At 41.3% G+C, this 69,130-nt stretch overlaps 2 protein-coding genes across 8 annotated transcripts; both read left to right on the top strand.

The window, feature by feature from the left end:
* Nucleotides 1-8,936: 8,936 nt before the first annotated feature.
* Nucleotides 8,937-53,257, top strand: LOC120860879 (kinesin-like protein KIF23). Of its 6 annotated transcripts, XM_040236578.1 has the most exons (24): nt 8,937-9,137; nt 11,535-11,604; nt 12,627-12,755; nt 20,780-20,885; nt 33,358-33,494; nt 33,715-33,824; nt 34,185-34,355; nt 36,039-36,080; nt 36,755-36,867; nt 37,004-37,125; nt 38,701-38,803; nt 43,330-43,409; nt 43,503-43,622; nt 43,838-43,964; nt 44,299-44,457; nt 45,306-45,463; nt 46,091-46,264; nt 46,727-46,906; nt 47,221-47,529; nt 50,144-50,374; nt 51,159-51,241; nt 51,432-51,510; nt 51,860-51,930; nt 52,632-53,257. In XM_040236578.1, the coding sequence occupies exons 1-24, from the start codon at nt 9,127-9,129 to the stop codon at nt 52,645-52,647; spliced, it is 2,901 nt and encodes a 966-aa protein (XP_040092512.1). In that variant the 5' UTR covers nt 8,937-9,126; the 3' UTR covers nt 52,648-53,257. The 6 variants fall into 6 exon arrangements, with proteins under 6 accessions (XP_040092512.1, XP_040092514.1, XP_040092516.1 ...); XM_040236580.1 differs by lacking the exon at nt 50,144-50,374; XM_040236582.1 differs by lacking the exon at nt 47,221-47,529 and having other exon boundaries at nt 52,632-53,021.
* Nucleotides 53,258-64,749: 11,492 nt separating this feature from the next.
* Nucleotides 64,750-66,962, top strand: LOC120860882 (60S acidic ribosomal protein P1). Of its 2 annotated transcripts, XM_040236585.1 has the most exons (4): nt 64,753-64,964; nt 65,784-65,858; nt 66,509-66,626; nt 66,837-66,962. In XM_040236585.1, exons 1-4 carry the CDS (start codon nt 64,893-64,895, stop codon nt 66,914-66,916), a joined length of 345 nt encoding a protein of 114 aa, XP_040092519.1. In that variant the 5' UTR covers nt 64,753-64,892; the 3' UTR covers nt 66,917-66,962. The 2 variants fall into 2 exon arrangements, with proteins under 2 accessions (XP_040092520.1, XP_040092519.1); XM_040236586.1 differs by lacking the exon at nt 65,784-65,858 and having other exon boundaries at nt 64,750-64,964.
* Nucleotides 66,963-69,130: the final 2,168 nt, after the last annotated feature.

Raw genomic sequence — 69,130 nt, 5'->3', positions numbered from 1 at the left:
CACAGCTGCGTATTGTTTTTGCTTTGGCTCCATCCCTTCATTCTTTCTGGAGTTATTTCTCCACTGATCTCCAGTAGCATATTGGGCACCTCCCGCCTGTGGAGTTCCTCTTTCAGTGTCCTATCTTTTTGCCTTTTTATACTGATCATGGGGTTCTCAAGGCAAGAATACTGAAGTGGTTTGCCATTTCCTTCTCCAGGGGACCACATTCTGTCAGACCTCTCCACCATGACCCATCCGTCTTGGGTGGCCCCACACGGCCTGGCTTAGTTTCATTGAGTTAGACAAGGCTGTGGTCCATGTGGTCAGATTGGCCTGTTGTCTGTGACTGTGGTTTCCATCTTTCTGCCCCCTGATGCCCTCTCTCAGTGCCTACCTCTTACTTGAGTTTCTCTTACCTTCGATGTGGGGACTCTCTTCATGGCTGCTCCAGCAAAGTGCAGAAGCACAAGATATTAAGAAAAGGTGGCAAGAATACACAGAAGAACTATACAAAAAAGATCTTAATGACCCAGATAACCAGGATGGTGTGATTACTCACCTAGAACCACACAGCCTGGAGTGTGAAGTCAAGTGGGCCTTAGGAAACATCACTAGGAACAAAGCTAGTGGAGGTGATGGAATTCCAGCTGAGCTGTTTCAAATCCTAAAAGATCATGCTGTGAAAGTGCTGCACTCAATATGCCATCAAATTTGGAAAACTCAGCAGTGGCCACAGGACTGGAAATGGTCAGTTTTCATTCTAATCCCAAAGAAAGGCAATGCCAAAGAATGTCCAGACTACCACACAATTGCATTTATCTCACATGCTAGCAAAGGAATGCTCAAAAATTTCCAAGCTAGGCTTCAGCAGTCTGTGAACTGAGAACTTCCAGATGTTCAAGCTGGATTTAGAAAAGGCAGGGGAACTAGAGATCAAATTGGCAACATCTGTTGGATCATAGAAAAAGCAAGAGAATTCCAGAAAAATATCTGCTTCATTGACTATGTGGGTCACAAAACACTGAGGAAAATTCAAGAGATAGGAAGAGCAGACCACCTTACCTGCCTCCTGAGAAATCTGTATGCAGGTCAAGAAGCAACTGTTAGAACCAGACATGGAACACCGGTGTTAGTCACTCAGTTGTGTCTGACTCTTTGCAACTCCATGGACTGTAGACCACCAGGCTCCTCTGTCCATGGGATTCTCCAGACAAGAATACTGGAGTGGGTCACCATTTCTTTCTCCAGAGGATCTTTCCAACCCAGGGGTCGAACTTCTGTGTTGCTGCTGCTAAGTTGCTTCAGTCGTGTCTGACTCTGTGTGACCCCATAGATGGCAGCCCACCAGGCTCCCCCGTCCCTGGGATTCTCCAGGCAAGAACACTGGAGTGGGTTGCCTGTTCCTTCTCCAACTTCTGTGTTGCAGCCAGATTCTTTACTGTCTGAGCTACAGGGAAGTCCTGGAAGTCCTAACACCGGACTGGTTCCATACTGGGAAAGGAGTACATCAAGGCTGTATATTGTCACCTTGCTTATTTAACTTATATGCCGAGTACATCATGTGAATGCTGGATTAGATGAAGCACAAGCTGGAATCAAGATTGCTGGGAGAAATATCAATAACCTCAGATATGCAGATGACACCACCCTTATGGCAGAAAGCCAAGAGGAACTAAAGAGCTTCTTGATGAAAGTGAAAGAGGAGAGTGAAAAAGCTGGCTTAAAATGCAACAGTCAAAAAACTAAGATCATGGCATCTGGTCCCATCACCTCATGGCAAGTAGATGGTGAAACAATGGAAACAGTGACAGACTTTATTTTCTTGGGCTCTAAATTCACTGTGGATGGTGTTGCAGCCATGAAATTAAAAGGTGCTTGCCCCTTGGAAGAAAAGCTGTGACAAACCTAGACAGCATATTAAAAATAACTTGGCTGACATAGGTCCATATAGCCAAAGCTATGGTTTTTTTCAATAGTCATGTATGGATGTGAGAGCTGGATCTCAAAGAAAGCTGAGCACTGAAAAATTGATGCTTTTTAACTGTGGTGTTGGAGAAGACTCTTGAGAGTCCCTTGGACTGCAAGGAGATCCAACCAGTCAATCCTAAGGAAATCTGTCCTGAATACTCACTGGAAGGACTGATGCTGAAGCTGAGGCTTCAATACTTTGGCCACCTGATGGGAAGAACTGACTCATTGGAAAAAACCCTGATGCTGGGAAAGATTGAAAGCAGGAGGAGACGGGGATGACGGAGATGGTTGGATGGCATCACCAACTCAATGGACATGAGTTTGAGCAAGCTCCAGGATGATGACAGGGTGATGGTGATGACAGGGAGGGCTGGCATGTTGCAGTCCATGAGGTTGCAAAGAGCTGGACTGACGACTGAGCAACTGAACTGAGTTTAATGGACTAAGGGCTTACCGGGTAGCTCAGATGGTAGAGAATCTACTTGTAATGCAGGAGACCAGAGTTTGATCCCTGGTCGGGAATATCCCCTGGAGAAGGGAATGGCAAACCCCTCCAGTATTGCTGCCTGGGAAAGCCATGGTCAGAGCAGCCTGGCGGGCTGCAGTCCATGGGATGGCAAGAGTAGGACACGACTTAGCGACTAACACTTGACTTCTTTGATAGGCTATAAGACCCTGACTTTGCCAGCAGGTGGGGGAAAGGATTTCAAGTCCAGAGAGCTGTAAGTGCAAAGGCCCTAAGGCCAGAAGATGTTTGTCTTTTTGGCAGAATAGAAATCAGGCCACTCATTCCTGAGATAACCCCAGAAGACACTGGCAAGACTTGACTTGAATTCTGAAATTTCTCCTCAACATTCCTCCTGGGAGATTGCCGAAGGGACTTTACAATGGCCCCTTGGTATTTGTACGAATTCTTTAACTCTATAATAAATGTTCTTCAACAAATAGTTGTCACACTCATTCTCTCCATGTCAAGAAACAGGTTTCTAAATCTCGCTTTACGTTTTGCCTCCTCCAGAGTGTGGAACCACTAATCTCAAAGATAATTTAACCCAGCCTTAAAAAAATATGTTTGATGATGTGAAATGCACATTTCCAGAGCCCAAATGCACAGATGCAGAAGACCCAGAGTGCATGCTGGAGGTGAGCATGGTTCTGGAGTTTTGAAGTTTTTATCAAAAACCCCAGTGATTTTTAATACTATAAGAGAGTTTAAGAAGCATTGATATAGTCCAACTATCCCTCCCTTTTTGGACATAATTTCATACTTAAGAAACACGTTGCCAAATAGTAAAAAGAATTCTTAGGTACTTTTCACTTCCCCCCTTTTGGTGTTTATATTACTCTCTAACAGTGAGAAACTTGGCTCCCTTTATTTGCAATATATTTAATGTTGTTTCAGAACTGCTAATCCACATCTTCAAAAAGGCCAACTAATTAGAATTCAATGTTTCAAGTTCTTTTTGTCTTGAGCCTGAGGGCATACGTGAAGTCACTCAGTGTCTGACTCTTTGTGACCCGTGGACTGTAGCCCACCAAGCTCCTCTGTCCATGGGATTCTCCAGGCAAGAATACTGGAGTGGGTTGCCATTTCCTTCTCCAGGGGATCTTCCTGACCCAGGGATCGAACCCAGGTCTCCCACATTGCAGGCAGACGTTTTAACCTCTGCACCACCAGGGAAGCCCTTAAATAGAATACAGTCTCTCAGAAAACCTCCTATAGAGACACAGAACTTCAGATTGAAGTACTAACATCAAAGATTTCAAGGGAGGAAAGGAAGCCAGGTTGAAAGAAGAAGGGGGAGGAGGCGGGGGAGGGGGGCGAAAGGGGTGGCCTTACAGACGTCTCCTGCCACCTGCAGATACCCAGGCGTTACGGGACTTTTCCCCGGGCCTCCAGAGAAGGGAGGACTGGAACTCGGCCCTATCAGAAATCAGACCAGACCAGAGCCAGAATTCAGGTTCTCTGCCGAGAGGAGGTGATCAGTCTCCAATCCTCAGCTCAGGCTGAGGGCCCTTTGACCAGATTCCTGCATCCAGGACTGGGGGACTAGAAAAACAGGGAAGGACAGGAAGGGTTAAGGAGAGGAAAGAAGAGAGGGAAGGGCAGAGAGGTCAATAAAGTCTCTTGTTCCTTACCGGACGGGGCACTCTGGCCAGTTGTCCGTGTCAGGAGGAGACCAGGGACAAAAGGGTCCCAGTTGCGGCTGCTGGGTCTGGTCCATTGGCAGGCAAGCTGGCCCCTGAGTACCCCGAGTGGTCAGGATGTCAGTCTCAGCTAAGAAGAGTCCCACCAGAGTTGCCATTTGTTGCAGGAAGGAGGACCCCTTCCAGGGCCCGAAACTGGGCTCTTGTCTAACACTCGGAAATGAATTGTCTGAAGAGACACATGTGCTCACAAAGCAAGAGATTTTATTGGGAAAGGGCACCCAGGTGGAGAGCAGCAGGGTAAGGGAACCCAGGATGTTTCAAGTTCTTTTTGTCTTGAGCCTGAGGGCATATACTGTAGTCTAAATAGTCCAACTTGGGTAAGTGATAGCTCCCTTTCTGTGTGAGTATGTTATTCATTTGAAATATGGTTCTGCTCAGATCATCTGTATTTTTGTATCAATGTTACACCCTCCCCCAAGTTTGTTGATTTTATTGTTTTTTGAGTAGGTAAGACATTAACATCCCACTCATTCATTTTACAGATGGCCTGGGGATGTGAGATTATGTTGGCAAGGCCACTGAAGCCTTTGGTGAGCTGTATGTTGGGTGCTCAGGGCACCTGGTCTCCACCTTACCGCCTTTCATCAAACACTCCAGGCTTTGGTGTTTTCCGGTGCTTACTGGTTACTAGGTTCCCATAGCTGGACTTGTTTAGCTAGGAGCTTGGATTAATTATGGTTTCAAATGTCTGTAGTATCAACCCCTTTTCAGTGATTTACATAAAAGCCTCCCAGTCCGGTTTGGCAGTTTCTTATCAAGTTAAACTTACATTGAACACAGGACCAGCAATCCCACCCAAGAGAAATGAGAATATCTATTTCTACATAAATAACTTTACACAAATAATTATGCCAGTTTTAAAAAATGGAAACAGCTTAAATGTTCATCAGCCAGTGAATGGGTAGATTGTCATACAATGGAATACTAATCAGCAATAAAAAGGGAAAATATTCCTGATAGATGCAACACATGGATGAATCTCAAAAAGGTTATGCTGAGTTAAAGAAGAGACATTCAGGAAAAGACAGAAATCTAAGGAAAGAAATCAGAAAAGTGGTTGCCAAGGGCTGGGAATAGGGAAAGGTGATTGCAGAGGGGCAGCACAAGCAGTTTTTGGTGTGATGGGAATATTATACATTTGACTGTGCCAGTCATTACAAGATGGTGTATGTTTTGTCAAATATTTAGATGGTACAAATAAAAAGGTGAATTTTATTATAGGTAAAGGGTACTGCAGTAAACCTGACCTTCTAAATTTTTATTTATTTGTCTTCAGCTGCGGCTGTGCTGGCTCTTCGTTGCCATGCTTGGGCTTCCTCTAGTTGTGGTGAGGGGTGCCACTCTCTAGTTGTGGTGCAAGGCCTTCTCACTGCAGTGGCCTCTCTTGTCGGTGAGCACAGCCTCTAGGGCGTGTGGGCTTCCATAGTTGCAGCATGAGGGCTCAGTAGTTGCAGCTCCTGAGCTCTAAAGCACAGACCCAATAGTTGTGGCACAGGGCTTAGTTGCTCTGCAGCATGTGGGATCTTCCCAGATCAGGGATCGAACCCATGTCTCCTGCAATGCCAGGAGGATTTTTTTTTTTTTTTACCACTGAGCTACTAGGGAACCCCAAACCTTATCTTTTAAAAAGCCTCCCAGTTCTACCCGCTACCCTTCTTCTACCTGCTTCTCCTGAACTCCGCCCCTGCTTGGCGCTCTAATTCTAGGGGGGAAATGCAAATCTTTAACCAGCTATGGGGAGTGCCTGACCATTTTTGAACAGAGAAATAAGATAATGAATTGGCATTAAAAACATTGTCAGTGAACTTTGATAGGAATATAAATGAGTGAGAAAGAAGAAACTGGCCTGAAGAAAAGCTGCGGGTGATAAATTATAATTGGGTCTTCCATGGGATGTTCTGTGAAGGGATGGGCTCATCCATTCCTTCAAACCCATATGGAGTATCTTCATTGCTGGGCACGGGGGACACGATTGTGTCGTCTAGTCAGGATCTGGGGATAAGCTGGTGGTGGTGGTTTAGTCGCTTAGTTGTGTCTGACTCTTTGCGACCCTATGGACTGCAGTCCCCCAGGCTCCTCTGTCCATGGGATTCTCCAGGCAAGGATACTGGATGGAGTAGGTTGCTATTTCCTCCTCCAGGGGATCTTCCCTACCCAGGGATTGAACCTGCATCTCGTGCATTTGCAGGTGGATTCTTTACCACTGAGGGAGTAGCAATCACAAATTGGGATGTGAGCTCTGAAGCAAATCAGAGGGAATGACTTGGAGGTGGTATGCCGAGGACTGTGGATAGAGAGCAGGGATCCAGCATCCAGAGTAGGGTCGTGGGCAGATCTGCTGAGACCTGAGGGTAAGGAGGCATTGTCAGAGGAAGGAAGGGAGAAGAGCTTGACAGCAGAGGGAAAGCTGTGTGAGCCCAGTGTGTTCAGGCATCATGGCTGGAGGGAGGCAAGGGGAAATGATAGGTGATGAGCTTGGAAAGGAAGAACCCCAGAGCCTGTTGAGGGTGTCCAGCAGTGGGAACTACTGTAGTATTACATATAGGAAAATGACATGATCAGATCTGTGATTAGTGGTGAGCTGGCTGCAAAATGGAACCAGGCTTGAAAGATGGCAGCAGGGAAGCCTGTTAGGATACTATTTCAGTTATCCAGACAAGAGATGGTAGTGGTTGAGGGGATGGAGAGGAGGGTTTTAAAAGCTATTTTAGTTGATAGAAATGTCAAGATTTGGTGACTGATTGTTGGAACAGAAGGAGAGGCAAAAGTCAAAGGTGGTACCTTGCACTTGGGTGGGTGGATAGATGGTGATGCTTGAGGGAGAACAGATTCAGGAGAAGAGATTAGGATGGTGTTCAATGTGAGGTGCCTGTGAGGCACCCAAGTGAATTCAGCAGGCTGTTGGACATATGGCTCTGGAACTCAGAGGAGCAAATATGAGTGGTATGGAATGGTTGGGAGTGCCTGCAGAGAGGGCATAGCTAGTGAACACCAGGTGAAAACCTTAAGCCATAATACTTAAGGCAGAAAAAAGAACTCACAATTGAGGCTGAGAAAGAGGGGCTAGAAAACTAGGAATAAAAACAAAGACATGAGAAGAGAGGAAATATTTTTTAATCTGTTAAGAGGTCAAGTAAGGTAAGGGTCAAATAGTTTTGGCATCAATGAAACATTGATCTTGGTGAGAAGAATTCCAATGGAAAGACTGAGGCCAAAGCCAGGCTACAATGTAATTAAGAGGTAATTGGCCAGCAGCCCAGGCCAATTCCTAAATAACAAAAATCCCAACCTCACACCAGGCTTCCCTGGTGATTCAGACGGTAAAGAGTCTACCTGCAGTGCAGGAGACCCAGGTTCGATCCCTGGGTTGGGAAGATCCCCTGGAGAAGGAAATGGCAACCCACTCCAGTATTCTTGCCTGGAAAATGCCATGGATGGAGGAGCCTGATAGGTTACAGTCCAGGGGGTTGCAAACAGTTGGACACGACTGAGCGACTTTACTTCTTACTTCTCAATCTCACACTTGACAACAAAGTTCAATGGTTCAAAGACTTAAACATAAAAAAAGCAATAGGAAAAATATAAGATTAAAAACATTTTTTTAATGTTAGAGTACAAAAGACTTTTTTTCTGGTGTGACACAAAACAGAAGCCACAAAAGAGAAGGCTGATAAATATGCCTACCTTAGAATTTTCCCTAAGCAGTCACAAAGCAACATAAGCAAAATTATGAACTATAAAAAATTTGAACTCAAATTTTGGATGAGGACTAGTTTCCTTAATATGTGAAGGAAGAGCTTTTACAAAAAATCAACAAAATCAACAAAAAACTAAACCCAACAGAACAAGGAGGCAAAGGATATGAACACAATTCTTAGAGAAGGAAATACAAATGGCTGTTGAACACAGGCACACCCAATCTCATTTACCATAAGAGAAAATTTAAATTTGTGATTTTTATTTTTCACCTATTAGATCAACATCCACAGAAAAGTTTGGTAACACTTTGCTGTCTGAGAAATGTGGAAAAACAGGTCCTCTCTTACATGTCTCCTAGGATTCTGCATTTGGACATTTATGGAGGACAGTTTAGCAATATCTGTGAAACATTATGTAAGACAAGTATACTCTTTATCACAGTACTCTTCTGTAAAATGATGAATTTCCAAGTTTACTCACTGTAACTATGTAACAGCAAAGATAGGAACCATCTTTATGTGGAACATTATGGGTTGAGGATATTATGTCTATTCTTACTGATGTCTGGTCCTGTAGAAAGTTGAGGAGAATAGGATTACAGTTCCATGAGAGCAAAGATGTAGGTGCATATTTCATAGTCATTGGTTTAGGGGCAAAGGTGGAAGTGAGAATCAGTTCATCTTAGAAAACAGTGGTTCGGGAAGAGCTAGAGAAACCAGAGAGGGAGATTCCCGGAAGGACAAAGAAGAGAGAGAAAGGAAGCCAACGTGATGTGATGATCTGGAAGCCAGAAAGTGAGTCTGTCTCTGCATAGGGTACGGACCAAGGACTGGACACTCCTGGGTCGGACCGACACTGCTGATCTCTGAATCAGTCCTGGACTTGCCCTTCCATTGGACTTACTGGGATATGGGAACAGAAACTCTCAGTGTCCTCAGAGAATACGGATGGGGTTTATTTCCAGGCTGCCAATGCTCTGTTTGCGTCGGTCGCCTAGGAGACGAGCACCACATCCCACTGAGCAGGCGCTTTTTCTGAGGCCACGCCCCTCCCGTGGGCGGGTGCTGATTGGCCCGTTTGAAATGCGCCGGGCGCGAGCTCACCTGGCCCCTCAGCGGCGTTTCACAAATTCCTCAAGCGCCGCGCTTGAGTCGCCGAGTCGCCGTCCCTGTGGCCGGTCCCTGAGGCCCGCCGTTCTCGTCAACCCCCGACCGAGTCCGGCATCCCCCGCGCGCGCGTCTGGGCAGTTCGGAGCTTACTACCATGAAGGCAGCGTGAGTACTGGGCCGCGGAACTGGGGCCGGCGTCTCCCCCCGCCGCGGCAGGCCCCCGGCCGCGCCGTGGGCACCAAGCCCTTGCCGCCTGGGACCACCGAGCCCCCCACCAGGACCGCCCAGGGGCAGACGGGCGTGAAGACCCGTCCTCGTCCACCCCGTCTAGCTCCGCGCCTCGCGGAGTCGGGCGCCTGGCTCCCCGCCCTGGCTACACTCGGCCGCGAAGGGCGGCCCCACGTTGGGAGGGGCGGGAGGTTTGGGCCGGGACCGCCGCCTCCAATCCTTTCTCTAATTCCCCTTTGCTTCCCTGGCCGCCCGCACCCGCGGGTTGCATTTTGCCCAGTTAGTGAGGGTCGGGGGTCGTCCCGCGGGTGGGCCTGCTGTTGTGTCCTGGGTTTGGGGTTGGGTAGGTGGTCTCAGCTCCTGAAGAGCCCTTGGCATCCGGGCGCACTGCCTGCCTTTCCTAGTCTAATTCGGTAGCCTCGGGGCCGCGACCCTCGGGTGTAGGCCAGTTAGTTCCTTTTGCTCTGTTCTTTTGGTCTCAGACAACCCCGCCCCCGGCCACAAACGTCCACATTCCTCGCGTAGTTGGTTGACATTTGCGCCGCAGCCTAATTCCTTGACCGCTACTGGGTGACGAAATACTTGTGCAAAGAAGGTTAACTTTATAATCATCATCATGATATCGCTGCTGCTGCTGCTGCTGAGTCGCTTCAGTCGTGGCCGACTCTGTGCGACCCCAGAGACGGCAGCCCACCAGGCTCCGCCGTCCCTGGGATTCTCCAGGCAAGAACACTGGAGTGGGTTGCCATTTCCTTCTCCAACGCATGAAACTGAAAAGTGAAAGTGAAGTCGCTCAGTTGTGTCCGACTCTGCGATCCCATGGACTGCAGCCTACGAGGCTCCTCCGTCCATGGGATTTTCCAGGCAAGAGTACTGGAGTGGGGTGCCATTGCCTTCTCCCATGATATAGCTAGTCGTTTGCCAAAAAAAAAAAAAAAAAAAAAAACAACCCAGCTTGTTTTCTTAAGAGGCTAAAGTCAAAATTTTTATCTTTGGAGAAAAAAAAATGTTGAGTTTAAGTAAACCTACCATAATATTTTGCACTTAAAACACGAATTTGTTTTGTTTCATTGGGAAAGTGCTGAGAAAGTATTTTAACAACCTGTATAGTCCAAGCCAATAATTTCACTTAGTGTCAAATGTTTATCTCATCTGTAGATAAATGGAGGGGAAGGGGGGAGTGTCATACTAGAGAAATGGTGAAATAAACCAAAATATCTTTTTCTACTGCCCCCACTTAAGAGAGCACAAAATTGCAGTTTGGGGACCACATTTTGTCTGGGAACAAAGGATGATAGTTTTGAGAATTCAATAGTCACTTGTTCTTTAAAAATAAAGACATAAATCTTGATCAAAGAGTGGATTTCTCCATCTGCATTTTTATAATTTAGAAATTAATCACTTGGTCTGCCTTGGCAATGGGCTAAGCACAACATGTGTGCTTTATGAAATGCCTTTTGAGATAAGTGTGCTCAATTATCTGTTGAGTTTTCAAATTTGTTATGCCTGTAAAATTGTTGGTCAAGAAAGCAAACCACTTAACATACAGAACTATAAGTAGATACTAAAAAAAAAACAGAATTTGACTGAGTAAGTTGTAAAGATCTTACAGGTTTTATTCAATGATTTGTGAATCAGACAGCCTCCTATCTAGCAGAAAGGTGTTCCTAAGAGCTGTACAAAATGGAAGATTTTTGGGGGGGGGTTGTGGAACAAAGGAATTATACTAGCAATGAGTGGGTTGTTTGTAGCAAGGTGAACATCCTTTACTCTATGGCAGGGGTCTATCAGTGGCTAAGGAAACGGCAACCCACTCCAGTGTTCGTGCCTGGAGAATCCCAGGGACGGGGGAGCCTGCTGGGCTGCCGTCTCTGGGGTCACACAGAGTCGGACACGACTGAAGCGACTTAGCAGCAGCAGCAGCAGCAGCAGCAGGGGTCTATCAGATAGATCACTTTACCAGTGCTGACCAGGTAATTCCAGATTGACTGGTTTAAGATTCTTCTATTGGGAGTGGTTGGAACTGTAAGTTAGGTATTAAGTCACAATTTGGTGGCATGGAACTTAGCACAAATAACTCCATTTGGGGCCGGTTATTTCTGTTTTTGGTGCCACAAATGTCTCCTAAGCCAAATTTTAATTACTTTTAAGTTTCACATGTCACAAACACTCTGCTACTAAGGTAGTTTGTACGTATTCATATTATTTGGGGCATAGTGTTTTGGAACTGCTGAAGAATAATTTTATAACCCCTAGGAAGATTGACTCTGTATGAATTATAGGTTAGGTTTTTATGTTAGTGTTGAACTGAAATGTTTTTGTTTCTATGACCAGGAGGACTAAGACACCCAGGAAACCACCAGTGAAAAAAGGATCCCAAACGAGTCTTAAAGACCCAGTTGGGGTAAGATCTGCCTGTGAATTTGTGTATTCTTTCTTCAGTCCCTTTATGTTTTGTATGCTTGAAAGGGACAGAGATGTGGAAGTGGAATCAAACAACATTTAGCTAAAAGGACTGTACTAAATTGCTTAAGGCTGATTCCAGCTTTGAAATTTTGTTTCTATGTAGAATTTATTAGTCTAGTGAAATGAAGCCTTTGGTTGTCAATTGCATACTTCCTATAACTACTTATATTTGAAAAGTTGTAGATAATGAAAAAATATTTTTCAACATGTTGGAGATATTCTTCATAGTCTCTGGGATGGGGAGAAATTTTGTGCTTGGATGAACATCCTCTATCTTTACGACAGTTATATAGTAACTTATGGCATACTTCAAGAGTAAAGCCCCAAACTCCATGCTTTTGGGGACCAAGTTTCATAGACTGGTTTAGAACAGTTTCATTTATCTCGTGACTACTCTATGAACTTCACTAGTTTCAGGCTTGGGAACTTTTAAAAGCAAATGGCAAATAAAAGAACATTGGCTTGCTCTGTTTTTTTGTTTTGTATTTGTTTGTTTTAATTTTCCCTTCATTGGCACTGGAGTGTTATCTTTGATCTGAGTTGTAGGAACCAGATGCTTTGCATATACAGCAAACAGTTTTCTCCCAACCCTATTACTGATTAAGAAGATGACGTTTTGAATCTCTCACTGTAGTATATTGTGTTACGCTGGCAAGTTTTACCTGACATCCAATTCCAAACAATCCTAACAGCTTTTCAGATATTTTTCATTGTGTGACATGTTCTTGATTTTTAGAGTTTTGATTTTATGTGCATTTAAAATTGTCTCATATCTCATATATCTGTTTGCGTTTGACAATCAGCAAATTAGGTAGCAGATTTTTGGCTTTTGTAGCTCTTAAGTTTATATAGCTCTCAAGTTTAGATGCCAAATGTTGGTTGGTGAATGAATAAATGAGTGAAGGAAAAGTCAGGTAAAAAGTCAACCTTTGTTGTTTAAGCGCCTTCTTGTATTTTCAGGTGTATTGTAGGGTACGCCCACTGAGCCTTCCTGAGCAAGAGTGTTGCATAGAAGTAATCAATAATACAACAGTTCAGCTTCATACTCCTGAGGGTTACAGACTCAACAGAAATGGAGACTATAAGGAGGTAATTCTGCTTGGAACCACCTGTTTTTAATTGATAGGTTTTTTTCTTGAATTGGTTTTCTGTTTTTTAAATATGACAAAATTCCTGTGTTTCCACTTGACTAAAAGACTTATTTACTTCAGTCTAACTACCTACCATATTAAAAGTGTCTAATTTCTGGGTTTTATAAACACACCTTTGGTATACTGAAGTTAAAAGATTCTTTTCAGATGATAATTTCTTATACTGGATATTTATTGCTTTTTAGAGCATATGTTAGGGATAGTTTAATGTGCAATGATATCTGATTGTGCTGCTGCTGCTGCTGCTAAGTCACTTCAGTCGTGTGCGACCCCAGAGACGGCAGCCTACGAGGCTCCCCCATCCCTGGGATTCTCCAGGCAAGAACACTGGAGTGGGTTGCCATGTCCTTCTCCAATGCATGAAAGTGAAAAGTGAAAGTGAAGTCGCTCAGTCTTGTCCGACTCTTCGCTACCCCACGGACTGTAGCCTACTAAGCCGCTCTGTCCATGGGATTTACCAAGCAAGAGTACTGGAGTGGGGTGCCATTGCCTTCTCCAACCTGATTGTACTAGGCAGTTACATATATATATATATATATATATATAGTTCCATGTGTGGGATTGAAGTAACATAATAGGCATTGTGTACTTGTATCGATTTCTTATGAAGTGTTTTTATTTTTGTAAATAAGCAAAGAGTTCAGTTCAGTAAATATGTGCTAAGCTGGAGGGTGGAAGGAGACTTTTAAAAATGAATAAGACATGATCCTTGCTTTTATGGAGCTTACAACTTAGTTGGGAGCACAGACACTAAGGAACTAATGCTCAGAGGTAAGACAGAGATGTGCTTAAAGAAATGGACTCTGGGAATGCAGAAAAAAGATTAATTCAGGCTGTCAGCTCTTGTAGATGCCTTTACTCTTTTATGTACACTACTCCTGGGAGATTGTTGGTCAGAAGCCTACCAGTGGCCTCTTTGGTGGTGTGATGTGATGGACACCTCTTTGTCTTCATCATGATCTGTTTCTCAGCAGCACTGTTCTGTCTTCCCCCTCGAACTTTCCATGTTCTGTCTTTTATCCATAGCTTTACACATTGATTACATGGTAATAATTTTGGAATTTTTATCTTCAACCTACATCTTTTCTCTAAACTGGAATGTCCACTGTTTGGATACTGTGGCATGTCCAAAAGAACTCTTGATTGTTTTTCCCCTCTAGATCAGTACTTCTCTTGTTTTTCTTGTCATTAAATAACATCACCACCATCTATTTGCTCAAACCAGAAACCTTGTCCCTACCTTTTTCTTGGGGGCTTCCCTAGTAGCTCAATTGGTAAAGAATCTGCCTGCAATGCAGAAGACCTGGGTTTGATCCCTGGGTCGGGAAGATCCCCTGGAGAAAGAAATGGCAACCCACTTGAGTACTCTTGCCTGGAGAATTCCGTGGACGGAGGAGTCTGGTGGGCTACAGTCCATGGGATCATAAAGAGTCAGACAGGACTGTAGACGAACTTTCACTTTCACTTTTCTGTTCAGTTCAGTCGCTCAGTCGTGTCCGACTCTCTGTGACCCCATGAATTGCAGCATGCCAGGCCTCTCTGTCCAGACCAACTCCCGGAGTTCACTCAGACTCACATCCATCAAGTCAGTGATGCCATCCAGCCATCTCATCCTCTGCTGTCCCCTTCTCCTCCTGCCCCCAATCCCTCCCAGCATCAGAGTCTTTTCCAATGAGTCAACTCTTGGCATGAGGTGGCCAAGGTACTGGAGTTTCAGCTTCAGCATCATTCCCTCCAAAGAAATCCCAGGGCTGATCTCCTTCAGAATGGACTGGTTGGATCTCCTTGCAGTCCGAGGGACTCTCAAGAGTCTTCTCCAATACCACAGTTCAAATGCATCAATTCTTTGGCACTCAGCTTTCTTCACAGTCCAACTCTCACATCCATACATGACCACTGGAAAAACCATAGCCTTGACTAGATGGACCTTTGTTGGCAAAGTAATGTCTCTGCTTTTGAATATGCTATCTAGGTTGGTCATAACTTTACTTCCAAAGAGTAAGCATCTTTTAATTTCATGGCTGCAATCACCATCTGCAGTGATTTTGGAGCCCCCAAAAATAAAGTCAGCCACTGTTTCCACTGTTTCCCCATCTATTTGCCATGAAGTGATGGGACCAGATGCCATGATCTTCGTTTTCTGAATGTTGAGCTTTAAGCCAACTTTTTCACTCTCCTCTTTCACTTTCATCAAGAGGCTTTTTAATTCCTCTTCACTTTCTGCCATAAGGGTGGTGTCATCTGCATATCTGAGGTTATTGATATTTCTTCTGGCAATCTTGATTCCAGCTTGTGCTTCTTCCAGACCAGCGTTTCTCATGATGTACTTGGCATACAAGTTAAATAAGCAGGGTGACAATATACAGCCTTTTCCTATTTGGAACCAGTCTGTTGTTCCATGTTCAGTTCGAACTGTTGCTTCCTGACCTGCATATAGGTTTCTCAAGAGGCAAGTCAGGTGGTAGGTATTCCCATCTCTTGAAGAATTTTCCACAGTTTATTGTGATCCACAGTCAAAGGCTTTGGCATAGTCAATAAAGCAGAAATAGATGTTTTTCTGGAACTCTCTTGCTTTTTCGATGATCCAGCGGATGTTGGCAATTTGATCTCTGGTTCCTCTGCCTTTTCTAAAACCAGCTTGAACATCAGGAAGTTCACGGTTCATGTATTGCTGAAGCCTGGCTTGGAGAATTTTGAGCATTACTTTACTAGTGTGTGAGATGAATGCAGTTGTGCAGTAGTTTGAGCATTCTTTGGGATGGAATGAAAACTGACCTTTTCCAGTCCTGTGGCCACTGCTGAGTTTTCCAAATTTGCTGGTGTATTGAGTGCAGCACTTTCACAGCATCATCTTTCAGGATTTGAAATAGCTCAACTGGAATTCCATCACCTCCACTAGCTTTGTTCATAGTGATGCTTCCTAAGGCCCACTTGACTTCACATTCCAGGATGTCTGGCTCTAGGTGAGTGATCACACCATCGTGATTATCTTGGTTATGAAGATCTTTTTTGTATAGTTCTTCTGTGTATTCTTGCCACCTCTTCTTAATATCTTCTGCTTCTGTTAGGTCCATACCATTTCTGTCCTTTATCGAGCCCATCTTTGCATGAAATGTTCCCTTGGTGTCTCTAATTTTCTTGAAGAGTTCTCTAGTCTTTCCCATTCTGTTGTTTTCCTCTATTTCTTTGCACTGATCGCTGAAGAAGGCTTTCTTATCTCTTCTTGCTATTCTTTGGAACTCTGCATTCAGATGCTTGTATCTTTCCTTTTCTCCTTTGCTTTTTGCTTCCCTTCTTTTCACAGCTATTTGTAAGGCCTCCTCAGACAGCCATTTTGCTTTTTTGCATTTCTTTTCTGGATGATCTTGATCCCTGTCTCCTGTACAATGTCACAAACCTCCATCCATAGTTCATCAGGCACTCTATCTATCAGATCTAGTCCCTTAAATCTATTTCTCACAGGTCATACCTGAATGGTCTAGTGGTTTTCTCCACTTTCTTCAATTTAAGTCTGAATTTGGCAATAAGGGATTCATGATCTGAGCCACAGTCAGCTCCTGGTCTTGTTTTTGTTGACTGTATAGAACTTCTCCATCTTTGGCTGCAAAGAATATAATCAGTCTGATTTGGATGTTGACCATCTGGTGATGTCCATGTGTAGAGTCTTCTCTTGTGTTGTTGGAAGAGGGTGTTTGCTATGATCAGTGCCATTTTCTTGGCAAAACTCTATTAGCCTTTGCCCTACTTCATTCCGTATTCCAAGGCCAAATTTGCCTGTTACTCCAGGTGTTTCTTGACTTCCTACTTTTGCATTCCAGTCCCCTAGAATGAAAAGGACATCTTTTTTGGGTGTTGGGTCTAAAAGATCTTGTAGGTCTTCATAAAACCATTCAACTTCAGTTTCTTCAGCATTACTGGTTGGGGCATAGACTTGGATTACCGTGATATTCAATGGTTTGCCTTAGAAACGAACAGAGACCATTCTGTCATTTTTGAGATTGCATCCAAGTAGTGCATTTTGGACTCTTTTGTTGACCATGATGGCTACTCCATTTCTTCTGAGGGATTCCTGCCCTCAGTAGTAGATATAATGGTCATCTGAGTTAAATTCACCCATTCCAGTCCATCTTAGTTCGCTGATTCCTAGAATGTCGACGTTCACTCTTGCCATCTCCTGTTTGACCACTTCCAATTTGCCTTGATTCATGGACCTGACATTCCAGGTTCCTATGCAATATTGCTCTTTACAGCACTGGCCCTTGCTTCCATCACCAATCACATCTACAACTGGGTATTGTTTTTGCTTTGGCTCCATCCCTTCATTCTTTCTGGAGTTATTTCTCTGTTATACCCCCTCATATCTAGTTCATTAGCAGATCCAATCAGTTCTGCTCTTGAAACTGTCCTTTTATTTCTATCTCTACTGCTGCTACCCTTGTCTGAGGTCTGTTTTAATTAAGGAGACTAGTGCTTCTCAAACTGTCTATGATGAAGAAGCAACTTTTTTATTTTCAGTGCATTGTGACTGATACTTTTATGCAGCTTTGCCACAAGAAACTGTTACACAATTGTTAGGCAAAGTTAGACAATGGAGAACTGGTTTATAATCTGTTCAGACTAAGCTCACTGATCACATGCTGGGATGTTGCAGCCATGTGAAATGACTGTAGAGGTTCTGAGCAATTACTCTCCATCTCTGTAATTACTTCCCCGGGACAGGAGACAGATAGCCCTCAGAGGGGCACTGGCTCGCCTGCTGACCGCACTTTCAGTGGCTTTGACAAGACTATGCTGAAGCCAACTGGACCACCTGCTTCCATTCTGAATCTTCTCTGATCTGTTGTCACAGAGCAGCCAGTCAAAGCAGAAGTCAGACCTCACTATTTCCCTTTTTTTTTAAAAATTGAAGTACCGTTAAGTTATAGTGTTGTATTAGCTTCTGGTATACAGCAAAGTGATTTGGTTATACATATATGTACACATTCTTTTTCATATTCTTTTCCTTTATAGTTTACTACAAGATACTGAATACACCTGCCTGTACTATAGAGTAGGATGTTGATGTTTATCTATTTTATATATGTTGTTGTTCAGTCGCTAAGTTGTGTCTGACTCTTTGTGACCCCATAGACTGCAGTACACTAGGCTTCCCTGTCCTCCACTATCTCCCAGGGTTTGCTCAAACTCATGTCCATTCAGTCAGTGATGCCATCCAACCAGCTCATCCTCTATTGCCCCCTTCTCCTCCTGCCTTCAGTCTTTCCCAGTATCAGGGTCTTAATACTTTGTATCTCCTAATCCCAAACTCTTAATTTGTACCCTCCCCCACCATTTTTCTTTTTAAAGCCTTCTAAAGGATAAAGTTTTAAAATGGGAAAATCCTATTTAACCTCACCTCTCAGTACTCATCCAATCCGTAATGGGCTTCCCTTGTAGCTCAGCTGGTAAAGAATCTGCCTGCAGTGCAGGAAATCCGAGTTCAATCCCTGGGTTGGGAAGATCCCCTGGAGAAGGAAATGGCAACCCACTCCAGTATCCTTGCCTGGAAAATCTCATGGACAGAGGAAGCTGGTGGATTGCAGTCCATGGGGTCGCAAAGAGTTGGGCACGACTGAGCGACTAACACACACACAATCCGTAATTGCTTGGATAAGCCAGAATCCTGCCTTAGGCCTTTTGCCTTAGCTCTTAGCAGGATGGCTCCTCATCCTCAGGTTGAGCTTAAACCACCTTCTCCAAGAGTCTGTCCAGACCACCCCCATCAGAAGCAGTACCATTCCTCCTTCTGTCCTGGTCTGGTCTATACTTCCTTAATAGCACTTATCACAATCTGTAGACTTATGTACTTGTTTATGGTCTCTTTCCCCAGGTGCAATATGCACTTCTAGGGGGTGTGCACCTTATGTGTCCAGTTGGCCAAATACTCAGTAAAGTGGAGTAAGCATGAAGGAATGGTTTGGGAAGGCATGGAAGAGTAGGGCTTTGAGAATATAAAATAGTTGAGAAGTGACTTATTGAATTTTACTTTTATTAGAGTTAATTTCATGTATGTGTAAATAGTACAAAAGCTTCAGTGGGGATTAAAAGTTCTCAGTGTCTTGTGACAGAAGGCAACACTGGATAATGGGAAAAATGTTAGAATGGAAATGGCTTTGACACCAATTAGCTTCATTGGCTTGGGCAAGTTCCTTCTTGGCCTCAGTTTTCTTCACCTGGAAGGGGGTGGGGGTTGTTCGTGAAGACTTGGAGGTCATCTGATTGACCTGTCACACTATCCTGTGTGTATCCTTTCAGTTCCAGGATTCTTTGTTCTTTCTATGAACTCTAAAGCTGTTTTCTAAAGGGCTTTCCTCATAGGTCAGTTGGTAAAGGATCCACCTGCAATGCAGGAGACCCCCCCAGTTCGATTCCTGGGTCTGGAAGATCTGCTGGAGAAGGGATAAGCTATGCACTCCAGTATTCTTGGGCTTCCCTTGTGGCTCAGCTGGTAAAGAATCCGCCTGCAATGCAGGAGACCTGAGTTCAATCCCTGGGTTGAGAAGATCCCCTGGAGGAGGGAAAGGCTACCCACTCCAGTATTCTGGCCTGGAGAATTCCGTGGACTATAAAGTTCATGGGGTCACAAAGAATTGGACACGACTGAACAACTTTCACTTTCAAAGCTGTTTTATAGCATTGGAATAAAGACAAAGGTGAGAGTTAGCTGAAGTAAGTGTGTGATATGCTAGACAGTGTTTCAGACATGATTAGTATTAAGTGTGAGCTGCTATTATGATGATGGTGTATTTCAGTCCTAATCTATACGGTCTCCATTTGGGGGACAAAACTGCTAATAGTTTTCATAAGGGTTATGATATTGATATCTGAGCAGGTTGAATTTAAGATAAAAGATATAGAACAGGGAAAAGGGGCCATGTTATAAAGGCTATAATCCATAATAAATTCTGATGAATGCTCAGACACCAATAACAGCATTGATGTTCATGGAGCAAAAACTGAAAGAAATTCAAGAAACCTACAGGAACAGTTGCAATGTCTACAAGCTACTAAAACTAGGAAATAATAAAAATAGAATAGAATTCCAGTCTTTGGACAGTTAGGTCATTTTAGTTTACCTTGAAATGTATTTGTTTACCCCAGTCCCTAATCTTATTTTTCAGTTGGAGGTTGGTAATATTTTCGATAGTATAGCTATATTTCATATGTTGAAAGATCTGAGAATTGAAGTATTACTGCACTTTAAAGGTCACAATTACTTAAAATTTATTTTATATTAGAACACAGATCAAAGGTTTCCCTGGGGGTCCAGTGGTTAAGACTCAATCCTTCCACTGCAGAGGGCTTCATTCCTGATCAGGGAACTAGGATCCTGCATGCCTTGCAGTGTGGCAAAAGGAAAAAAAAAAAAACTCAGATGAGATTATATTGACAGTTATTTTCTAGTTTTAAAAAAGCAATACATCAAAACTCTTAATTTTTTACTGTTATGCTATTTTAGAATGACACCTTTATTAAAAAAAAAAAAGCAGTAAAGTAGTATATGAAGTAATGCTTGAGGATTTTCACAAATCTGTGACTGAATTGTTATAATACCTTTTGATCTTCTTTGTCACTTAATTAAAACAAAATCAGCCTTAGTATATGAAGCATAAGTAGATTTAAGACTTTTCTCCATATATACTTTTATACATATATATGTACATAAAACCCTTCAGTAGTTGTGACCATACTATATACTTCAGTACTATAACCATAAGTATTTACCAGTTTATAATTGGTATAATTTAAGTATGTCATGACCTTTTAAAGGTTCCAAGTTTAAAGTCTATTGATATTTTTTCTTTTCATGTCTAGATTTAAGTGTTCATGAGGAAACATCTGAATGTGTTTAAGCAGATGTATTTCTATCCTAGATATAGTGTGATTCCATTTATGTGCTTTTTATTTCTTCCTTCTCCACAGACTCAGTATTCATTTAAACAAGTATTTGGCACTCATACCACCCAAAAGGAGCTCTTTGATGTTGTGGCTAATCCCTTGGTAGATGACCTCATTCATGGCAAAAATGGTATGATTCTGGAGTTTTGCTGAATTTTACTTTTTTTCTTCTGGTAAAACTTTTTTGATACTTACATATTTACTTTATGTTTGGCCTTGAACTCAGTTAATTTGTCAGGATTGTGTTAAACCTACTTTTTTGAGCAGTTGATTTTATATTTTAATTCACTTATTTTTTAAAATTTCATATTGGAGTATAGTTGATTTACGGAGAAGGCAATGGCACCTCACTCCAGTACTCTTGCCCGGAAATCCCATGGACAGAGGAGCCTGGTGGGCTGCAATCCATGGGGTCGCTAAGAGTTGGACACAACTGAGTGACTTCACTTTCACTTTTCACTTTCACGCACTGGAGAAGGAAATGGCAACCCACTCCAGTGTTGTTGCCTGGAGAATCCCAGGGACGGGGGAGGCTGGTGGGCTGCCGTCTATGGGGTTGCACAGAGTCGGACACGACTGAAGTGACCCAGCAGCAGCAGCAGCATAGTTGATTTACAGTGTTGTATTAGTTTCAGGTGTACAGCTAAATGATTCAGTTGTACATACATCCATTCTTTTTCAGATTCTTTTCCTGTATAGGTTATTACAGAATATTGAGTAGATTTCCCTGTGCTATACAGTAAGTACTTGCTGGTTATTTATTTTAAATATAGTAGTGTGTGTATGTCAGTCTCAAACTCCCAATTTATCCCTCTCTGGTAACCTTTGGTAATCATAAATTTGTTTTCTAAGTCTGTGAGACTGTTTCTGTTTTATAAATAGGTTTATTGGTATACTTTTCTTTTTTTTAGATTCTACATCTAAGGAATCACATTGTCTTTCTCTGTCTGATTTGCTTCACTTACTCACTTAGTATGATAATCTCCAGGTCCATCCATGTTGCTGCAAATGACATTATTTCATTCTTTTTATGGCTGAGTAATATTCCGTTTGATATATGTACCACGCCTTTATCCATTCATCTGTTAATGGACATTTGAGGTTGCTTCCATGTCCTGGCTATTGTAAACAGTGCTGCAGTGAACACTGGGGTGTATGTATCCTTTCAAACCATAGTCTACTCTGAATGTATGCCCCAGTAGTGGTATTGCTGCCTCCTATGGTAGCTCTATTTTTAGTTTTTTAAGGAGTCTACATACTGTTCTCTTAGTGGTGTACCAATTTACATTCCCACCAACACTGTAGGAGTGTTCCCTTACCTCCACACCCTCTCCAGCATTTATTGTGTGTAGACTGTTTGATGATGGCCATTCTGACAAGTGTGAGGGGATATCTTATTGTAGTTTTGATTTTCATTTCTCTAATAACTAGCAATGCTGAGCATCTTTGCCTGTGCCTCTTGGCCATCTGTATATCTTCTTTGGGGAAATACCTATTTAGGTCTTCTGCCCATTTTTTTATTTGATTGTTTTGGATGTAGAGCTGCATGAACTGTATTTTGGAGATTAATCTCTTGTTGGTTACATCATTTATAAATGTTTTCTCCCAGTCTGTTGGTTGTTTTTTCATTTTGTTGATGGTTTCCTTTATTGTGCAAAAGATTTACATTTTAATTAGGTCCCATTTATTTTTGTTTTTACTTTTATTACTCTTGAAGGTGGGTCCAAAAATTATGTCACTGTGATTTATGTTAGAGTGTGTGCTGCCTATGTTTTCCTCTAAGAGCTTTATAGTATCTGGCCTTACATTTAGGTCTTTAATCTATTTTGAGTTTATTTTTGTGTATGGTGTTAGAGAATATTCTAATTTCTTTTTTTTTTTTTTTACATGTAGCTGTCGAGTTTTCCCAGCACCACTTATTGAAGAGACCCTTTTCTCCATTGTATATTCTTGTCTCCTTTGTCGCAAATTGACCATAAGTGTGTGTTTCTGGGCTTTTTTTCCTGTTCCTTTGACCTATAGTGTTGTTTTGTGCCAGTACTGTAGCATTTTGATTTCTGTAGGTTTGTAGTATAGTCTGAAGTCAGGGAGCCTTATTCTTCCCACTTCATTATTCTTTCAAAGGATTGCTTTGACTGTTGGGATGTTTGTGTTTCTGTATAAATGTAAAAAAAAATTTGTTTTAGTTCTATGAAAAATGCCTTTGGAAATTTGAGAGAAACTGCATTGAATCTGTAGATTGCCTTGGGTAGTACAGTCATTTTGACAATATTGATTCTTCCAATCTAAGAACAGGGTATAACTTTCCATTTGTGTCATCTTCAGTTTCTTTCTTCAGTGTCTTGTCGTTTTCAGAGTACAGATCTTTTGCCTCCCTAGGTAGGGTCAGTCCTAGGTTTATTCTTTTTGATGTGATAGTAAATGGGATTATTTCCTTAATTTCTCTTTCTAGTCTTTCATTGTTAGTGTATAGGAATGCAAGAGATTTCTGTGTATTAATTTTGTGTCCTGCAGCTTTACCAGATTCATTGAGGAGCTGTAGTAGTTTTCTGGTAGCATCTTTAGGATTTTCTGTGTCATCATGTCATCTTCAAACAGTGACAGTTTTACTTCTTTTCCTTCTGGACTTCTTTTTCATTTTCTTGGATTGTTGTGGCTAGGACTTCTAACACTATGTTAAATAAACATGAGAAAACATCCTCATCTTGTTCCTAATCTTAGAGGGAATGCTTTCAGCTTTTCACCATTGAGTATGGGCATAAACTGCAGGTTTGTCATACATGGCCTTTATTATGTTGAGGTGTGTTCCCTCTATGCCCACTTTCTGGAGAGGTTTTTGACAAAAGCATTTTCTGCATTTATTCCTCAGTTTGCTAATGTGGCATATCACACTGATTTGTGGGAACTGAAAAATGCTGTATTCTTGAGATAAATCCTATCTGATATTAGTGTAAAATCCTTTTTATGTGTTGACTGAAAAGATGAGTTTTCAAAGTTGCGAGTTAAGTTTTATTTGGGGCAAAATGAGGACTGCAGCCCAGGAGACAGCACCTCAGATAGCTCTGAGAGACTGGTTTAAAGAGGCAGTAGGGGAGAGTCAACAAAAAGATTTTGGTGAAGGGGGAGTTCAATGCAATCAAGCCCTTACTTTACAAAAGCTTTTCTGCTAGTCATCAGCTGATGTCACTATGAAGGGATTTAGTGATTTTTCTAGATATGAAAAGAGGCAAGGATTTGGATCATGAAATCAGTTCCTGAAAATACCTAACTATCTAAAGACCTGTTCCACCAGTTTCCCTAGAGCACAGAGTGACGCACTCTCCACCCTGAATTCCCCTCAGGGTGTGTTGAAGGTTGGCAGCTGAAGCAGCATAGGGTTCAGGTGGCAAATGCTCTTGTTCAGTTGCTGGCAAATGCTCTTGGCAAGTGCCAGTTTGTAGTTGATAATGTATTGTTGGTTGTGCTTTGCTAGTATTTTGTTGAGAATTTTTGCATCGATACTCCTCAGTCATGTTTGCCTGTAATTTTCTTTTTTGTGATAATTTCTCTGATTTTGGTATCAGGATTATAATGGCCTTATAGAATGAGTCTGGGAGAGTTCCTTTCTCTGCAGTTTTAGAAGAGTTTCAGAAGAATAGATGTTAACTATTCTCTAAACATTTGATAGAATTCTCCTGTGAAACTGTCTGGTCTTGGACTTTTGTTTGTTGGGAGTACCTTTTTTTTTTTAATGGCGTATAGTTGATTTACAATGTTACGTTAATTTCTTCTGTACTGCAGAGTGACTCAGTTATACACATATATATTCTTTTTTATATTTTCAGTTATGCTTTGTCACAGGATAGTAAATATATTTCCTTGTGCTATATAATAGGACCTTGTTCATCCATCCTATGTATAATAATTTGCCTCGCTAACTCCAAACTCCTACTGCTTCCCTCTAGTACTCCCTTCCCTCTGAGAACACAAATCTATTCTCTGTATCTGTGAGTCTGTTTTAGTTTTGTAGATATGTTGATTTGTGTCATATTTCAGTTCCACATATAAGTTTTATCATGTTATTTGTCTTTTTCTGACTTAGTATGGTCATCTCTAAATCCATCCTTGTTGCTGCAATGGCATTGTTTCATTCTCTTTTTTTTGTGGCCGAGTGGTATTCCAGTATCTCTGTGTATGTATGTGTGTACACCATATCTTTATCTATTCGTCTGTCAGTGAACGTTTATGTTGTTTCTATGTCTTGGCTATTGTAAACCATGAACACTGGGGTGCATGTATCCTTTCAAAACATGGTTTTCTTTAGATATATGTCCAGGAATGGGATTGCTGCATCCTATAATAGCTCTAATTTAGGTTTTTTAGTAACCTCTATACTGTTCTCCTTAGTGGTATACCAATTTACAAACCCACCAACAATATAGAAGGGTTCCCTTTTCTTCAGACCCTCTCCAGCATTTGTTGTTTGTAGACTTCTTGATGAGGGCCATTCTGATTGGTATGAAGTGGTACCTTATTTTAGTTCTGAATTGCATTTCTCTAAGAACTAGTGATACTGATCATCTTTTCATGTGCCTCTGGGCCATCTGTATGTCATCTTTGGGGAGATGTCTGTTTAGTTCTTCTGTCCATTTTATGATTGGGTTGATTGTTTTTGTAAAAGAGATGCATGTTATTGTTGTTCAGTTGCTCAGTTGTGTCTGCTCTGTGACCCCACGGACTGCAGCACGCCAGGCTTCCCTGTCCTTCACCATCTCCCGGAGCTTGCTCGGACTCACGTCCATTGAGTCAGTGATGCCATCCAACCATCTCATCCTCTGTCATCCCTTTCTCCTCCTGCCTTCAATCTTTCCCAGGAAAGAGGCTGTCCTCTTTCCCAGTGGTCTTTTCCAGTGAAGTGGGCTCTTCGCATTAGGTGGCCAGAGTATTGGAGCTTCAGCATCAGTCCTTCCAATGAATATTTAGGACTGATCTCCTTTAGGATTGACTGGTTTGATCTCCTTGCAGTCCAAGGGACTCTCAAGAGTCTCCTCCAGCACCATAGTTCAAAAGCATCAATTCTTTGGCACTCAGCCTTCTTTATGGTCCAACTCTCACATCCATACATGACTACTGGAAAAACCATAGCTTTGATTATATGGACTTTTGTTGGCAAAGTAATGTCTGCTTTTTAATACACTGTCTAGGTTTGTCACAGCTTTTCTTCCAAGGAGCAAGCGTCTTTTAATTTCATGGCTGCAGTCACTATCTGCAGTGATTTTGGAGCCCAAGAAAATAAAGTCTGTTTCCATTGTTTCCCCATCTATTTGCCATGAAGTGATGGGATCAGATTCCATAATCTTAGTTTTTTGATTGTTGAGTTTTAAGCCAGCTTTTTCACTCTCCTCTTTTACCTTCATCAAGAGGCTCTTTAGTTCCTTTTTGCTTTCTGTTGTAAGGGTGGGCTCACCTGCATATCTGAGGTTATTGATATTTCTCCCTGCAATCTTGATTCTAGCTTGTGCTTCATCCAGCCCGTCATGTCACATGATGTACTCTGCATATAAGTTAAATAAGCAGGGTGCATGGGTTGTTTGTATTTTGGAGATTAATCCCTTGTTGGTCACATCTTTTGCAAATGTTTTCTCCCAGTCTGTTGGTTGTCTTTTCATTTTGTTGATGGTTTCCTTTTCTGTGTAAAACTTGTAAGTTTGGTTAGGTCCCATTTGTTTCTTTTTGGTTTTATTTTTATTGCCTTGGGAGAATAACCCAAGAAAACATTTGTTACTGTTTATGTCAAAAACATCTTGCCTATGTTCTCTTCTAGAAGTTTTATGATATCCTCTTATTTGTTTGCTTTCTGGCCATTCCATCTGGCATGCAGGACAGTTTCCCAACCAGGGATTGAACCTGGGCCACCACAGTGAAAGCACCAAATCCTAACCAGTAGACCACTAGGGGACTCCCAGTGTCTTACGATTAGTTATATTATTAAGCCATTTCGGGTTTATTTTTGTGTATGGTGTGAGGGTATGTTCTTCCTTCATCAATTTACACGTGGCTGTCCTCTTTGCCAACACCACTTGCCAAAGACACTGTCTTTTCTCCATTGTATGTTCTTGCTTCCTTTATCAAAGATTAGTTGTTAATAAAAGATTGTTTATAGGTGTGTGGGTTTGCTTTGGGGTTCTCTATTTTGTTCCATTGAGCCACCTATCTGTTTTCGTGCCAATATCTTGTTGTTTTGATTACTCTAGCCTTGTAATATTATCTGAAGTCTGAGAGAGTTATGTCTCTTGCTTTGTTTTTTCTCCTCAGGATTGCTTTGGCAATTCTGGGTCTTTTGGTTTCATGTTAATTTTAGTATCATTTGTTCTATTTTTGTGAAAAGTAACATTGGTAATTTAATAGAAGTCACATTAAATCTGTAGATTGCTTTGGGTAATCTGGCCCTTTTAGAAAAATTAGTTTTTCCAATCCAAGACCATGGGATATGTCTTCCTATTTCTTTGAATCATCTTTAATTTCCTTTATTAATGTTTTGTAGTTCTCAGCATATAAGTCTTTTACCTCCTTGGTGAGATTCATTCCTAAGCACTTTATGTTTTTTGGTGTGAGTTTAAAAGGGATTGTTTATTTGTTGTTGTTCAGATGCCAAGTCATGTCCAACTCTTCACAACCCCATGGACTGCAGCATGCCAGGCTTCCCAGTCCCTCCATTTCTTGTTTATTTACATCCACATTTTGCTATTTCATTGTTAGAATGCAGCTGATTTCTGTATGGATACAAGATTAATCTTGTATCCTGCTACCTTGCTGAATTTATCAGTTCTAGTGGTTTTGTGTGGAAAAACCACTTTAGGGTTTTCTGTATATGTTATCATGTCATCTGTGTATAATGACAATTTTACCTCTTTCCAACCAGTGTAATTGCCTTTTATTTCTTTTTCTTGTCTGATTGCTGTGACTAGCACTTCCAATCCTATGTTGAAGAGAAGTGGTAAGAGTGGACATCCTTGTCTTATTCCAGATTTTAGTGGGAAGGCTTTCAGCTTTTCACCATTTTCTGTGGGTTTGTCATAAATAGCTTTTATTATATTGAGTTATGTTCTCTCTATACCCAGTTTCAGAAGGATTTTTATCATGAATGGATATTGGATTTTGTCAAATGCTTTTTCTGTAGCTATTGAGCTAATCATGTGGCTTTTGTCCTTTCTTTTATTAATGTGGTGTATCACATTGATTTTATATATATTGAATCATTCTTGGAATCCTGGGATGAATCCAACTTGGTCATGCTCTATGACTTTTTTATATGTTGTCGGATTTCACTTTGCTAGTATTTTGTTCAGAATTTTTGTGTCCTTATTCATCAAAGATAATGGCCTGTAATTTTCTCTTTTTGTGTGGTATCCTTGTCTAGTTTTGGTGTCAGGATGATGGTGGCCTTATTGAATGAGTTTGGGAGTGTTCCTAATTTTGCAATTTTTTGGAATATTTTCAGAAGGATAGGTGTTAACACTTCCCTAAATGTGTGATGGAATTTTCCTGTGAGGCCATGCGGTTCTGGACTTTTGTTTGCTGGATGTTTTAATCACAGTTTCAATTTCAGTACTTATGATTGGTCTTTTCATATTTTCTGTTTTTTCCTGGTTAGTCTTGGGAGATTATACCTTTCTAAGAATTTGTCCATTTCTTCTATGTTACCCATTTTATTGGCAAACACTTAATTGAAAAAAAAAAAAAAAGTTGGCTTAAAGTTCAACATTCAGAAAACTTAGATCATGGCATCTGGTCTCATCACTTCATGGGAAATAGATGGGGAAACAGTGGAAACAGTGTCAGACTTTATCTTTTTTGGGCTCCAAAATCACTGCAGATGGTGACTGCAGCCATGAAATTAAAAGACACTTACTCCTTGGAAGAAAAGTTATGACCAACCTAGATAGCATATTGAAAAGCAAGGTCCGTTTAGTCAAGGCTATGGTTTTTCCACCGGTCATGTATGGATGTGAGAGTTGGACTGTGAAGAAAGCTGAGTGCCGAAGAATTGATGCTTTTGAACTGTGGTGTTGGAGAAGACTCTTGAGAGTCCCTTGGACTGCAAGGAGATCCAACCAGTCCATTCTAAAGGAGATCAGTCTTGGATGTTCTTTGGAAGGAATGATACTAAAGCTGAAACTCCAGTACTTTGGCCACCTCATGCAAAGAGTTGACTCATTGGAAAAGACTCTGATGCTGGGAGGGATTGAGGGCAGGAGGAAAAGAGGATGACAGAGGATGAGATGGCTGGATGGCATCACCGACTCAATGGACGTGAGTTTGAGTGAACTCCGGGAGTTGGTGATGGACAGGGAGGCCTGGTGTGCTGTGATTCTTGGGGTTGCAAAGAGTCAGACACGACTGAGCAACTGAACTGAACTGAACTTCTGATTGTATGTGTTTTTCTCTAGTCTCCTATTTCAATTCTAATTTTCTTGATTTGATCCCTCTCCCTTTTTTTCATGAGGAGTCTGGCTATAGGTTTGTGAATTTTGTATACCTTTTCAAATAACCACCTTTAGTTTCATTGCTCTATTCTGTTGTCTTCTTCATCTCTGTTTCATTTATTTCTGCTCCAACCTCTATGATTTTTCTACTCTGAGTTCTGTTTGTTCTTTCTCTACTTGCTTTTTATATCAGGTTATGTTCTTTACTAGAGATTATTCGTGTATTTTCCAGTGCTTTTTTTTTAACAGTTGCAAAAATCTACTTATCTTTTTAATTGAAATATATATGATAATATAATTTGTATATATACATAAGGTTACAGCACCTTATATGTATAATTAGATCATTTATTTATTGTAATGTGATTGCCATTGTAGCAATAATTAGCACCTCTATCATATTTCATGATTATTCTTTCTTTTTAGTAGTTAGAATAATTAAGTTCTAGTCTCTTAGCTAGTTGGATATTTGTAATACAGTTGTTATTTAGTCACTAAGTCGTGTCCAACTCTTTGCAACCCATGGGCTGTAGCCTGCCAGGCTCCTCTTGCCAGGATTTCTCAGGCAAGAATACTGGAGTGGGCTGCCATTTCTATCTCCATTATAATGTAGTACTGTTGTCTATAGTCACTGTGCTGTGCATTATATCTCTAGGTCTTATTTACCCTTGTTGTAAGTAGCAAACTTAACATCTCTTCTCTCTTCCCACTTCCTGTTCCCAAGTAACCACTGTTTTACTTGATTTTTAGAAGTTTGGCTTTATAAAATCCACAAATAAGTGACATCAGAGTACTTGTCTGACTTAGCTCACTTAGCATAATGTGCTCAAGATTTATCCAGGTTGTCTCAAATGGCAAGAGTTTATTCCTTATTATGAGCGTGAAAGTGGCTCAGTTGTGTCCTACTCTCTGTGACCCCCATGGACTATACAGTCCATGGAATTCTCCAGGCCAAAATACTGGAGTGGTAGCTGCTCCCTTCTCCAGGGTATCTTCCCAACCCAGGGATTGAACCCAGGTCTCCCACATTGCAGGCAGATTCTTTCCAGCTGAGCTACCAGGCCCTTTCCTTACTATGGCTGAATAATATTCCATTGTGTTTATATAACATGTTTTCTTTGTCCATTGGTTTGTGGACTCTTAGGTTGTTTCCATATCTTGGCTATTGTAAATAATTCTGAAATGAATGGGGGGGGGCGGTGAAAATATCTTTTCAAGGTAGTTTTTAAATTTTCTTCATAAACTTTATTATGTTTGGGTATGTTTCTTCTGTACCCAATCTGCTTAGGGTTTTTATCATGAAAGAATGTTGTATTTTGTCAAATTGTTTTTCTGCGTCTATTGAGATGATCATGTGATTTTATCCTTTATTTTATTAATATGTTTATTGATTTCCTTACGTTGAACCATCCTTACATTCAAGGCATAAATCCCACTTGGTTGTTATGTATAATTCTTTTTAACTGTTCTTGAATTCAGTTTGCTGATACTTTGTTAAGACTTTCTGTTCCTGTATTCATCAGGGATGTTGGTCTATAGTTCTCATTTCCTGTGGTGTCATTACCTGGCTTTGGTTTCAGGTTAATGCTGGCCTCATAGAATGAGTTTGAAAGTTCCCTTCTCAAATGTTTGTGAAAAGCTCGAGAAGGACTGATGCTGGTGACTATTTGAGTGTTTGGTAGAATTCTTCAGTGTAACCATCTTGTCCTGGGGTTTTCTCTGTTGGGAGGTTTATGATTACTGATTTAATCTATTTGGTTATTATTGGTCTGTTCATATTTTCTATTCCTGATTGAAAGTTTATATTTTATATTGGAGTGTAGTTGATTAAGAATGTCATGTTAGTGTACAGCAAAGTGGTTCACTTCTGCATATACTTGTATCTGTTCTTTTTCAGGTTCTTTCCCAGTTTAGGTTATTACATAATATTGACTAGAGTTCCTGTGCTATATAGTAGGTCCTTGTTGGTTATCTGTTTTAAATAAGTAGTGTCTATATGTCAATCCCAAACTACCAATTTACTCCTTCCTTTTGGCAACCTTGTTAAGTTTGTTTTCTAAGCCTGTGAGTTCATTTGTTTTGTAAGTAGGTACATTTATCATTTTTATTTTTTTTTAGATTCTGCATATAAGCAATATCATGTGATATTTGACTTCACTTGGTCTGATAATCTACAGGTCAATCAGTATTAAGCAAATAGCATTATTTCATGAATTTTAATGGCTGAGTAATATTCCATGTGTATGTATACCACAATTTCTTTATCTCTTCCTCTGTTGATGGACATTTAGCTTGCTTCCATGTCCTGGCTATTGTAAACAGTCCTGCAGTAAAATTATAGTTTTCTCCAGGTATATTCCCAGTAGTGAGATTGCTGGATCTTCTTTTCCAGTTTGGATTCCTTTCTTCCCTGTTTTCTGTGTCTAGGACTTCCAAAACTATGTTGAATAAAACTGGCGATAGTGGACATACTTTTCTTGTTCCTGAGCTTAAGGGGAATTCATTCCACTTTCCACCACTGAGTAAGTGACGTTAGCTGTAGGTTTATTCACATATGGCCTTTATTGTGTTCCGTTAGTACCCACTTTCTGGACAATTTATCAAATGCTTGCTGACTTTTTTCAAAGGCATTTCTGCATCTATTGAGATGATCATATATATGGCTTTTATTCTTTAGTTTGTTAATGTAGTGTATCACACTGAGTGATCTGCGGATATTGAAAAATCATTGCATACCTGGGATAAATCCCTCTTGATCATGGTGTGTGATGCTTTTAATGTATTATTAGGTTTGCTTTGCTAGTACTTCACAGAGGATTTTTGTGTCTTTGTTTATCAAAAGATGAGCAGCATATTCATTTGTGTAATTTTTTTTGAGGTATTCTTGACTTTTTAAATCAGGATTATAATGGCCTCATAGAATGGGATTATTTCTTCCTCTGCAGTTTTTTTGGGATAATTTCAGAGGGATAGATATTAACTCTTCTTTAAATGTTTGGTATTTGCCTGTGAAGCCATCTGTTTCTGGACTTTTTGTTGGGATTTTTCAGTCAGTTTCAATTTTAGTACTTGTGATTGGCCAGCAAACCAGATTTTAGTTTTATTGCTCCTTTCTGTTGTTTTCTTCATCTCTATTTAATTCTGCTCTAATCTTTATAAACTCTTTCCTTCTACTTGCTTTGGGTTTTGGTTGTTCTTTATCTAGTTGTTTTGGTGGTGATGGTGGTGGTTTAGTTGCTAAGTCGTGTCCGACTCCTGTGACCCCAGGCACTGTAGGCTCCCCTGTCCATGGGATTCTCCTGGCAAGAATACCGGAGTGGGTTGCCATTTCCTTCTCCAGGGGATCTTTCCGACCCAGGAATTGAACCTGGGTCTCCTGCATTGCAGGCAGATTCTCTACCGACTGAGCAATGAAGTTGCTTTAGGTGTAAGGTTAAGTTGTTTGAGATTTTTTTTGTTTTCTGAGGTAAGACTGTATTGCTACAATCTTCCCTGTTAGAACTGCTTTTCCTGTGTCACACAGGTTTTTAATTATTATGTTTTTGTTGTCATTTATCTTTAGGTATTCTTTGATTTTCTCTTTGATTTCTTCAGTGATCTATCAGTTATTTAGTAGCATTGTTTAGCCTCCACTTGTTTGGGGTTTTTTTTGACAGTTTTTTTTCTTGTGATCGATTTCTAATCTTCTAGTGTTCTGGTCAGAAAAGATGTCTGATATGATTTCAGTTTTCTTAAATTTACTGAGACTTATTTGTTATCCAGCATATGATCTATCCTGGAAAATGTTTCATGTGCACCTGCAAAGAATGTGTATTCTGTTGCTTTTGGACAGGATGTTCTATAAATATCAGTTAAGTCTCTCTGGTGAAAAGTGTCATATAAGGCCTGTGTTTCCTTATTGATTTTCTGTGTGGATGGTCTGTCCATTGATATAAGTGGGCTGTCAAAGGCTCCCTATTACTGTTTTACTGTGATTTCTCTGTTTATGGTTGTCAGCATTTACCTTATTTGTTGAGGTATCGAGTAGTTAATATTAAGTGTCATCTAATACGGTATTAGAAATATTATAAGTGAAGAACTTTTAAGATAGAATCCATTGTGACTTTCACTATATAATTATGGCTTGTTATGTTGTAGGTCTCCTTTTTACGTATGGTGTGACGGGAAGTGGAAAAACTCACACTATGACGGGTTCTCCCGGGGAAGGAGGGCTGCTTCCTCGCTGTCTGCACATGCTCTTTAACAGTGTAGGGTCATTTCAAGCTAAACGATACGTAAGTGTGTGTGTGTGTTTTAAATTAAATTGTGACTCTCACTAAAAGACATAGGTGCCAAAATACCTGTGACTATAATTATTAAGGGAGAACTAAGGCACTGAATACCTTTTAAAACCTTAAATATGTTTAAATGTTAACTGTCTTGTTTCTTAAATATATTTCTTACTATTTATGACAAAGTCTAAAAATTATGGTCTGATTTTTGCCCTCACTTCAGGTTTTTAAATCTAATGATAGGAATAGTATGGATATACAATGTGAAGTTGATGCTATATTAGAACGGCAGAAGAGAGAAGCCATACCCAATCCAAAGACCCCCTCTAGCAAGTAAGTAGTTATATTTTGTAATACTGGCCTCATGGGAACCCTGTCTGGTTACGTCAGAAGTGGAGAAGTTGGTGTGACAGTTGACTTTAGTGAGATAAAAGTTGAGGGATGTTCTTAATTATGTTTGCTCAGATGTTCTATTTGGTTTTGAATGCACTGCCCTTGAATCACTGTGTAGGGAAAAGGTGCCACTCTGGGTGAAAGAAGGTGTAAAAGTCTGTGCTGTGTATCTGGGAAGGCATGGGAGAACGTTGGCCCAGCCATGAGTATGAATAAAGTTGCTCTGTGCATTCTTGCTTGTAATAAAGGTTATTTCTCATAATGTGTAAGATGAGATTGAGACTTTTTTTTTTTTTTCAGACGACAAGTAGATCCAGAGTTTGCAGATATGATAAATGTGCAAGAATTTTGCAAAGCAGAAGAGGTTGATGAAGATAGTGTCTATGGTGTATTTGTCTCTTATATTGAAATATATAATAATTACATATATGATCTATTGGAAGAGGTGCCGTTTGATCCCATAAAGCCTAAGTAAGTAGTGGAGAGAGTCCCTTCTTAAGTTGACTAACCTTGACGAAGTCACTTCACATCATTGATCTTAGTTTCCTCACCTATAAATGGGGATAAAGCTTACTTCTGTTTTCAAAATGAAATATAACTCATATATCATGCAGTTGGTGTGTGGTGAATAGTTCTGTTATTTACTTGATATGTAGTTAGTTGTATTAGGAAGACCAGTGAGTTAAAGCATCTAAGGAGAATATTTGCCTTGGACTTTACTTTTAGAGAAGGAAATGGCAACCCGCTCCAGTATTCTTGCCTGGAGAATCCCATGGACGGAGGAGCCTGGTGGGCTACAGTCCACGGGGTCGCAAAGAGTTGGACACGACTGAGCGACTTCACTTTCACTTTACTCTTGGCCCTAGGCTTTATTTTGAGAAGGATCTTAATTGTATAAAGAAGTGTCCCTATAGATGTGCCTTGGGGCTACCTTACAAGAACCTAACACTTAATGTTGGGAATTTGTAGCCTCTAATCTGTGTCCTGGTGATCTCCACAGAATGGAGCCTAAAGCTGCTGTCTGCACAACTAATAGTCACAGACCTTCCATCATTGATTAATAAGAAGCAACATCTGTATTGTCATTGCACCAGAGTTAAAAGACTATGCCTTAGATTTCCTTGGGTCTTGCCCTGCTGAGACTGAAGGCCAACTACAGTCTGGCATTACAGATTACCTTTGTGCCAGAGTGGACTCTGGAGTCTCATGTCTAATAACAGTACCTTGTTCATAGTCTTAAGCTGATGCTTGTCTTCAGTGCTGTCTCTGTTAGGGCCTCTTAAGCCGTGAATAATGTGAAGACCTGTATTATATATTTAACTTTCACATATATGACTCAATCAGATATTATTGAAGGAACAGCTAGATTTGGAAAACCATTACACTGAGGTGTCAGTATATCCACTTTATATTATAAATATAATACTTATAGACGAATTACTTTTTAACTTAGTATTTATATTGAAGACTTTATAGACTAAATTATTATCAGGCTTCCCTGGTGGCTCAGTTGGTGAAGAATCCGCCTGCAATGCAGGAGACCTGGGATCAGTCCCTGGGTTGGAAAGATCCAGGCAGAAGGAAATAGCAACCCACTCCAGCATTCTTGCCTGGGGAATCCTATGGACAGAGGAGCCTGGCAGGCTGCAGTCCATGGGGTCCTAAGAGTTGGACATGACTTGTCAACTAAACCACCACAGACTAATTACTTAACTTGTTTCAAAGTGTCAGTTGTGTGCACCCCTTTTCCCAGACTTCTTTGATGTCATTTGTTGCTACCAATCACTTGCACTCTGCACATGCACCAAGTTTCTGTTCTATCTGTTCCAGATGGGATTGTTTTCTAAGAAGCCTATCTTGTTTATATTATGTGAATGAAGACTGACAAATGTGACTGTGTGCTTTGTAACCTTCCTGGTAACACCTTGAATGAACTCACAGGGGGCTTATTTGGCAGTGAATTCATTTTGTTAGGGTGGTGTTTAACCTGTTTTGGGGGTTTTTTTTGGAGCTGATTTAAGATTTAGTTTTTAATACAATGAAGGAGAATTTTTAAGATATGACTCACTGTAACTGTCACATACTCTAGGCTGAATGTGTTGTTATGAGATGGCTGCTGTAGAAACAGTAACTTCTGCCTTATTCCTTTGGTAGGTGGAACAGTTGCAGCACACCCATGAGGAACACAGATTTTGTGTATGTGATGTGTTGACTCTTTTCTTAAGGAGAAGGGTGCAGTTATACTAGTGGTTGGCATTGTGGCATGTTCGCATGCAGGTGATTTTCCATTGGTCCTGGGCCGGCTGCTACCTTATCTAAGCCCCTCCTTCCTGAGAAATCTGCCATTGGCTGAATAATGGTGGCTGGTAACTGTTTCTGCCCCTACTATTCACACTACTGAGGCCAACCAGGCAGCCTCTTTTCCATCTTCATCCTACCTTAAGAGTAAAACTTGACCAGCCACTTTGAAAGGATTGCCACTCCTGGTATATACCAAACTCCTTCTGAATTTGTTTTTTTGTTGACAGAACCAGCTCGATCTGTTGATCTTTTAAAATTAAGAAAATGCTAGATTTTAATGCTTAACCTTTGCATGTGATGGTGCTTACCACTACTTTGATCTCTGTTTAGTTAAGTGTTGTTTCATGTGCTTTGTCGGAATGAATTAGAGCAAAGCTTTTATAACAAAATAGATTCCTGTTATGTAACTAATCTTAACTGTATATCCTTGTTCTTATCCAAGTGTAATATTCTTCTGGAGTCTTGCTTAGGCTTATTCCCATTGTAAGAATGGATATCATGTTACCTGACATTTTAGTCCTTAAGTCCTGAGATAGTTTAGGAAACTAATGTTTTTTTCTTTCCCCTAGACCTCCACAATCTAAACTGCTTCGTGAAGACAAGAACCATAACATGTATGTTGCAGGATGTACCGAAGTAGAAGTGAAATCTACTGAGGAGGCTTTTGAAGTTTTCTGGAGAGGTTAGAAGCAGGGTTAGAAGTACCAATATAAAAGTGATAAATATAATCCTGAAAGTTGCTACTCTACTGACAATACTTTTTAGTTTGGTAGAAAGTATATACACTGAAATGAGCAATGATTTCTCTCTCACTGTAGGCCAGAAAAAGCGACGAATTGCCAACACACATTTGAATCATGAGTCCAGCCGTTCCCATAGTGTGTTCAACATTAAATTAGTTCAGGCTCCCTTGGATGCAGATGGAGACAATGTCTTACAGGTAAAGGTTTAATGTGTGGAGCTTTCCTGTTCTGAATCCTTAATGTAGGAATTAAGAGTTAAATCATGAAGGTTTCATTACACTGAATACTGTGCTAGAGTTATCTTTTGTGTAGGTGATGACATTTTAAAAATGTTCCATTAATTAGGTAGATAGTTCCAGAAGTGTCAGTTGCTCATGACTCAGTCGTCTGTTCGACACCCCACGGACTGTAGCCTGCCAGGCTCCTCTGTCCAGGGGATTCTCCAGGCAAGAATACTGAAGTGGGTTGCCATTCCCTTCTCCAGGGGATCTTCCCGACCCAGGAACAGAACCTGGGTCTCCCGCATTGTAGGCAGATTCTTTACCATCTGAGCTACCAGGGAGACTCCTGTTCTAAGAAATCAGCTGTTAAATCTTAGAACCTGGAATTTTGTGAAAAAGGTTTACAAATCTTTATAAATATCTAATAGAGGAGATATATGTTATGATTCATTGTTTTCCTCTGAAGACTCATTTTGTATGTAGAAATTGTTCCTGTTTTTAAAATGTTACCAATAAACTTTCTAGGAGTGGTCAGTTCTAGACTGTTCTCTCTTGGTGACAGGCCAGTGGAGCCCGCAGCTGCTGGTCACTGTTTAATGCTGGGCCTGTCATGCTGCAAGGCTTAATTAGTAACAGCATCTGACCCTGAATGTAAAAATCATTTAATGAGTTTAAGATATTAAAATGTAATCCCATTCAAAACATACCATGAAATTGTGGTATATCATGAAGGTTTTCAGATGGCAGTAGATGGTACGGCATGGTACTAAAGACCACCAGGATTTGAATTCTGGTTTGTATACCTTTACTAGCTGTCTTACCTAGTTGTAATAAACTCCTCTATGTAATAAATAACTTCTATGTAATAATTTCTACATACAAAATGAGTCTTCAGAGAAAAACAATGAATCATAACATATTTTATCTCCTCTATTAGATATTTATAAAGATTTGTAAACCTTTTTTACAACAAAATTCCAGTTGTAATGCTGTGAGGATTAAAGGAGGTGATGCATGTGAAGTTCTCAGTCCATTGCTTGGCTTACAGTCAGCACTTGATAAACGTTAGCTAGAAAATGCTTCTAAGTTTCTATCCACTTGCTTTCCTCTGAATCACATCTAATGTATTAGTAATATCAGTTATGTGTCTCTTGACTTTCTTATAAAAGTTATTAGAGTATTATGAAATTATTAGGCTGTAAGATTATTAAATCTCTCATTATACAAATATTTAGTCTTGCTCTAGACTATTTAGCAGACATTTATTAAGCTCCTGCTGAGTACTTGAAACTGTGCAAGGTGCTGGAGATGAAGTGGTTAAAAGACAGAGTTCCTGTTCTTGTGGAGCTTACAGTATAACATGGTCTGCAAGTAATGTCATGAGGATATTTATCATATGCTTTTAGTAAACTGTTCCCCCCAGACATGTATCCTTCCCCCTTATTATGCATTTTGTATTATGTAAACCTAAGACTTAATTTCACTTGAATATATTTAAAGAACACTGTAAACCAGTTATAACTCATGTGATTGACATTATCTTCCCTTCAGGAAAAAGAACAAATCACTATTAGTCAGTTGTCCTTGGTAGATCTTGCTGGAAGTGAAAGAACTAACCGGACAAAAGCAGAAGGGAACAGATTACGTGAAGCTGGTGAGCATAGTATTTACTTATTGCTACAACTTTAAAAAACTTGCAGTGCCAGTTTATTGCCTACTTATTGATGGTTTAAGCCTAACTGTCCTCAATCTGACTAAAACTTTAGAGGCTAAGTTAAGTGACTAGTGCTTTTTCTTTAGTTATGCTGGTTTCATGTTGATCTATTACACTAATTTCTCTAAGAATGAGGTGTTGGTTTAGTCGCCATGTCTGACTCTTGTGACCCCATGGACTGTAGCCCTCCGGGCTCCTCTGTCCGTGAGATTTTCCAGGCAAGAATACTGGAGTGGGTTGCCAATTCCTTCTCTAGGGGATCTTTCCAACTCAGGGATTGAGCCTGCTTCAGGTGTTCTACATTGCAGACAGATTCTTTACTAAGCCACCAGGGAAGCCTAAGAATGAGGAAAAGTGACTAAATATAAAGTAAGTTATATTCCTGTTGAAGGTGTTATATCTATGGCTAGAGTGCCAGTACTGGGTCCATAAAATTAAGTGATTTAATAGTTCCTCCAGCATTTACAGTGGTAAAAATCGGCTTCTGGAGATAGGAAAAATCTTTGAACACAAAAGCCATTTGAATTTTTTTTTTCTTTAGTACAGCCATTTATGATATGATTTATGCTAATAACATTCATGGAGTACCTACTGTGTTACAGGAATTGAAGACATACCTAGTACAAAAGAGGCAAACAGCTAGTAGAGCGTGAGGGAGGTGAGCAGCAGGTGCTGTGGGAATACAGAGCCGGGCGTTCCATCCATTCTGGGGCTGTGTGTGAGATGGGGTTTTGGGGAAGAATGCGTGGAGCTGAGGCATGAGCTCTCAGAAGAGCGATGGGATTAAAGCTGTCCTCCCTGGGAGAACATGACACAGTCAGGGCGGCTGAAGTGGGGGGCGTGGGTTGGTGAACTGTGGCCCCTGAGGCAGGAGCGCAAGGCAAGTTCATGAAGACCCCGGACTATCACATTAGTGTGAATTTCTTGTTGAAGGAATAATGGTGACTACCGATTATTAAGGGCTGAGTATTTATCATAGAATCTACTATATATGAGCTTGATTTCTTGATTCTGACTTTACAGGACTGGATCATACCTATTTTGTCAGACTGGAAGAGGTTAAGTAATTTTCCCAAGGTTAGAGCCTGGTTCGAACCCAGGTTGGTTGAACTTCCAAAACTTGTATCTTTCTGCTGTTACACAGCCAGTGAAGGATCAGTTTTAAAGAGATTTTCCCAGTGTTGTAGATTAATTTATCAGAGGCAAGTCTAGAGAGATGAAAACCAGTTGGGAACCTTTTGCAGTAATTCAGATGAGCAGTCCTGTCACCTGGAGGCAAAGGTCAGCCAAAACTAAGAGCTAGTTTGGAAGCAGGTCCACCTGGACGTGGAGAGGAAGGAAGCTGCTGCTGCTAAGTCGCTTCAGTTGTGTCCGACTCTGTGTGACCCCATAGACGGCAGCCCACCAGGCTCCCGTCCCTGGGATTCTCCAGGCAAGAACACTGGAGTGGGTTGCCATTTCCTTCTCCAGTGCATGAAAGTGAAAAGTGGAAGGAAGAGAGGAGGATAAATCAAAGAAAACCTTAATTAAGGAGTAGTTTGAGGTACAGGTGTGGGCAGCTAAGAGTTGTATGTTGAACATATTCAATTTATTCAAGTGTAGGTATCTAGCAATTGGATACAGAAGTAGATAGATATGGAAGGAGAGAGATTTGACTTGAGGTTTATAGGTTTAGGTTTTGCTAGTGAAGACATGATTGAAGCAATGGGGAAGAAAAGATTATTCATGGAGTACAAAGAGGAACACTGAGGGCAGGGCCTTGAGGACAACAGATCCTTGAGTCTGGGAAGGAGAGTAGGGGGTAATAGCCAGGTGACTTGGCGTTATGAAAGGACTAAACACACACTTTTTTTTTTTACTTTTTGCGGTGCTGAGTCTTTGTTGCTGCGCGTCCTCTCTCTGGTTGCTGCGCATGCTCTCTCTGGTTGCAGTGAGGGTCTACTCTCCAGCTGCGGCATGCAGGCTTGTCATTGTGGTGGCTGCTGCTGAGAAGCAGGGGCTCTAGAGCGCACGGGTTTCAGCAATTGCAGCTCAGCAGCTGTGGCGCACTGGCTTAGCTGTTCCGCGTGCGTGCGTGCTCAGTCGAGTCTGATTCTTTGTGACCTGGTGGACTGTCGCCCACCAGGCTCCTCTGTCCATGGGATTTTCCAGGCAAGAATACTGGAGTGGGTTGCCATTTCCTTCTCCAGGGGATCTTCCCAACCCAGGGATTGAACCTGCATCTCTTGTGTCTCCTGCACTGGCAGGCAAATTCCTTACCACTGAGCCACTTAGGGAGCTCCAGGCTGTTGCCCAGGACTAACAGCACACACGCATTATATACGTCTATATGAAAAGGCAAAGCATCCAGAATCCAGATCACAAGAGGAAGGATTGACCTTGGGAAAGCAGGTTTAGCTTTGGGGACAGGAACAGAAACCGTATCAGTGTTGACATGATGGGCAAGAGCTGACACAGTTAGGGAGTTAAAACTAGACTGGGGCTGGTTTGTGGCTGGGGCACATGACCACCTCAGGTTTCTAGAGGTTTCGGAGTTCTGAGTGACAAGGTTCAGGGCGTGGCTATAATGCTAAAGAGAGAAAGATTTCCTGGACTTGCGGCCTGGGCCCTCTGGCATGTTAGAGTGACCTTCCTGTTAGATGCTGAAGTTGACCCAGGAGCTGGCATATAAGGGGAATTTGTCTTTGAAGAACAACAGCAAGGGACTAGGAAAATGCGGCTGGCCACCTGCTGCCCACCATCCTTTTAGTATGTCAGGCTTTTAGAAAGCAGGCAACTTTTATTCACAAGGCTGCAGGAGAAGCACCACTCTTCTAGGAAATAAAAATAAGGTTGTAGGGTTTTGCATCATGGGTGGGGTGAAGCCTGTGGATATGATTCAGAATATTTTAGAATGTATAACATAAAATAGAGGATTACAGAAGAAAGCAATTAGACTGAAATGTGTTTTTAAAAGTATTCTTAAAACCTTTGTCATACAGTAATTTATGTACTTTATTAATGCCTTAAACCTGATAGCATGTCTATGACTACATAATTTCAAAGTAGTAATGAATATAAGTATCTTGAGATAAGCAATAAACTGTTATAAAAGTTATCTGTGACTTCTGTTGATTAAACACCACAAGTACTACTACTACCATTACTATAGGTGTTTGGTCTACATTTGTAATTGAAGAAACAGCTAAATTTCAGAGGTTAGTAAGAAAAAAGATGCATTTACTTCCCAACCATGTATGCACACTCCCTGAAGTGTACCCGTGGACAACATCCAGATCACAGGTGGCCATTAGAGAGAGAGATGGAACGGATCATTCTGTGAGAGGTCTGAGGGTATGGCAAGTCTGTTAGCAGGGATGTGGGTTTTGAAGAACACGTGGAAGAACGGAGGAAGGACAGTGCGAGCTGGGGTCAAGGAAGAGAAAGCATGAATCATGGAATACCATGGAGGCACAGATGAGCTCTGTATTTGAAAGGTGGCCAAGAATGAAAGCATGGTTTCAAAATGAAAAAACTTTTCTGTGTTGTAATACTTTTGGGGTCTCTGTAGGTGAGATCTCCTGTATTGTTGGCTTGATAGATCTGTCAGACTTGCCCTAACCCAGAAATTCAAACGAGTGGCCAGGACTAACAAGCATACTGCCTAAGAAACCTTCTTTAGATATAGAGGGAACAGATTTAGTTGGCTCTTGAGACACCTGACTGGTAGAAACAGGAGCTCCTTCTGGTGCAAGGGAGACATCGATGTCTGGATGGAGCCAACTGTAGCCTGAAATATGGGCATGATGAGCGCCAAAGAATTGATGCTTTTGAGCTGTGGTGTTGGAGAAGACTCTTGAGAGTCCCTTGGACTGCAAGGAGATCCAACCAGTCCATCCTAAAGGAGATCAACCCTGGGATTTCTTTGGAAGGAATGATGCTAAAGCTGAAACTCCAGTACTTCGGCCACCTCATGCGAAGAGTTGACTCATTGGAAAAGACTCTGATGCTGGGAGGGATTGGGGGCAGGAGAAGGGGACGACAGAGGATGAGATTGCTGGATGGCATCACGGGCTCGATGAACGTGAGTCTGGGTGAGCTCTGGGAGTTGGTGATGGAGAGGGAGGCCTGGCGTGCTGCGGTTCATGGGGTCGCAAAGAGTCGGACACTACTGAGCGACTGAAGTGAACTGAAACATCTGTACTCAATATACTCTTTTATGGTATTTAAGATTTGAAAGAAATCTTACGGGTCATGAAGTGTAATATTACATTCAGTGGAAAGTCTTTACGTAAGAATCCCAGTACTTACACTCTACTGCAACATTGCCAGATATGGACAGTTCTTTAAGCTGAGCCCACTAAAATCTGTCATTTGTAATTTCCATCTAAGAGTTCTATGAAGTAGATATTTCACAGACAAACAGACCATGCTCTAGCTACTCCATTGGTGTCTTCAAATGACTTCTGTGTACATTTTTCTGTCAGGTAACATTAACCAGTCACTAATGACACTGAGAACATGTATGGAGGTCCTGAGAGAGAACCAAACTTACGGTACTAACAAGGTGAGGAGCAGCCTTTGGTTGTTTGTATACTTTGTATAGTTTTGTTTGTGTGCAGTTTCTGCCTGATGTATTTGGGTTTGGATATATTTATAGATGGTTCCATATCGAGATTCAAAGTTAACCCATCTGTTCAAGAACTACTTTGATGGGGAAGGGAAAGTACGCCTGATCGTGTGTGTGAATCCAAAGGCCGAAGATTATGAGGAAAGCTTGGTAATTTTAATGCCTTTATGAAATCTGAGTTTCTGTAGAGAAAACCATTTACATGTGAAGAATAACATTTTGAACATTTTAAAAACTGATATAGAACCACTGGTTACAGAAGTGAACTAATGACCAATCTATTACTGTCTCATTTACTGATTTCTGAAGAAAGACTGCAAATGCTTATATATAAAAACAAAATCAAACCCTATTTTGTATCTTAGCAAGTAATGAGATTTGCAGAAGTGACCCAGGAAGTTGAAGTAGCCAGACCAACAGACAAGGCCATATGCGGTTTAACACCAGGGAGGCGATACAGAAATCAGGCCCGGGCAGGTCCTGTTGGAGACGGTATGAGCTGCTGTGGCGTCATCTGCCTGCTGATGAGTCTGTCTCTCTTTTTTTTAAATCTATTTCACTTAAGAAAACTGTTCACTTTCTTTCCCCTCAACAAACAAGTGCAAAAAAAAGTCTGAACCAAAGTATAAATCATACTTCTTTTATTACATACTCTCAAATTTTTTTCATTTTTTCTTCTTTACAACTCATATAACTCATTTTTAAGGAAATATGAGCCCAACAAAGTACACTGTTCATTTGGACTGGGGGCTGTTACCAGTGTTAAACTTGTTTGAATAACTCTTTCTCGCCTGTGTAACTTTTTTTTTTAAACAACTCCATACAGAACCGCTGGTTTCAGAAGTGGTTTTACAGAGTTTCCCACCTTTGCCGTCCTGTGAACTTCTGGATGTCAATGATGAGCAGACTCTTCCCAGGCTGATCGAAGCACTAGAGAGACGACATCACCTACGACAGATGATGATTGAGGAGTTTAACAAGCAGTGTAAGAGCAGACTGTTTACAGTCATTTTAACAGGAGAAACTTGCAGGGAGTTTTGCGTTGGGTCAGCATCTCTCAAGGAAGTGTTGTCTCTGAACTTAGGAGCCCCCAAGGCATCATCTTATATCCTAAGAACGTAAAGCAGAAGATCAAAGTGGATGTGAATTTCTCCCTTTTAAAAATTAACAGTCATGATGAAAGGGATAAGAGCTACTTCTTAGCTCCTACTAGTTATTTATATGCAAGGCATTTAACATGTATTATTACATCATCATAACTGTATCTTTGAGAAAATTACTTAATCCTTTGTTTCTAGTTTCTGTCTGTAAAATGGGATTGTAATTGTTCTACTTCAGAGAGAGGGTTGAGATGATATATAAATGTATGACATCCTGGTACACAGGAAGTGCTCATTGAATGTATGTATTCTTATCACCATCATAAGAAAAATGTGAGATAAATGATACTTAAATCTCCATTCTGAAATGAAGAAACATGCTCAGAAACAACTTGCCCACGTCACATGACTAGTGAATGGTGCACAGGGATTTCAACTTGAATTAACTGTCCCTAAGGCTAGTGTTACTTCTGTTTGTTTCTGCATTTGTTCTGAACAAATTATTTACGCTATAGTGCAAAATGAAAACCTTAAGTGTTTTCAGTAACAAAAGTGTCTCTTTTGTGGATCTGAGAAAAATTCTTGATTTCCTTCCAGACTTGTTTTCTGATTATAGACTTTCAAAGGGGTATTTGCTGAAGAGCTTCATTTTATATAAATAGCAGTTATAAAAGTTGACTTCACCAGTTACTTTGGAATTGGAGTAAACTTGGCCTGCATGCTTTTGTTTCAGCTATTACTTTTAAGGCTTTGTTGCAAGAATTTGACAATGCTGTTTTAAATAAAGAAAACTATATTCAAGGAAAACTAAATGAGAAAGAAAAGATGATCTCAGGACAGAAAATGGAAATAGAACGACTGGAGAAGAAAAACAAAACTTTAGAATATAAGGTTGGTTTTGGGATTATAATGGATGTACATGCTGGACATTTAACACTGGTCTTTGATTTAGCTATTCTGCTATACGGACCTGCAGCTGCTGCTTCCTTGGGAGTTATCACTTGGTTATTTACTAATCTTCATCCCATTCCCCCCATAGAGCAACTGTTAGTGAAAGGCAATAAAAGGGTAGAATACTCTTTATGAGACAGACCTTACCAATTGAAGAGAATGTTCTGGTGTTTTAGTTTTGATTATAAATTGCTTTTTGACTTACTATTGAGGATAATTTAGGGGATACATGATTCATTCTAAAGAGAAGCTAATCTCAACTGATACAGTGTTCTCTATTCTAAAAGTGGCCTTTATAAAAACAAAATTTTAGGCCTTAGTTTTAGGGAACAGTAATTTTCACATGAAATCAATTATAACTTCATCTTTCAGTGAGGAGCTTGTTTAAAAGTCCTCATTTCTAGGAACAGAGATGGGCATTCAGATGAAATTTTAGAGGAAAAGGTTTTCTCCATGATTCTTCTTTCCATAACTATGCTTGCATAGGCAGATTATGAGAGAGGTTATTTTAAAGCTAATTGAAATGTTTACACATCAAATGTTGAACATAATGGTCTAAATTCCCAGGTTGAGATTTTAGAGAAAACAACGACCATCTACGAGGAAGATAAGCGCAATCTGCAACAGGAGCTTGAAACCCAGAATCAAAAACTTCAGCGACAGTTTTCTGACAAACGTAGACTAGAAGCCAGGCTGCAAGGGATGGTGACGGAAACCACCATGAAGTGGGAGAAAGAATGCGTGAGTGTCACTCCTACAACACTCCTCTCATGGGTGACTCATTTCTGGCTGCAGGGTTCTGAACAGCTTGTGCTGGGGTCCCTGGTGGCTCAGCTGGTAAAGAATCTGCCTGCAGCGGGAGACCTGGGTTCAGTCCCTGGATCGGGAAGATTTCCTGGAGAAGGGAATGGCAGCCCACTCCAGTATTCTTGCCTGGAGAATTGCATGGACAGAGGAGCCTGGCAGGCTACAGTCCGTGGGGTCTCAAAGTGTCAGACACGACTGAATGACACAGTGTTTTAGTGGTGGGGGCAACAGTAGCCACTACTCCGTCCCTTTTACTTTTTTCTCTGCCCTTACAAGTCACAGCAAATAGCATCATGAAGAACTATCATCTTTAGGAAATAAAATGTTCAGGTGAACCGATGCAGTTGGTTTGGTATAACTGAATTAGACTACTTATTGCCATTCATAAACCTTCAGGAACGTCGAGTGGCAGCCAAACAGCTGGAGATGCAAAATAAACTCTGGGTGAAAGATGAGAAACTGAAACAACTGAAGGCCATCGTTACTGAGCCCAAAACTGAAAAGCCAGAAAGGCCCTCTCGGGAGCGGGATCGAGAAAAAGTTACTCAGAGATCTGTTTCTCCATCACCCGTACCTGTAAGCTGTTTGTAGTTGTGTAGTAACTTCACAGTACTAGAGAAGATTTGTTCAGATTAGCTGACTATTTCTATGAGAATCAACTAGCTGACTATTTCTATGAGAATCAAATTTTTGTTTTAAATTTATTATATTTCTCAAATTTCTATTTATACTTAAAAATTTAGTATAAACAAATTTAGTGTAAAATTAGTAATTCAGTACAATAACTGTCTTAAAGAATTATGTCTTCATGAGCTAAAATTATAGCAAAATAATGAATTGTTTCTCAGTTTTTCAACTCCTGCTCATTAATTTCTCTTCAATTTTTTTAGCTTTCTAGTAACTATATTGCTCAGATTTCCAACGGCCAGCAACTCATGAGTCAACAGCTACATAGGCGCTCTAACTCTTGCAGCAGCATTTCTGTAGCTTCCTGTATTTCGGAATGGGAGCAGAAAATTCCTCCGTACAACACACCTCTCAATGTCACATCTATTGCGAGGCGTAGGCAGCAGGAGCCAGGACAAAGTAAAACTTGTATCGTGTCAGACAGAAGGCGAGGGATGTACTGGAATGAAGGCAGGGAGGTGGTCCCTTCGTTCAGAAGTGAGATAGAAGTAGAAGAGGATCACTGCAGCAGGGTTAGTGCCAGTTATCATTTTAAAGCATTGCAGCAATAGATTTTAATGTTGTGTATTTTTATACCTTGGTTCTGAAAGTTCACCAGAATGATGGGTGAGCTCTAATATCTAAGCAAGGTCTGATTTTTCTGTTAGTTTGAAAGATCAAATCACCCTGAAACTGAGGCCTAGCTCTTCATCTGAAAAAGCCTAGCTGCATTTGGCACAGAAAGTGCCTTGTGTTCAGCGAACACATGCTCTTCAGCTGCATGAACTGATGAGCATCCACAAAATCAGTGACTGTCTTAGAACACATTTTCCATTCTTTTCTTTTGGCTTTTCTTCCTCAAATTGGAGTTTTTACTTTTTTTAAATTTCCATTTTTAAAACTGCTTTCCTGGACTTTTATTTTAAAAAATAGATATGTAAATATTTTTTTTTCCTTCAGCCTTTGACAGTAGTAAGTCATAGACTTTGTGTCTTACATACATAACCACAATCTTCATCATACCTGAGAAAGTTAGTGGTATCCCAATAATGGCTTTTCATTTTTCAAACCTTGGTCCTATCAAGGTGAATACATTATATGTGGTTATTATCTCTTTAATCTTTTTAATATAAAATAGTCCATCCTCCCCATTTTTTTTAATTTTCACGATACTATTTTTTGAGGAGCCCAGGCCAGTTGTTTTATAACTGCCGAAGGAAGGTTTACATGTCCAATAAATTGCTTTTAATCTCAAGGCCTTTGTCTCAATTTAGAAGGGCTCTGCCTCATTCAAGGTTGTTTAAACAAATTCATGTTTATCTTTTCTTCTTAAAGATGAAGGTAAAATTTTCCTCTGAATCTAAGTTAACAAAGTTAATATTGTGAATCTATATTTAGTAAAATTTTAATATATCTAAGAATTTTTCTTCTAAATAATTTAATTTATAGTAAATATTTGCTTTAGATTTTCTTGGGGTACAGAAAATATTTTATTGAGGTGTCCTGCATTCCTGATTATTAAGGGATGATGATGAATTACAAGGTATTTACCAAAGGCAACAGATAAGTCTAAAGTCGCTTAAGCTACTTTGCAGATTTTGCTTTAAACCTTTTTGGGGAGCAAATTATATGGTGACTGGTCTTTCTGATCAACTCTAATAAATCCTCCTTATTTCATGCAAATTTATAGACTGAAAACTATTCAAGGCCTACTTAATGCCTGGTCAAGATTAATGTAGTATCTAATGTGGCTATGAGATACTTAAGAGAATTTACTAGAGATCCTTTAACTTCTTCATTTGAAATCAAAATCTCTTTAGAAGTGCAGCAGAATACACATCTAGGTTTGTTGGTCAAAAATTATGTCAGGCGGAACTCAATTTATATACTTCAGTGAGGAAGAAAGCTTAATTATTATTTATTTCATAAATGACAGTAGAGTGTAAGTAAGGACAGTCATCTTCCCAAAGTTTGTTTCACAGTGTCTCTACTGCTAAATGTGTTTGAGAAAACTATCACCTTTGCTAAATGGTAGGTCATGAGAACATCTTTCTTCCTCGTTCAGCATTAAGCCATTTTAAGAATGGGACGTTTCTTGCTTGTTGTGAGGCTTGGGTATTCTTAGTGGCAAACGCTGTTGCCCATGTTTTGGTGTCATGATTTTGTCACTGGTGCATTTGTTTCTTATAATTGTACAGGGGAAATACTTCAGTTCAGATACACATTTTAAATTAGGTGTCCACACTTGACCGGTTTTGAAGGATTTGGCCTGTGACACACCCTTTCATTTGCTTTCAGTTTTGCAAATAAAAACTTTGCAAAGTTACAAAGAAACTATTAACTATGTCTGTATGTGATTTCCACACCCCCTTAGGCTGACTGTGCTAAGCTTTCCTAAATTTATATAACATTTTACTGGATGTATGTAGTTTTTTATTGCATGGTAGAGACTGATTTGATAGTGAATTCTGTATCTGGTTCTTGTAACCTTTAGGAAATGTTTGTGAACTTTTCATAAAGCTACATTCTGAGATTTTTTAAAGTATGCAGAAGTACTTTATTTACATTCTTTCAGTCATTTTATACACAAGGTTCTTAAAATACTTTGTTTTTTTGGCATGTATGTACTATACAGCTCCATCAGCTTTTGCTGGGGGGAGAGGTCTGTTTTTTTAATAGGAGTATTTTCTCTTTTGTTTAGAGGCCTATGATATGTTTAGGGCTTTTATTGATCTTTTTGAAGCTTTTAACATAGCTGTGGACCTAACAGATTACTTCATGACAGCAGGAACAAATACTGGTTTTTGATCAAGAATGCAAAAATGAATTATTTGTCCTAAACATCACCTACACAGGAAAGACTAGCAGCATTACCAGAACTTTCCCTTCCACTCTTTGTTGAAAGGGAAGATCTCTAGTAGAATATATAATACATACATAAAATGGTGTTTAAATGTTTGTTGGTTTTGTGTTTACATACAAAGAGAACATTTAAATTGCTTGACTAACATAGCTTTTGAAAAGTTTCATGCATTTGTTTTCATACTGTCACCAACTAAAGTAGCCAAAACTGCTGCACTTCTAATAGTACCCTGAAATTAATTCTGGGTTATGCTTGTTTCTTGATTCCTCTCTCAATCTGATCAGAACGCACCACCAATCCGTCTGCGACACAGACGATCACGCTCTGCGGGAGACAGATGGGTAGATCATAAGCCTGCCACTAACCTGCAAACTGAGACAGTCATGCAGCCACATGTCCCCCGTGCCATCACTGTGTCTGTTGCAAATGAAAAGGCACTAGCTAAGTGTGAGAAGTACATGCTGACACACCAGGAACTAGCCTCCGATGGGGAGATTGAGACTAAGCTAATTAAGGTAAAATTTACACAAGAGAAGGAAATATTCAAAAAGCAAGAAACCATTTACTCTTCTGTTCCTCTGATGATACACAGGCAGTGTCAACTAGAAGATAAATGGCTATTTGATAAAACCTTTTAGTTGGTTAGAAAACTCAAGTTACTCCTTGGGTTCAAATCTGCTAAACTGGAACTAAATCTGCTCAATGTGTTTGTTAGAGGAACTCTAGATATATACTTTAATTAATGTGCATTTTGTTTTAAATCAAACAAAGAACTCCTGCCTTTGCATAAGAGTACTGTCATTGGAGGGAATTCCTTGGCAGTCCAGTGGCTAAGAAAGACTGTGCTGTCACTGCCAAGGACCCAGGTTCAATTCCTGGTCTGGGAACTAAGATCTCATGCGCTGTACATAACGGCCAAAAAAATAAAAAAGACTGTACTGTCACTTGTGTATGAGAGAAGGGGAACATCTAAAGAGGAAAGGATATTGCCTTAGAACATTTAGAAATTTGATAGGTTGCTTGATCTTTACTGTAGTTTTTAAATTACTGGTTGAATAAAAAGGAATGTTATTTTCTGCAAGTAAGAATGCTATTAATTATACTGCATTGGACTTCTTTTTTAGTGAGACATATGTACACAAATCTTTAAAGTATTTTAAGGTATAGATCCAGCAGTCCAAGCACCATCTGGTTTTGTGGATCGGAGTTTTCATAAAAGTTAAAAAATCAGTTTGAAATATGTACGTATATCATTTGGAAGTATAAAAGTGTAATGGTGATCTTTTCTCTTGGCTGTAGGGTGATGTTTATAGAACAAGGGGTGGTGGACAATCCGTCCAGTTTACTGAAATAGAGACGTTAAAACAAGAATCACCAACTAGGTGAGTGAGCATCAAATTGCTTTATTTAGAGGGCTGTAATTTTCTTAGCTGCTCGTTCTTGAGGAACAGACTAGCCCGTAAAAACGCGTCGTTAATTCTCTGAAGGAGTATATATGGTATTTCTGTTTCTAATATTTCTCCTGTTCTTAGATGTAAAAAATAACTGTTGCGTCGTTCCCTTTTTCTGTAGTCGAAAACGAAGATCGTCTACAGCAGCACCTGCCCAACCAGATGGAACAGAGTCTGAGTGGACTGATGTAGAAACGAGGGTAGGATGAGAGATCTGTAGGGGTGTATTTCTGCTCTGGTCTTACTGGATGGAGCTCTTCAGTTCGAAGCCCCTGTTTTTAGTGTAGTAGGTCTGTGCCCAAAAATCAAGTAAGAGAGCATCACCTAGAAGAACAAGAATGTCCATCAAGCTGATGGGAACCCTCTCAGGAGCAGAACTGTTATTCCTGGGGACAGATTAGCATTAAGAGTGTGGGAAGGTGGGGGCCAGGCTCCAGCCTTTGCCACTAACTTTCTCAGGAACTCTTTCTGATAGAAAATGAGATTACCTGGATGGTCTCTAAAGACCCTCCTACCTCACAGTTTTCCTCCTTGTGGTTTTCTCCCCAGTGCTCTGTGGCTGTGGAGATGAGAGCCGGCTCTCAGCTGGGGCCTGGGTACCAGCACCACGCACAACCCAAGTGAGTACTGACCAAGTGTGGCCTTTCTCTGTCTTCCCTCCACACCACCCCTTCTCCCTACATCCACCTTTTTATTTTTCCTAGAGGATCTGTGTGGTTTTGGTTTACCCTCTGGAATATCTGGGCCCTACTGGCAGACTACAGTAGGCAGTAACAGTGCTGAGAACCCTGGGGGTTGGATAATAGCAATTAGAGCTGTAAGAACACTCACTCTTGTTCCTAGTTTGTGAGTGCTCATAAAGCTTTCAGAGGCCTAAGGGAGGTACCTCTAAGGAGGGGAGGCTGGGGTCAGGGGTGACAGCTCCTCACATAATTCATTCTTTCCTAATCTGCCTCTTGTTATAGGAAGAAGTGTTCATTAAAATGAAACGGAACGGTGAAATCTGTGGTAGGGAAAGCAATCACATATTAAAGATATATCCAAGAGTCTGGCCCATTCTTTCACTGTTTTAAGCCCCCTGTTTTCAAGTATCTAACTGTACAGGTTCATGTGTCCATTCTGACACATGTATGTGCTCCTTAGGCAATCTGGAAAATCAGTGCAACAGGATAAAGATAGGAAGTCTAATTAAATACTGGATAAGCGTATTTTGCTTTCTTAGAAGGACTTTAACTTTTCCCATGATAAAACAGGAATTCTCTCAAAGCCCTCCTAGAGATTCATTGCAAAATTCAACACTAAATGCTGGCTTTCATTTTAGGCGCAAGAAACCATGAATTGACAGTTTCAATAACAGAACAACATTGTCATCATTTGTGTCGGTGATTTCTCCAAAGCAGTGCCTTCTGAAAACCATCTTATAAAACTCCAGCTTTGTTGAAAATCACAGACCTCATGTCATCACACACTGGCCTCCATCAGGGATGCCCCTGTGGCTCCAAAGATATCTAGGATTCTACAAACTTTTTATATTCTACACCTTGCCATATTTAATATTAGCAGCAGAGAAAGAGCCCTCTTTCTCGTTGCTGTATGAACTTTTTTATATTGCTATTTTTTGTATATTTCTTGGATACTTATAAACTAATTCATGCATGTGTTTGTCTTGGATAATTAAGGAAAAATATATCTAGATCACGCTTTGCCTTTTGTGACTTTTCCACCTGTTGTCTGAATATTTCTTAAGGATTTATAAACAAAAAAAATGCTGCTATTGATTAGCTGCGAGAATGCACTTTAGACATATATTGGACAATTCAACCTGAGATGTCAGAGACTCGCCAATACTAAACCCATTTTAGGAAGCTGTTTGGAGTTTTGTATGTATGTACTTTCTGACATTTAGATATGCCAAAAGAAATGAAATAAAAGCACTAAGAAATACAAGGTCATGTGATGATAATTTAGCACGTACTCCCAGAACCTAGCATCGTGCTTTTCATTTAGCTGGCAATCATTTGTGGGGGAATGAAACAAAAGCACTAGAAACTGCTGTCACCATGCTGAGGATACCTGTTTCTGCATGCAAAGAAACAGGTTTGCAAGGGGCTATTTATTCTGCTGAAGACCAGGAATACCCTCCCAGCCCACACAACCCGCTGGTATACTGTGGTCCACAGGCCATCCTTTGTACATAAACTGTGTTTGACCTGGAATCCTCCTTTTACTTCATTCAGCTAACTTAGGGTTTCAAGAGCAGCACTCAGTCTCAGTATGAACATTTTAAATTACTGGTGTTATACCCGACTTACACGTGCAGATAAAAAGTAGAGGAGCAAGTGATGGCAGCAGCATGGCAGCGTGAGCTGTTCCTTTTCTTTTATTTACAACTGGTTGTTCATGGGCTTCCCTGGTAGCTCAGACAGTAAAGACTGCCTCCAATGCAGGAGACCTGGGTTCGATCCCTGAGTCATTCAAACTGAACAAAAGTTTCTCTGTACACTACACCAGAACATGCAAAAGATTTCTACCAAAAAGTGCTTCAGAACATAGGTGGCGAGACCTTAGCAGGACTGAGGACCCAAGAGTTCGTGAGCCTGCCTCACCCCCACCTGCTAGGAGGAGGGGCGGGAAGCCAGACCGGAGAGTGTGGGGGACCAGGCAAACGGCTTGGGGGAGAGAAACCAGTTTGGAGGCCGAAGAGGAGCAGCAACACACAGGGCTTCCACTGCCAGGGACCACAGCTGCCTCCCTCAGAGGTCTTAAGGTGACTGCCTAGCTGCCTGGCTGGGCACAGCTGGAGGAACCTGCTTCTCTCCAGCAGCACTCATTCCTCAGGAGCGACTGGTGGGAGTGGGGAGAGGGAGACGAGAACAAGGGCACTGAAGGATCTCACGCCCTGCTGCCTGCCTTGGGTTTCAGCGGGAGGTCTGTGCGTGGCCCTCTGGGGGGCTTACCACAGTGGAGGGTTCCCCCTGCCTGCTGTGGACGACCGCGGGTGCTAAGTCCACACCTGCCCCACTCTGCTGCCAGCTTTTTCCAGGCTGACTGTTTTTAACAGGCTCTCTGTAGCATGGCCAGAGAGCCAGCTCAGGTAGAGAAACCAAAAATTGAGCTATGCCGCCACCTCGTGGAGAACAAAAGAAAGGTTTCTAATGGTCCGTGTTGAACTGGAACATCTAACAGCTAGTAAGAAAGAGGTGTGCTACTTGAAACTCAGTGGCAGAGGCACATTTTTACTAAACTGAAAGAATGACAGTGATATGGAATCCCAAAAAGAAAAACAATAATAATTCTTTAGCAGCTGAATCCACGAGCACAGTGATCTGATAAAAATCCACAGGCACTGTTACCTCATAAAAATTAGAAACAGCTGTGATGAAGGTACTAGAACGCTTAGGCAGTTACTTACCAAATATAGGTGTTATTTACCAAATATGTTGAATTTTCAAAAAGAACCTAATTCTTCAGCTGCAAGAATTCAATGAATGAGATCAAGAATATATAGAAAGCTTAGAGAATCAGGCAGATGAAATCTGGGAAAGAATTAGCAACTTGATTCTTAAAAGGTGAAGAAAACCCAAGAGAACTCTGATGCGTGATGAGTTGAGAAAAACAAATGTGAGGAATAATAGTCTATCTGAAGAAGCAGAGAGGGAGAGGAGAGCAGAGAGTGTATATTTAAAGAAATAGCCGAGAATTTCCCAAGCCAGGCAGGAAATTGGACCTAAAAGCCCAATAGGACACCCTATTATCTCAATGCCAAAAGACTTCTCCAATTACATCAAAAGTCATTAAAAAAAAAATCATAAAGCCAACAGTGGGGAGAAAAAGTAATTTACAAACAAATGCTTGCAAGGCTATCAGTGGATATCCCAGCAGAAATTCTACAGGCCAGGACAACGTGGAATGACATATTCAAAGTGTGGAAGATAAATATGGCTGGCCAAGAATACTTTATCCAGCAAAGCTGACCTTCAGCTATGAAGGAGAAATAAAGGCTTTCCTAGACACACAAAACTTGCCTTACAGGAAATGTTAAAAGGAGTTCTTAAGTTGAAATAAAATGGTGCTAACTAGTGACACAGAAACAAAGTACACATCAAAAGAGGTAAACTGTGACATCAAAAGTATAAAAGGGGAGGAATAAAAAGGGTTGAGCCATCACAGGAGAATGAAAATAAGATGCTATCAGCATGAGAAGGACTACTTTACTTATGAGATGTATTATGAAAGCGACAAAGTAAGAGGTGAGTGAAAAAGCTGGCTTGAAACTCAACATCCAAAAAACTAAGATCATGGCATCTGGTCCCATCACTTCATGGCAAATAGAAGGGGAAAACGTGGAAGCAGTAACAGATTTTTATCTTCTTGGGCTCCAAAACCATTGCAGATGGTGACTGTAGCCATGAAATTGAGATGCCTGCTCCTTGGAAGGAAAGCTATGACAAACCTAGACAGCATATTAAAAAGCAGAGACATCACTCTGCCAACAAAGGTCCTCATAGTCAAAGCTATGGTTTTTCCACTAGTCGTGTGGAAGTGAGAGTTGGACCATAAAGAAGGCTGAGCGCCGAAGAACTGATGCTTTTGAAGTTGGAGAAGACTCTTGAGAATTCCTTGGACAGCAAGGATATCAAATTAGTCAATTCTAAAAGAAATTACCCTGAATATTCATTGGAAAGACATGCTGAAGCTGAAGCTCCAATATTTTAGCCACCTGATGTGAAGAGCTAACTCTGGAAAAGACCCTGATGCTGGGGAAGATTGAAGGCAAAAGGGGAAGGGGGTGGCAGAGGATGAGATGGTTAGATGACATCACTGGACGCAATGGACATGAGCTTGAGCAAACTCTGGGAGATGGTTGAGGACAGAGGAGGCTGGTGTGCTGCAACCCATGGGGTCACAAAGAGTTCGACACGACTGAGTGACTGAACAACCACCACCACCACAAAGCAAAAAAAGCAGAGGCAAGAAACATTATAAAGAAAAAATGAGGAGACAGCAAGTCACTAAGGAAAACTACCACTTTACAAAGGTAGAAACAGGAACAAGATAAAAAAACAAGGCAAATGATAAGACAGCAATAGTGAGTCCTTATCAATAATCACTGCAAATGCATTATATTATTTATAGGCAGAAACAAAAAAAATAAAAAATATTATAGAAATGAGCCCATTTACAAAACAGACTGACTCACAGACTAGAAAACAAATTTATGGTTACCAAAGGGGAGGGATAAATGGGGAGTTTGGGACTGACATAGGCACTTCTATATTTAAAATAGGTAACCAACAAAGACCTACTGTGTATAGCACAGGGAAATGTAAACGGGAAAAGAATCTGAAAAATAGATGCGTGTATATGCAGAACTGAGCCACTTTGCTGTACACCTGAAACAAGTGTGACATTCTTAATCAACTACACTCCAATATAAAGCAAAGTTTAAAAAGAGGACTGAGTCAGGAAGAAACAGATAACATGAGCAGGCCAATAATAACCAAATAGATTGAATTAGTAATCATAAACCTAGCAGAGAAAACCACAGGACAAGAGGGCGACACTGGAGAATTCTACCATTCAAAGAATCATCATCAATCCTTCTGAAACTCTTAGAAAAGTTTGAGAAGGGAATACTTCCAAACTCATTCTATGAGACCAGCATTAACCTGAAACCAAAGCCAGATAAGGACACAAGAAACAAAAATGACAGATCAGTATCCCCGATGAATACAGGAACAGAAAATCTCAATAAAGTATCAGCAAACTGCATTCAAGAACCCTTAAGAATTGTATACCATGACCAAGTGCGATTTATGCCTTGTATGCAAGAATGGCTCAACCCAATAAATGTACCACACATTAATAAAAGATAAAAATCACATGATCATCTCAACAAATGCAGGAAAGCTGTTTGGCAAAATACAACATCCTTTCGTGATAAAAAACCTTAGCAGACTGGGTGCAGAAGGAACCTACCTAAGCATAAAGAAGCTCATGAATAACAAACAGTTAACATACTTTCACTGGAGAAAGAAAGCTTTTCTTCTAAGATCAGGAATAAGACAAGGATGTCTATTTCTCATTATTCTTATTCAATATAGTACTGGAAACCCTAGCTAGAATAATTAGGCAAGACAAAGAAATCTATCTGAACACAATGAAAACACTACCTTGAAAAGACAGCTAACCCCCATGTTCATTGCAGCATTATTTAAAATAGCCAAGACATGAGTCCACCAACCAATGAGTGGACAAAGAAAACATGTTATATATAGTCACAATGAAATACATTCAACTATTAACAAGTAATAAAATCCTGCCGTTTGAGACAACATGGATAAACCTCGAGCACATTTTAAGTGAGTTTTAGACACGTACTGTCTGATGTAACTTATATACCCATCTGAATGCAGAGTTCCAAAGAATAGCAAGGAGAGATAAGAAAGCATTCCTAAGTGAACAAGGCAAAGAAAAAGAGGAAAATAATAGAATGGGAAAGACTATAGAGATCTCTTCGAGAAAATGAGAGATACCAAGGGAACATTTCATGCAAAGACAGGCACAATAAAGGACAGAAACGGTATGGACCTCACAGAAGCAGAAGTTATTAGGAAGAGGTGGCAGGAATACACAGAACTATACAAAAAAGATCTTAATGACCCAGATAACCACGATGTTGTGATTACTCACCTAGAAACAGACAACCTGGAGTGCAAGGTCAAGTGGGCCTTAGGAAGTATCACCATGAACAAAGCTAGTGAAGGTGATGGAATTCCAGCTGTTTCAAATCCTGAAAGATGATGCTGTGAAAGTGCTGCACTCAATATGCCAGCAAATCTGGAAAACTCAGCAGTGGCCACAGGACTGGAAACGGTCAGTTTTCATTCCAATCCCAAAGAAAGGCAATGCCAAAGAATGCTCAAACTACCGCACAATTGCACTTATCTCACACCCTAGCAAAGTAATGCTCAAAATTATCCAAGCTAGGCTTCAACAGTACATGAGCTGGGAACTTCCAGATGTTCAAGCTGGATTTAGAAAAGGCAGAGGAACCAGAGATCAAATTACCAACATCTATTGGATCATAGAAAAAGCAAGAGAGTTCCAGAAAAACATATACTTCTGCTTCATTGACTATGGTAAAGCCTTTGACTATGTGGATCACTACTAACTGTGGAAAATTCTTAAACAGATGGAAATACCAGACCACCTGACCTGCCTCCTGAGAAATCTGAGTGGAAGTCAAGAAGCAATCGTTAGAACCGGACATGGAACAACAGACTGGTTCCAAATTGGGAAAGGGGTATGTCAAGGCTGTATATTGTCACCCTGCTAATTTAACCCTATACAGAGTACGTCATGCAAAATGCCAGGATGGATGAAGCACAAGATTGCTAGAGGAAATATCAATAACCTCAGATACGCAGGTGACACCACCCTTATGGCAGAAAATGACGAGGAACTAAAGAACCTTTTGATGAGACTGAAAGAGGAGAGTGAAAAAGCTGGCTTAAAACTCAACAATCAAAAAACTAAGGTCATGGCATCTGGTCCCATCACTTCATGGCAAATAGATGGGGAAACAATGGAAACAGTGACAGACATTATTTTCTTGGGCTCCCAAATCACTCCCATGACTGCAGCCATGAAATTAAAAGACGCTTGCTCCTTTGACGAAAAGCTATGACTAACCTAGACAGCATATTAAAAAGCAGAGACATTACTTTGCTGACAAAGGTCTACAACAGTCAAAGCTATGGTTTTTCCAGTAGTCACATGTGGATGTGAGAGTTGGACCATAAAGAAAGCTGAGCATCGAAGAACTGATACTTTTGAACTGTGGTGTTGGAGAAAACTCTTGAGAGTCTCCTGGACTGAAAGAAGATCAAACCAGTCAATCCTAAAGGAAATCAGCCCTGAATACTCACTGGAAGGACTGATGCTGATGTTCCAATACTTTGGCTACTGATTTGAAGAACTGACTCACTAGAAAACACCCTAATGCTGGGGAAGGCTGAAGGCAGGAGAAGGGGACGACAGAGGATGAGATGGTTGGATGGCATCACCGACTCAATGGACATGAGTTTGAGTAAGCTCCGGGAGTTGGCGACAGACAGGGAAGCCTGGCATCCTACAGTCCATGGGGTTGCAAAGAGTTGAATGTGACTGACTGAATCCAAACTTGTAAAACTCAAGAGTATTATGGTGGTTACTTGGGCCTAGGAGGTGGGAGGACCCGACAGATGTTAAGTTTACTCCATGCAACAAGTATAAATAAGCCCTAGAGATAGAATGCACAGTACAGTGAATACAGACAACAGTGCTGTACTGTGAGGAGCTTCCCAGGTGGCTCAGTGGTAAAGGATTTACCTGCCAATGCAGGGGACGCAGGAGACACAGGTTCAATCCCTGGGTCGGGAAGATGCCCTGGAGAAGGAAATGGCAGCCCATTCCAGTATTCTTGTCTGGGAAGTCCCATGGACAGAGGAGTCTGGTGGGCTACAGTTCATAGAGTCGTGAAGAGTCGCACAACTAAGCACGGGGCATGCATACACTGTATCATAAATGTCAAACCTACTAAGAGACTAGAGCTTGATTATTCCAACTAGTAAAAAGAAATAATCCTGAAATGTGACACAGGGGCTAATTATTACTACGTGCATGGGTGCTCATTTGTGTCTGACTCTCTGCAGCCCGTCAGGCTCTGCTGTCCGTGGAAGTCTCCAGGCAAGAATACTGGAGTGGGTTGCCATTTCCTTCTCCAGGGAAATCTTCCCCACCCAGGGGCGGAACCCATATCTCTTGCACCTCCTGCATTGGCAGGCAGATTCTTTTATCACTGCACCACCTGGGAAGCCCAATCATTACTACAGTGGCAATCATTACAATACATAAATGATCTAATTATACGAGATGCTGTATACCTTAAATTTACACAATGTTACATGTTAAATGTATTTCAATAAAAAAAAAGTAGATTCTTGCAATTGTTAAAAAAAAAGGAAGCATTAGATAATATAAAAATAATTTGCCACGAAATGACAAATTCAGTGAATTTCCATGACAACTATATGTGCTAAAGCACTTCAGTCATGTCTGACTCTGTGTGACCCTGTGGACCGCAGCCCGCCAGGCTCCTCTGTCCATGGGATTCTCCAGGCAAGAATACTGGAGTGGGTTGCGATGCCCTCCTCCAGGGGATCTTCCCCACCCAGGAATCGAACCCAGGTCTCCTGCACTGTAGGCAGGTAGTCTACCCCTAGTGCCACCTGGGAAGCCCAGAATATCTATGTGTTAACTATGCTCTTCTAGACATTTCAACAAAAAACATGGTTTTGGGACAAAATCAGACATAATACTATGGAATACCATGATGACACAGCCATTCTTAGCTCAGTGAACATACATTTTTCCGTTTGTTTTTTTTTTTTTGAGGCTGATTTTTTAATTACTAAAATTTTTACCAAACCACAAGTTTGTGTACACGACACACAGTGAGGCCAACCAACACCAAAACTAACTAGGGTCTGGAACAGAGAAAAGTTTATTACAGATTCATACAAGGAGATGGGTACCTTATGTCCTAAGAAGCCCAAAGTTACTGAAAGCTTTCAGCAAGCTCCTTTACTCAGCAAGCCCCTTTCAAAGCAAAAGGTGAGGGAGGGGCATGGTTAGCTGCTGCAAACTTCCTGGTGTCCGATCCTTTGTTCTTGAGGTCAGGTCATGGTCCCGTAATGATGTTCCTGTAAACCTCTAACAGATGAATGTTATTCTCTGTCCTGACCAGAAAGGGCAAAGTCCAAGGCACAGCTTTCACCCTCCAAGGTCCCCGTCCTGCCTAAGAGGAGGCAGAGCTCAGCTGGCAGCTCCTTCAGGCCCAGGTTCCCACACCCTGCCCAGCTGTCGTCCCTGAGCTCACCCAAGCCACACTGGCCCTGTCTCCTCAGGCTGCGCAAATGGGGGACACCGGGGCTCAGAGACTGCAGCCCAGGCAGATGGGCACTGCTAGAAGGTCACAGAGACAGGGCTGGGGGAGAGGCTCACCACTGCCTCCAGGTCTGGGCCACGGCTAATGGAGGCCCTTAGTGAGGGCTCTGGAGCTCTGCAGGACATGGTCCCCAGTCCGTTCCTGGGCCCCCCAGCTCACCTGCTGGCCCAAGGCTGGGTGAGCTGGAGGGCCTCTAGGAGAAGGCCTGACCCTGCCTCTTAACTCACTCTCTACCTGATGACCACCACACCACCGACCCTTAGCTAAATCGCTTCCCTAATGGTCCACCATCAACAGTTACTTGTGAGCAGGGCCCACTGCAGCGCTGACCAAGAGCTGAGCAGGACACGAACAGTCGCTCACTGACAGCTGGTTGCTAGAGGGCAGGGCCCACTGAGGCACCAGAGCAGTAACTGAGCAAGACCTGTTGCCCAGTGATAGGGAGCAGAATAAAGAGCATAGCAACGGCTGCCTCCTAAGGACTGTGCTCATCTTGCTCCCTTACAAAATGACAGTTTATCTGTTTAAAATTTTATTTAATTTTAATTGAAGGATAACTGCTTTACAATACTGTGTTGGTTTCTGCCATACATCAAGATGAATCAGACATAGGTCTATATACGTCCCCTCTCTTTTGAAACTCCCTCCCACCCAATATTTTTTTTTATTATTATTAATGGTGAAAGTGCGATATTCCTAGCAAAAAGCATATCCCAATGTTAGGCGGAAAGACAAAATCCACTTATTTGTAAGCAAGGTCATATGTTTGTTTCTAGAATGCTTCAGAGTACCTCTCGTAATAGCTGTTACTCTATTTCTTGACTATTTTTAATTCTTTAAAATGTCACATTGCTTAGTCTTTTGAAATATATATATTTTTTGGCCTCACTACACCGTTTATGATCTTAGTTCCCCCATCAGGGGTTGAACTCGGGTCTCTAACAGTGGAAACGCTAGAATTCCCATGAAATAGATCTTAACAGGAAGTTTTTACTATGCTATGGGAACATAGGGTAGTAGAATTTGTCTGAAGTAAGAGTATGTTGAATCCGTAAGTCTCTGAAAGGGAAATGCATCAGCAACTGATGTTTTGCTTAAACAGTTGAAAACAGTTACAAAGAATAGCTGCAGTTAATTGGGTGGTCAGTCTCTGACACCCTGTAAGGGTGTTATTCGTCATTTACAGGTGAAGAAGTAGACCGGAGGCGAAGGGAAGGGGGGTGCAGAGGATGAGATGGTTAGATGGCTTCACTAACTCAGTGGACATGAACCTGAGCAAACTTTAGGAGATAGTGGAGGACCGAGGATCCTGGAGTGCTGCAGTTCATGGGGTGGCAAAGAGTTGGACACAACTTAGCAACTGAACAACATCATCAAACTAAAAAGCTTCTGCACAGAAAGTGAAACCATCAACAAAATGAAAAGGCAACCGACTGAATGGGAAAATAGACTTGCAAATCACGTGTCTGATAAAGAGTTAATATCCAAAACATACTAAAAATTCATACAACTCAGTAACAAAAAAGCCCCCAAACAACTGAATTTTAAAAATGGGCAGATCTGAAGAGAGGTTTTTTTCCAAAGACGACATACAGATGGCCAAACAGGTACTGGAAAAGGTGTGCACCATCACTAATCATCAGGGAAACACAAATTAAAACCACAACTCACACCTGTTAGGAATGGCTATCATTAAGAAGTGTTAATAAATGTTAGTGAAGACGTGGAGAAATGGGAACCCTGACGTACTGTTGATGGGAATGTAAACTGGTGCGGGCACTATGGAAAACAGTATGGCGGTTCCTCCAAAAATTAAAATTAGTGTAAGATCCAGAAATTCTACTTCTGAGTTTTTACTTGAAGACAACGAAAAAAAGTAACTTGAAAAGATACCTGCACCACCATGTTCCTTGCAGCATTATGTACAACATCCAATGCGTGGAAACAACCTTGGTGCCCACCAATGGATAAATGGATAAAGAAAATGTGATGTGACGCTATTCAGCATAAGAAAGAATACACTCTAGCCATTTGAGACAACATAAATGGACCGTAAGAGCAGTATGCTAAATGAAATGTCCGACAAAGAGGAATACCATATGATCTCAATATATGTGTAATCTTGAAAAAACAAACACAAAAAACCCCCAAACAAGCTCATAGATACAGAAAACAGGTGGTTGACAGGTGAGGTTGGGGGGAGGGGAGTGAGAGAAATTGGTGAAGGGGGGTCAAAAACTACAAACTGCCAATTATAAAATCAGTCAGTCATGGGGATGTAAGGTACAGCATGGTGACTGCAGTTAATAATGTATCACATATTTAAAAGTTGCTTACAGAGTAGACCTTATCACAAGAAAAAAAAAAAACTGTTGTCTCTGTTTAGTGATAGATGTTAACTAGACTTATGATGGTCACTTCCCAATATAAACAAGTTATCTATTATGCTGTATACCTGAAACAAATGTCAATTACACCTCAACTTAAAAAATTGTAAAGAAAACCTCTCAGTATGAATCCAACACCAATTTTCTTAGCTTCAAAGGACACAAAACAGCAGTAAAGCACCTAGCGAGAAAGCAGCTACATCAAGAGGTCTTTTAAATCACAAGTGCAATTTCAAAGCTTTTACACCGAACCAGAAGGTCCTTTAAAAAAAAAATGAAGTTGAAGTGGAAAGTTCCCCTATATTCCTAATGTATCTTTTATGCTTTGGGAAGAAAAAAAAAAAAGGACAAAATTTACTTATAACCCCCAAACCCATCCCTCTCTGCAAACAGAAGCAGGAAGCACTGAATTTAGGTTCCCAGATTTCGAATCCAGGTTCCGTCTCGCTGTAACGCGGAATCTCGGGAAACCAGGACTACATTTCAATTTTGCCATTACAAAATGGAGATAATAGTACTTACCTCTTACACTGGGTGAGGCTAAACTTAATCTTTGTAGAGTGTGGCCCAGTGCCTGGGACATAGTAGCCACTGAAATGCTCTGCTATTTCAACGCTGCAGATTTCCTATTTTCTCCTATATTCAGTATTTTATCGGAGACGCTGGTCTAGGCACCGGGACCTCCCTGCTAAACCCCAGTTGCTGCCCTCCAGCAGGTCGCTAGGGTGGGGATTGGGAAGTGGGCTGACAACGTCATTAAATGACTGCTTAAGAAGTGTCACACGGGCTACAGTAGGTGGGAGTGACGCCTATTTCCCTAGGTAACTTTTCCGTAAAAGTAGTCTTACTGTTCACAAACCCTGAGAGTTTAACCCAAACCAAAGAAGTTAGCATTCACAGCTACCTGACAACTTCTTGACCCCGCGAACTACTTTACAGGTTTCCGCAAGCGTCTTCAGCGGAAAGTCGCGGTTTGATCTATCCCCGCCCCTTCCGGCCCCGCCTCTTCCAGAAATCCCGGGAGCCGATTGGTTCGCGTGACTGGTATAAGAAGCTGCGCGCAGGCGCGTGGTTCTCTTTCCTCCGCTGTCGCTAAGGTGCTCGGTTCTTCCGAGGAAGCTAAGGCCGTTTTGGGGTGAGGCCCTCACTTCATCCGGCGACTAGCACCGCGCCCGGCAGCCCCCACCTAGCACTCGCCAGCACCATGGCCTCCGTCTCGGAGCTCGCTTGTATCTACTCTGCCCTCATTCTGCACGACGATGAGGTGACGGTCACGGTGAGTGCGGGCCTGGGCCGGCGGCGGGGCGGCCGGTTCCCCACCCTCGCAGGCGTCAGGGGCAGGCCCTTCCGGCGGGAGCGGCGGCCATCGACACCGGGAGGAGGGGCGGACAGGCGGGACGGGCACCCATCGGATGGGCGCATGTCTGGGGCATCGGCCACGTGCCCGCCCTGGAGTGAGTGAGTTTCACTTAACAGCCGAGCGCTCCGACTTTGAGAACTTTTTCTTATTTAGAGAAACGTGTGCAACCCGTAGCCTTATGGCGCAGCTATAACGTGTCCCAGGACACCGTATCTCCTTTGGTTGTAATTTCCTTGGTTCTCTGAGTAGGCCTTGTGGGGCCTGGCTCTGTGGTGTGGTGGAGAGCACTGCGCTCTGCTCCACCTCTGGCCTTGCCTCACAGCTTAAAATAGCAGTGTAACTTGGGGAGGTCCCAGCCTGTGAAGTGGCAGCGATGAACTCGAGGCCTTGCCAAGTACCTGGGACACGGGAGTAGAAACATTTTTTTGCCTTAAGAGTGGAAGAAACTCGTCTTAGATTAGTATACATGCAATGTCAATAGAGTACTCGGATTGGTAAACGGTACTTTTGTACTCAGGTTATGAAATGGCAGTCCACTCCAGCACTCTTGCCTGGAAGATCCCATGGACGGAGGAGCCTGATAGGCTACAGTCCATGGGGTCGCAAAGAGTCGGACACTACTGAGCGCCTTCACGTTCACTTTTCACTTTAACAGTTATTTGCTTTCGATTTGCAGTATTTTGAAGACATTTACGAAAGTGCTGTCTGATGGGGTGCCCGTCTTATTTGTTTTAGGAGGATAAGATCAATGCCCTCATTAAAGCAGCCGGTGTAAATGTTGAGCCTTTCTGGCCAGGTTTGTTTGCAAAGGTAAGGTGATGGTGAAAAGGTGATTTGTTTGGAGAAGCAGATTTTGGAAGACCTACTGATTTATTAAAACAGGTGCTCGTGCTAACCTCCAAAAGTACTGGACTTGTCCAAGCAGAAGTATTTCCTCATATTTCTGTCTCTAGGAGCGAATTATGGTTTGCTCTGTGGTGTCTTTTTCTCATGGTCTCATACCCTGCTTTCTCTTTTCTTCTGTTCTAAAATCATGAGGAAAATATAATACCAGGTCATTCTTTCAATATATAAAAAGGTCATCCAAGATATACTATACATGCTATTCCAAGTAAATCCTGCCAGCATGGTGGTGACATTTTATTGATCGCTTATTCTTTATCGGAATATAAAAGATCAAAGAATTTAGCAGTGGCCACCTTAATCTCTGGCAAGTGAAACTAATAGCCTCTCTTCACCTCCTGTTTTTCAATCTTGAGATTGGAAAGATTGGAAACACTGTACCTATATCTCTGTTAGAGAATTCCCTTGGGAAAATTATATAGAATTACATAGCAGTCTAAAAAAATAGAATTCACTGTTAAGAGGAGACATGAACTGTACTTGTAAGTTAAGCCAGCTTTTCGGTGCTACAACAGGCCAGAACTAAGCATTTACCTGAATATGCACATGTGTTGCAGGCCTTGGCCAATGTCAACATCGGGAGCCTCATCTGCAATGTGGGGGCTGGTGGACCTGCCCCAGCAGCCGGTGCTGCACCAGCAGGGGGCCCTGCCCCCTCCACCGCTGCTGCCCCAGGTAGGAAACTTGGTATTGGAGTGAGGAGGGTGGAGATTAAAGGTACTAGGGGCAAAGTTGCTCTTCATTTGCTAAGAGTAGATGTGTAGAAATCTTAAGAGGCATCATTTGATGAGGGAAAGTTAAGATATTTTTGACTATGTGAGTTGTAGGGCCTGGAGCTCTTTGGAGTTTTAGTGAGGTAACTGACTGTTTTTGCTTTGTTTTTAGCTGAGGAGAAGAAAGTAGAAGCAAAGAAAGAAGAATCTGAAGAGTCTGATGATGACATGGGCTTTGGTCTTTTTGACTAAACCTCCTTAGTAACACATTCAATAAAAAGCTGAGCTGTTTGCTGCTGTTGGTCTTAACTGATAGTTCTGGGGGTATGTTGTGTAAAAATGAACTTTGGCTTTCAGTGTTTTCTGCCATGAGAGGAGCTGGGTGCAACATTGAGAACTGCATGGGGAGGCTGGAAGAGAAAGGCTCAGAGCAGACACCTTGTCCAGATTACTCATGACTTCATGACTGCAGGATTTGTTCTCTAGACTGAATAAGAGTCACTGTTGGGCATGGGGGTGTGTGGCCCAGATCTCAGATTTTTCAAAGATGAAGTAGCTCTGTGGGGAGGGGTGGCTGAACAATGGCATGAAGGGTAAATTGGTTCACTTTTCAAAATGCCAGGGCTACCCTAGAACTTGGATTCATATAAAATGTATATTCAGAGCATCTGTTAGGTGCTAGGCACTTGGGACATCTCTGCATTTGACAGGGACATGAGGTTGAGGTGGTAGGACTTCTGGCCCATGGCCCTAAGCATCTTCACTCCAGTGTATAGGACCAGTTTGTATACATTATTGTAGCCAAGTCTCAGGGGTCCATCGAAGAGTAGGACATGACTTAGTGATTGAACAACAACATTCAAACAAAATAAGTGGCCCCAGACTGTCAGTGGAAACCACAGATGAGGATCTTAAGGTGTCAACAATTTAGGACAGGTGGGGTACAATGAGAAAAATGACAAAAGTGTCACTCAAATTTTGGAGATGTACAAAATGCATAACGGCTAACCTAAATGAAGGCCAGCATTGTGCTAATAAGTAATTAGCACAGTAAATTCATGGATTAAAACCACATAATGACTCCAAGTAAAAGTCCGCTCAGTTGTGTCCAACTCTGGGATTCTCCAGGCCAAAATACTGGACTGGGTAGACTTTCCCTTCTTCAGGGAATCTTTCCAACCCAGGAATCAAACTGGGAATCAAATCATTGCAGGCGGATTCTTGACCAACTGAGCTATCAGGGAAGCAGTGACTCCAAAGCCTACTTTTAACTGCATTGTTCCCCATGTTCCTGCCCCGGCTGTTCCTGCATCAGCTTTCTCATGTAGTGAAGGAAGTAGTACATTTAAATTTTATTACTTTTGGTTAGTGCTGGCTTTGCCCAGGCTTTAAGTGCTGCAAGCAGGGATGGGGACTCTGTTGTGTGCTGGCTTCTGCTTGTGGTGGCTGCTTTTGTGGAGCACAGGCTTTTAAGTGCACGTGCTTAGTTGATCAGAGATGGGATCTTCCCAGGCCAGGGATCAAACCTGTGTCCCCTGCACTGGCAGGCGGATTCTTAACCACTTGGGAAGTCTCAAAAGAAATCTTAATATAGTAAAAATCTATAAATGTAGAGCTAAAAGTTTTTCCAAAGAATGTCCTGATAATCAAATTAGGAGGCCGTAGCAGTCTTATTCATTTAATACCAAAAAGCCTGCCCAGTTTTACCCACCTTCCAGTTCCCTGAACCTTGATTTCCTTTGCAAAGTGAGAATCACCTACTTCACATTGGAGAATGTGCAATGAATGTGGAGAAGTAACACTTGCACATGCATGTTACTTTCCTTCTGCATAAGGTATAAAGAACACAGCTGGCTTCCCAGGTTTCCTGAATCCCAGGCAAGCCTTGTGCTCCCCAAGTCCCTTTCCTGCTGATCCTGCTGGATCATGCAGCAGCTTTGCAGCTTTGGTGTCTCATAGCTAGTTTCACACGTCATACTTCTTCACCAAGCATACTTGTTTACAGTTGCATTGTTAAAATTCTATTCACTTGTGGCCACTGAAAGTGTAGGTCCATGGACAGCTTGCTCACCCCTCTAATGCTGCATTACCAGGAAGCCAATAGAAAAAGCAAGAGAGTTCCAGAAAAATGTCTGCTTCTGCTTTATTGACTATGCCAAAGCCTTAGACTGTGTGGATCACAACAAACTGGAATACCAGACCACCTTACCTGCCTCTTGAGAAGCCTGTATGTAGGTCAAGAAGCAACAGACCCAAACGTGGAACAATGGATTGGTTCCAAATTGGGAAAGGTATGTTTAGGCTGTATATTGTCACCCTGCTTATTTAACTTATATGCAGAGTACATCATGCAAAATGCTGGGCTGGATGAAGCACAAGCTGGAATCAAGATTGCTGGGAGAAATATTAACCTCAGATACGCAGATGAGACCACCCTTATGGCAGAAAGTGAAGAACTAAAGAGGC

This window comes from Oryx dammah, unplaced genomic scaffold, assembly GCF_014754425.2.
Source record: "Oryx dammah isolate SB20612 unplaced genomic scaffold, SCBI_Odam_1.1 HiC_scaffold_11209, whole genome shotgun sequence".
Classification (NCBI taxonomy): domain Eukaryota; kingdom Metazoa; phylum Chordata; class Mammalia; order Artiodactyla; family Bovidae; genus Oryx; species Oryx dammah.
This window is presented reverse-complemented; position numbering and strand designations above follow the sequence as displayed.

What these genes read in the sequence shown, in the direction of transcription:
- LOC120860879 (XM_040236578.1), top strand. An exon ending in GAACAGATTACGTGAAGCTG is followed by an intron (nt 38,804 to 43,329) that starts GTGAGCATAGTA and finishes TTTTTCTGTCAG; the next exon opens with GTAACATTAACCAGTCACTA. An exon ending in TTTCTCCATCACCCGTACCT is followed by an intron (nt 46,907 to 47,220) that starts GTAAGCTGTTTG and finishes CAATTTTTTTAG; the next exon opens with CTTTCTAGTAACTATATTGC.
- LOC120860882 (XM_040236585.1), top strand. Translation starts at nt 64,893, where the DNA reads ATGGCCTCCGTCTCGGAGCTCGCTTGTATCTACTCTGCCCTCATTCTG. An exon ending in GGCCAGGTTTGTTTGCAAAG is followed by an intron (nt 65,859 to 66,508) that starts GTAAGGTGATGG and finishes CATGTGTTGCAG; the next exon opens with GCCTTGGCCAATGTCAACAT. An exon ending in CTCCACCGCTGCTGCCCCAG is followed by an intron (nt 66,627 to 66,836) that starts GTAGGAAACTTG and finishes CTTTGTTTTTAG; the next exon opens with CTGAGGAGAAGAAAGTAGAA.